The 65,202-nt window shown below is 36.5% G+C and overlaps 1 protein-coding gene across 1 annotated transcript; it reads left to right on the top strand.

Annotated features, from left to right (window-relative positions):
* Nucleotides 1-19,961: 19,961 nt before the first annotated feature.
* On the top strand, nt 19,962-36,495 carry LOC133302886 (uncharacterized). The gene is made up of 13 exons (XM_061502703.1): nt 19,962-20,260; nt 20,363-20,512; nt 20,773-20,943; nt 21,562-21,705; nt 22,073-22,178; nt 22,301-22,449; nt 22,601-22,726; nt 25,918-26,061; nt 26,326-26,413; nt 28,088-28,461; nt 29,124-29,447; nt 35,706-35,936; nt 36,093-36,495. The coding sequence occupies exons 1-13, from the start codon at nt 20,054-20,056 to the stop codon at nt 36,225-36,227; spliced, it is 2,349 nt and encodes a 782-aa protein (XP_061358687.1). The 5' UTR covers nt 19,962-20,053; the 3' UTR covers nt 36,228-36,495.
* Nucleotides 36,496-65,202: the final 28,707 nt, after the last annotated feature.

Here is a 65,202-nt window from a genome sequence, read left to right as displayed (position 1 = left end):
AACGAGATAATTACATTTTCTCTCAGGTAATCCTGAAACTCATGGCTCAAATATTCAGCACCACGATCTGATCGTAATGTCTTAATCATCTTGCCACGCTGTTTCTCTACTTAATTCCTAAACTCCTTGAACTTTTCAAAGGCTTCGGATTTATATCTCATTAGGTACACGTACCCAAATCTTGATTTGTCATCAGTAAAAGTGATGAAATAGGAGTATCCTCCTCTAGCCTCTATAGACATTGGCCCACAAACATCAGTGTGAATGAGTTCTAATAACTCACTAGCCCTATGACTCTCAAGCCCTTTGGGCTTGTAACAAGTCATTTTCCCAACTAGACAAGATTCACATTGTCCATAGAATTCCAAATCCATGGAATCTAGGTATCCATTTGCATGCATCCTAGACAATCTTGTTTCGTTTATGTGCCCTTGTCTACAATGCCAAAGATAAGATTGATTATCTATCCTAGGTCGTTTCATGGCTATATTGAGCACTTCAGTTCCCATTTCCAGAACATACAATCCATTTATTAAAGAAGCAGTACCATAAACAATATCATTCGAAATGATAGAAAATGTATCATTCTTAATACTAAAAGTAAAACCATCTTTTCTAAACAAGAAATATTAGAAATAATGTTTCTATAAATGTTTGGAACATAAAGACAATTATTCAAATGCAATAAAAGGCCCGTAGGCAAAATAAGGTCGGCATCTCCAACAGAATGAGCAGCAACCCTTGCTCCATTGCCAACGCGGAGGTCCACCTCGTTTCTCTCCAATATCCTTGGGCTCCTAAGCACCTGTGACATATTGCAAATATGAGAACCACAACCGGTATCCAATACTCATGAGGTAGGATTAGCACAAGAATAATTTATCTCAATCATGAAAGTACCTGAGGTAGAAGCATCATCATGCTTCTTGTCCTTCACACTCTTCAGGTAGTCTGGACAATTCCTCTTCCAATGGCCTTTCTTGCCACAATGGAAGCACTCAGCATCGCTTTTGTCCTTGGATGCACTCTTACCCTTCTTTTTGCCTTTCTTCCTCTTGGGTTTTCCTTTGGGTTTAAGGGAGTCTCCTTTCACAGGCTCCTTGCCCTTACCTATTGCCTTGCTAGGCCCACCAATCAGAAGAGCATGTGTCCTATCCTTCTTGATAGACACTTCAGCAGTTGTTAACATGCTTAACAATTCAGGCAAGCTTACAATCATCCCATGCATGTTGTAATTCATAATGAATTGACTGAAGGAAGGTGGAAGCGAGGTCAGGACTAAGTCATTACTTAGTTCGGCATCCATCACGAAGCCTAGATTTCCTAACTTCTCAATGAGCCCGATCATCTTAAGAACATGTCGCTCACAGACATGTTCTCAGACATCCTGCATGAGAACAATTCTCTAGAGGCCTCATACCTCGCATGCTACCTTTAATGTCATACAACTCTTTGAGATGTAAGACAATAGAGGGAGCATCCATATGCTCATGCTGCTTTTGCAGTTCAGGCGACATGGATGCCAACATGATGCAGACAGTCAACACATTGTCATCCATGTGCTGTTTGTGGGCCTCGAAATCAAATTCTGCGAACCCATCTTCCCCTTCCCTAGGAGCTACGGGTAATGCAGCATCCAGGACATAAGCTATTTTTTCGGCCCTAAGAACAATTCTTAAGTTCCGATACCAGTCCATAAAGTTTGAACCGGTCAGTTTGTTCGTATCGAGTATTGAGCGTGGATTAGTCATACTAGAAACTGAAAAAGATGTAAAGATGATTTAATTAATATATTTAGACATGTTGTATAAACAAATTATTAAAGACTTTAAATAATTTGCCCCTCCCACTATTTTATCTAAGTCAATGACCCTTCTCATTTGACTTAGGGTTAATCTACTTTTAGATTTTACCTTAGTGAGATTAAGAGTGCGATTATCTATTTTAACCCCCGTCTGTGACCGCAAGATTAATTTAAATAATGGGTTGATCCTCATCAACAGTATCTCATACCCTCTCTTAACATTAGGTTGACAACTCCTTGTCACTTAGTGGTGCATCTCATGCAACCAACCTAACATTATTACCCTAAGCACATAAGCCCGGCTGAGCCTGCAAATTATGTCTCAGTTAAGTATTAACCAGCACCCTAAATGTCTAACACTTCTAATGCTACTCTTACTCAACGAAACAGTGGGTCCCAACTGAGTTGTGGAGCACCACTATGTAGAGGAGGTTCGAGTAATATTGGTGGTGGGAGGTAATCATATGCTTAATAATTTATTCCTTTACGGGTTCCTTTTATTTGGGGTTTATTAGGTCTCATCAAACGCATTTATATTATTATCATGCTACTCGTTATCCTATGTCAAACATCTATCAGATTACACTAGTCGTAATTGGACATGCATAATAATACATACAAACGCGATTTGTCCAATTCATGCATACTAGTCGTTCAAAACATAAAAGCATACATGCATATAAAATAGTTTTATTTGAGATGGTCATGGTGCTCGTGCATTTGTCCATCTTGCTTCTCAAGCATCGGCTCCTCGTCGTCTATAAGCCACTAGCCTAATTCTTAATTACATATAATTAAAGAAACTCCAAAACATCTTTGGAGGGACAAATAATAAAAATTCAAAATTCAAATTACAACTCTAATTAAAATAGAGCAAAATTACACATTAATTTAAAATTTGAAATTCGAATTTCGGGCACCATGACCATCCCCTTCCAAATTGCACCTGAAAATTTAAACAGCTTGCAAGCACATAATATCAAATATTATATAAATATTTCCTCACATATATTTTGATAATTTAACAATTAAAATATCAAAACAAGAATCAAAATTCAAAAATTTCCAATTTTCTCCCAGTGGTCGAATTTTGCATCTTTATGCATAATTCAAATCTTTGTCAAATCTTTCTCAAAGATCACAAAAATTAAACCATTTATTCAACCATAACTCATATGGCCGAACCATACATCACCATATACAAAAATTTTATTAAATAAAATCATGGAGAAAATAATGCATTTGAATATTCACATCATGGCAGAATCATATTCCTTTTTCAAAAAAAATGTTTCTTTTGAAAACTTTCACAAAGAATCAAAACAAACAAAACCATGAGGTCATGTAGATATATGAACACCATAATCATATTAAACATGTTCATAAAAAAATCCACATGCAAAGAATTAATCTTTAAAAAAAGACCTTTTCACCATGAGAAAATTAATTTCACAAACAAAGTACCATCACCCGCCGATGGTAAAGCGACCGGACTCTGATACCACTTGAAAGTAAAATGGCTTTGAAGGCCGTAGCATAAGAGAGGGAAAAATAAAAATTTTATAGGCGGAATTACACATGCAATCAAGAATCCTTAAGGAGGAACTCACCAACTAGGCGCACAAGAGAGGGAGAGAATTAGTGTATCAAATCAGAATTTTTACTTTACTTATAATGAAAGTGGCGCACAAGAGAGTGAGACAAAGGTGGAGTTGTTGCAATTCAAAAATCCCAAAAACCTCTCCTTTGAATCCTCATAAGACTAGGTCTTTATCTAGTCAAAATTCTGAACCAATGGTCATCATATGACCACCAATTCATGCGCCCCTATTCAGCCCAAAAAGGGTCCAGATACATTTGAGCTGTTGCATTCAAGTTTGAACCAACTAGCTCACTAATTCTCTCAACAACCAAATCTGATTGGAGCTTGTTGATTTGACAAGATGACAATCATCTCCCACCAAAATTCAAGACTTTGTGTTTGGAATTGTTGTTAGGATTGTGTAATTGAATTGTTGGATGTTTGTATAAGTTGATTATATGATTGTATAGTGTGTGGAAGTATTGAAATGAATCAAAAATCATTTGGTGTCATGGCATGTAGAATTCGGCCATGTAAGGGAATGTAGGGTGTGATGATGCAAAAATTATGCATTTGATGTATGGTGTTGTTAAATTGTATTTAGAGGTATTGTGTGATAAGAGGATACATGAAAAATCAAAGGAAAAATAATTGGTTGTGTGGGTTGCCTCTCGCTGATTTGAATCCTGAACCATGAGCTCGGTGGGTTGCCCTTACACTCGGACCAAAAGGGATTGTGGTAAGTATTTTGGAACCAAGTATTTATGCCTGATAATTGGCATGTGATTGGTGAACGGAAATTAATTGGTAATGTCCTATGTGTAGGCATTTTTGTTTGTGTACCTAGCTCGGGAAGTATTACATTGAAGCTGTGTAGAGCAGATTATTCAGGTAATCCCTTGGTACTGGGGTTTGATCCCCTTATGTGTTCCACCATGCCCGTCGAGGGTAATGGTAAGAAGTGTATGTAAATAATATAGGATAACAAGTTCATGCATATTGTATGTGTGGTGGTACATAGGATGTACCGTGTCTCTGGACAGTAGACGGTTTGCCATCGGGCATTACGGACTTCCACTGGATAGGTCTTCGAGAGGGAGTTCCAGTTGATCTGGGGTCGTGGTGTGTGATCCGGATATGAGGACACTAGGAAGTCTCGAGTGGATATGGATGGAGGGTGCCTTGGTTTGATGTTCTGGGAACACGCCTTGGTTTGAAACCCGTAGGCTTATATGCCGAGCCAATAGGCTGGACGTTCAGTGGTTTTGGCATTGACCATTCCAGCTTCGTCGTATTTTGTATCCCTATGCTCCCCTATTTCACTAAATCCATTGCTTTATCCCGTTTTCAGATGTTATGTTGTATTATTTATATGCATCGAAGTGAACCATTGGGCAAAATATTCTCCAAAACCTCTTGGTTACTGAGATATATTTGTATATCTCACCCCGCTTTGGGGGCTTTATTTCAGGATGTAGCAGTGGAGTTGGAGCGGCGGGCAAGAAGCCCGTAGGCTGAGCTGGAGGATTCTGTTTATTTTGCATTTTGGTGGCCATTGGGCCTAGGCTAGACTTAGGTCATGAACAATGCATATGATTAGGTGTATTGTTATCATTTTGTTCATGATTTATTTTGTTTAAGTTTAGTCTTGATTTATCATGTTTATTTTTGAGTATTTATTATGTTTTATTTGAAGGTTTGGTTGTAAATTGTAATATGTCATTTGGAAGAATTGTAAATTGTACATGAAGACTTGGTGTAATATGGAAGTATGTAATATGATGAAAGGGCATTAGGCCTAATCTAGGATATGAATGATGATTATGATGTAAAGAATGCATGCAATCGGACTTTGTGATTGAAATTGATTAACTTGAGAAAGTATGCATGAATTAAGCATAATGATTAAATTGGATATAAACTGTGAAGGGTTGTAAGAGCACCAAGGCATTGCTGGTCCTTGTGTGCCACCCAATGATTATTAGGTACAAATTGAGGTCATAGAACACTTTTGCAAACTTGGGGATTATTGGGAGAGAAAAAAGGAAACTCTGGCGGATTTTTTAGAAATTGGTAGAATTTAGGAAAACTTTGGGAGAACATATCTCCCTCCACAGATGTCCGATAGGGACGTTCCATACTCTGTTTTGAAGCTTGGGATGTCGTCTATCTTGTGGTAAAATTTGGGAATTTTCTGGGTTGGGAGTCGGCCTGTAGGAGGCAGGGAACACAGACTGCCCTATTGGCCCCCTGCACATGGGGCTGATTTGGACCGAGTTTGGGAAAATTATTCTCGCTTATTTTCTTGGTCAAATTAGGTGCCTGATATATCAAATTGAATCTAGAGATGTCTAGTTTCTTGTATAAATATTTGAGAGCGATTGGGTAGGTGGATTTTCCAGAATAATTGATTGAGTGAAGGCTGTTTGGTGCTGTTTTAGGGTTGGCTGGTAATTTGCTTGTCCAACTTCAAACGGCGATATCCGGAGCAAACGAGAACTTTATGACTCGTGTGATAGCTTCCTAGGAAGGTAATTAAGTCTAGAATAACATACTAAAATATGATAGTCTTGTCGTTTGCAGTTTTCCGCAGAAAATTAAAGACCGAACCATGTTCGGATAGGTAGAAAACGTAAAAGTGAGATTTTAGCTAAGTGGGTTTATGGGAACCCCTTACTGACTTGAGGGATGTAATATATGTTATTAAAGTAGTTTAAATAATTATTCCACAAATATTTTACACTTACGGTCACAACTTTTATTTATTACGCTTTTTATTATTTTAAATGCTCGGGTAATAAACGGAAAAAGTTTACTCGCATTTTTATAAATGAATTGTTGTGATTGTAACTGCGCTTAATATCATGATTAATGTTAACAATACCGGTGTACAACGAGCTGTTACACCAAGCAATAGTTATGCTACAATCTATGCGGTCCCTAGAGCTCCTTTAGTTTTTCAATATTATTTTAATGCCAAAAGTCCAATCAATGCTCATTTCTTATGCTAAATATTGCACCTTGTAACACCCCGGGTATACCCGGAATATTAACATTACATCGTATTAAGCGGGGCTTAATTAAAAATGCGAAATATTCTTTTTCTTTTCAATTATGACGTCATTATCAATTACCAACTTGATTACTTAATCAATTTCATAAAATATCGCCTGTATGTAAATTGCAATAAGACATATACTGAAATACCTCAATATATATATAAAGTGTGTATCTAAATCACGGCATTACATCTCGTAATCCGGACAATATCCTGATACATTATTACAACTCCAAAAAACTCAAGACATAAACGAGACATAACAACACTATGTGTCATGGACAATCCCCATGCTCACCAAATAAACATAGTAAACAACAAGTCTCAACATAAAACTCCATAAACATAAACTGAAGCTATAAGCATATAAGCAGCATGCAAATCCAGCATCCAATCATGGCAGCATAATATAACAGCAATCTAACTCAGCTCCGGCCTCCTGCCGCCTGAGGTCTCAACATTACCTGACCCTGAAATAAGCATTCCCCAAACGTGGGGTGAGATCTCTAAACAAGTAATCTTAGTAAGACAAGGGGTCCTCAAGGATCTTCCACCCCAAGCTCACTTACATGTGCAATATAAGTTCAAAAAGTATTTATATCATTATCAGTTCCAAAACTATGTAGTGCAACAGATATCTATGGCATGTGTGTAATCACTATCTACTGGCCAGAGAAATGTAGGAATACGTCTATTCCCTACATGTAGTACAAGGAACACCGCTTGCACCTCACCCACAGCCTCACCCTCTTGTATGTTCTACATACTCAGGCTTACCGTATAGGTGGAAGACCTCCACGCATATCAACAAGGCACTAACATACAATAGCTCAACAGCATTTCTAAAACATCAAAAACATGTAACACAGCATGCATATACCATATCCCCATGGGACATGGTGGAACCACAACATGGCTAAACCGAGGACACGAAAGCTTACCTCTAAGCTAGCTATCCAATGCCACAAGCTCAAAGTCCAATCACAGCAGATCACAATCTGATATGGACAAAATATAAAGACTACGCCTTTTCATTACGTTTTATGTCTTAAAGCCTCTAACAAAGCCACAAGCCCTTAATCACATGATTCTGGCTTAGACCATTAAAAAGTTCAACTTCATCAAACTAGGATCCACAAACCCCTAATAGCCTACTGTACACACAGCACAGCTACTGTTCTACGAAATCCCAGAATATCTGGATATCCCTCGGGACCATATCCGGATATTCAATATCCGGATATCTCACTGGACATATCCGGATATGCAATATCCAGATATCCAGAATCCCATATCCGGATATCTAATATCCGGATACTTAAAACCCATATCCGGATATTTCTCGGGCACATATCCGGATATTTCACGATAGAATGCAGAAACTGCATTTCGTGAAGATATCCTTCCAAGGTTGGGTTTTTACCGATTTTAAACAGCTAAACATGCATTTCTAGGTGTGTTTGACCAACCCCAACATTAAGTTATCATCTTTTAACCTTTACATGCATCAAGGTTCCATTTTTAAGTTTAAAGACTCAAGATCAAAGGTGATGAAGCTTACCAAAGCTCAAACTCATAAAAAGGATGCTCTTGGAGCTCACACAACAGCTCCAAGGTTCTGTCTCTCACTGTACACGAAAATAGTGCACAAAGGTGGTTCTTTTACACAACAAGGAAGCTCCTTGAAGCTTCAAAACACCTAAGGAAAGCTCTCTCCTTCCTAAAACGTGAAAACAGCAAGCTCACCCTCTCAAGACAGAAGCCAAACTCAGAAATGAAGTCTCTTTCTCACTCACAAGGATTGTTCACACTCACCCAAGTGTTTACTCAACCAAAGAGAAGAAGAAATGGAGCAAAGGTGGCAACTTGGCTCACAAATGGAGGAGAAAGGGTGACAAAGAGGTGGCTGACTTCAAGCTCAGCACACTCACGTAGAGAAAATAGTGGCACCTAGGGTTTAGTGCCAATCATGAGGCTATTTATAGAGGTTTAACATTTAAACGCACAGTATTAACTTTAAATGCTACGCTTAGCATTTTAATCTCAAACTCTGGATTCTTAACCTACTCAATTTTACAAGAATTATCATATTTTTCTTGTAATTTTCGGAGCACCTTCCGGTACACGCTTTTCAAAGCCAGTACCGGTTTCTAGCACCAGTTCTCATTATTTGGACTTGAAACTCGTTTTACAAGTCCTACATATCATTCTAGTAATTATCATGCACTTATTATAATTTTCCGGGATACTTTTTCGGCACGTATTTATACCGACTAGCAGAACCGGTATCTGCACTTTTCTTCCGAAAAGCGACTTTCAGTATTATTACTCACTTACTATAATTATTAAAGCCTCATAATAATTATTAGGGTCAATTATGGAATCATTTTCTATTTTCTCATAATTGACTAATTAAATTCCTTAATTAACGGTGCGGGTTCTTACACACCATATCTTCTATTTAAATCTTCTTTCAACTTGTGCAATTAAAAACATATTTTCCTTTCACTATCAGTAAGGTAAAGTCAATATTAGACTCAAAACACCAATTATTCACACTAAAACACTTATATAAAATTCCATAACAACATTCCAGATAAATATTCTCTCCCTCTGTTGAAACCAGTAACTATGGTGATTCAAGAATTGCTACGTTTATATCTACGAGCAACCTTCGTGTCAAGGAGGGCATATGAAGATATCCAAATTGGATACCTCAGTGTTCCTAAAGGCGTTTGTTTATGGACACTGATCCCAACGTTGCACGGAGATCCCTAAATTTGGGGAATAGAAACGAATGAGTTTAAACCAGAAAGGTAATGTGAAATTTTAATATAAAATGATCTACCCTCATATTATTTATTTCCACATAAGAATATGCGGACAAGGAGACAACTTGGTGATGTTCTTTTCTGATTGTTGATGGCCATGGCGTGGAATATCCTCGGACAACGTATCACTTCCAATTTTCTGTTTCTCTTTTCAGTCTTTGTAATCTCCGAATCAAATGGGAATTCTGCAGTTTTGCCTCGCATACAACTCAGAAAGGAGATTAGTAGCACTTTTCAAATAAAAAAATAAAATAAAATATTCACAAAATCCAATCTTAAAGATCAAGATTATATGATATAAGAAACGCCAATCCCCGGCAACGGCGCCAAAAACTTGATGCTCACCGGCAAGTGTACCGATCGCACAAGTAATATAATGATAAGAAAGTATCGTCTCCATAGGGATTGGGATCGAATATCAAATACTTGTCCTTTTAAGATGGAAGGAATTCAAATAGGTGTGTGAAAATTGTTGTTGATTTGAATAAAAATAAGACTAAATGCAAAAACGTATTTTTAGAATTTTTGTTATGAAATAAATAAAAACAGAGATTTATTTGTAAAGATATGAGAAAGCATTGTAGCTAGCGTACACTCACCAAATGATCCCCGCTTCCTACTCTGGATTGATTTACAATACTCATTTACATAAATACTCAGATAAATTATCATCCAAAAATATTATTAGTTAAACCCCAATTCCTTGCAAGATTAACCCTTTAACCCCAATTGGAACTCCAATTCCTTGCAATGTTCCTATGGATTTAAGCAATGAACACGATAAATTAAGCATCTGCAATCAAATATACGTCTATTCCAATTGTTATCGTACTCCCTTTTAAGATTAAAAACCTCAATATTCCTATCTAGGGTTCTAACCCTCAAACTATCATCAACTATCAGATTGATCAGTTCTAATAAAGAAGATAGAAATTACGCACAGAGTAAAAATAAAGATAAATATATAAACGAGTAAATGTAAACCAATCCGTCGTAACAAGTGTTCACATAGGGTTTGTGACCCTAACTACAATAAAAAGTACCTAGCCAACCATGATCATGGCTGAATATCAATATTCAACATAAACTGATAAATGGAATTGGAAGAACAAGATGAACAAATTCTCCACCGGAATCACTCTTCGAGCGCGACGGCTGATCCCTTTCAAGGAATGGAATCCCCTAGTTCTGTCAAAAATAGCCTTTAAATAGCCATCTTTTTATTCTCCCGAAACTGCGCTTTCAAAAACACGGTACTGCAATTCCCGCAAATTGGCGCGGGTCCGCGCCATTGTGGCGCAAGACCGCGCCAGATCTCTGGAAAAATGGCCTAGCGAATTTTTATGCATCTCAGGAGTATCAATGCGGTGCAAAACCGCGCCATTATGGCGCAAAACCGCGCCATTTCTCTGGTATTTGGCTTGTGCACGCGGCGCTAAGTTGTGCCAATATGGCGCTAAGTTGCGCCACTTCTCTGGAATTTTGGCCCAGCAATTCGATGTAGCATGGAATTTCCACCAGTGTAGAGTCGCATCACCAGCTTTTCATAGTTTCCACCTCTTCTCCCTATATAAATATAACAAATAGGTGAGAAATGTCATTGAGATGGAAAAGTCAATATAATAAACAAATATGTATAAAAAATGCCCTTCTATGACTTAATTCTCATCATTTTTAGCCTGGAAAACTACATCTTCCAGAGGCACATCAATATCTCCGGTGAGCCCAAAACGACGTCATTTTGGAACAGAAATTAAGGTATTTTTGCAATTTTAATATATTACATAGTTATATTAGTCTTTATCATTATAATTTTTTAATCTTATAACTCCAAAACGATAGCGTTTTGTGCTTACTGGAGATAACTTATCTCCAGTGACCGGAGAAATACTTTTTTCATTAAAAAAAAATCTCGCTTTCTACCACCATAATTCATGTTTCTCTAATTATAAAACAGAATAGTTTTAACTAAAATAATACAATTTTATGTCCATTAAAAGGAGAAACACTAATACCAAAAAATAAATATAGGAACTCCAAAAAAAACTAGCATAATGATATACATTTACAAAAAGCTTCAAGTAATATGGTAAAAAAAAAATTGTACCAAAAAACAACTTTTGTAGGTATAATACCCCTAACTCGTTTAATTAGAAAAGGGTATATGATTAAATATTTGATCATGCATAAATGGGTTAAATTAAGTAAAAGACCTAATTAAATAAATTAGGGTTACTTTTGAGGTAAAAAGTACAGTCAGTGAGATTTTTGTGGTAAAAATGTGTGTAGAAAAAATTACCCAGAATGCAAAAGTAAAGTTAGAAATATGACTAGAAAAATATTTTAGTTCATTGGGTAAAGTTTGGTATTAAATGGAGGTGTGAAGATAGATAAGCGGTTACCTAGTTAAAGTAACTTAGCCTATTTAACTTTAAGAAAACGTGACACTCCCTATTTCTTCTTCGTCTTCCCGTGCGAGCCTCTGTCTTCATTCTTCCATGGAAATGAAGTTAGGTTTTCTTTTTCTTTTTCTTTCTCTTTGATTTCTCATCACACAATCATCCAAATGCAAAAGTCTATTACACGAAATTGATAGTAAATCATCCAAGGAATCCATTCCACCCATTATTTAGGGCTGAAAGTGCTTGTAGAAAGAGCTATCCTCTTCCCCCAATTCGGATTACTATTCATCAAAGAGAAAATGGTGGTTTTTCATGGAGCTTTACTTGGAGGTTGTTCTCTAGGCTTGGTATAAAGGATTAGAGGCGAGAAATCTCTATTTCTATGGTTTGATTTTTGTGATTTAAGTTTTGAAAAATTGAAGTATATTTTGGTGGAAAGCATGAGTTTGAAATTTGAAAGTTGTGATGAATTAGTGTTGTATAATAGGTTGTAATGTAGAATAACCATGAAGATGTGTTTAAAAATTTAAGAAAAATTCCCTTGAACCTACCCTAGAATTCGGCCATAGTAGGTTATTTAGGGTTTAATGTGCAAAAATTTAATTGTCTAAATTGTGAAGGTTTGAATAGTGGTGTATGTTGAGATTAAGTATTGAAGTGAGATTACATAAGTATTGGTAAACACTAATACTTCAAGCAACTCCACAAGCTAATAAACCTCAAATACTTAGAAAAAGCGTCTAAGTTATCAAAGAGGTATTAAATGCAAAGAGCAAGGATGAAAACAAATAATCTAAAGACATCAAATAAATGAAGAATTATCAAAGATTAAGCAAAGAAACCGAGATAATAACCCGACAATATTCATAACAAAATAAAAAAGGGGCTTAAAAGCTCCAGGAAAAGAAAAGTTACAAATTCAACCGGCATCCCGGCTCTTCATTCAGCAAGGATCTCAACCTGCTCCATCTGCGTGTCACCAACCTTGACAGCAGTTTGATTGGTGACCTCCTCGCCTCCTTCAACTCGATCATTCTCGGTCTGGGTCATCGAAACGCCAGCGGGGGACTCCGGGGGAGGGGGGACGATTTGACCATTGCTAACATAGGCCTTGGGATGCAGTGTTGAATTGCAATTCCGGGTGGAGAACCTTAATTTGGTTCAAGGCATTGTTGAAGGAACCAACAACCGACTTCTCAAGCTCACCCCGGTAAAATAGAGCATCATCTTCGGCTTCCTTCATCTTTGCCTTAACACGTTCATGAATGACCTTGAAGTCCTTCAAAGATTGGCAGTTGGAGGCATGCAAATATTGAAGATTATTGTTATCCCTTTGAAGGTTGGTAAAGTCCTCTTTCACCTTAGCAAGACCTAGAACAGTCTAGTCATGATCCTTCTTAAGGGAGGAGAAATCTTCCTTCACTTTGACCAACTCAGCAACAGTCTTGGCCCTTTCCTCCCTGGATTCATTTACCTCATTGAGCGTACGAAGGTACTTGTTTTTTAAGGAAAGTAAAGGCATCACCATTGTCACCATCCTCATACAACCGAGTTCCATATCCTCTAACTCCTTGATCTGAGAAGCAGTGAAGAGAGTAGAGTTAAAAAATTGTTCACGTGGACAAACAGCATACCGGAGTTCACCACTGATTCCGGACAACCATAAGGCATGCTTGGCTAGCCCAGTGGTTGAGGGAGGAGCAGGAGTCTTGGTCACAATTTGAGAGGAGGGGGCGCCCTTATCAACGGGGGTCCTCTTGGCCTTGTCGCCAATATAAATGGGATCACCCTTATTTGTTGGGGTCCCCTTGGCCTTATCGGTAGTAGCAGCAGACTTCTTATTATTGGAATCAGGAGCCTTTCTCTTTTTGGTCGTCAAGTCAACAACTGAGTCTTTCTTACCCCGGCTGAGAGCAGCCAGAAAACTAGGTTGTTCGTTTTGCTGACCATCCATGCCAGGAACTGCAAAACAAAAAGCATGAAACTGGGTTACAAAAACACAACATAGTAAATACAAAGGTGAATGCTCAAACAAAATCATACTTATTTCAGAATCAAGCTCTTCTTGAGACTTGAAAATGAAGGATGCAACACTGGCATTGCCATGAACCCTAATGTAGTCCCCAATGGCGAATAGGGTGTCGAATGAATGTTTTAGCAGAATGATTTACCAGACCAATACAGGAGAACCACAAATTCAAAACAGAAGCAATGAATGTTCATAATGCAAACGACCGAAAAAGAGAACAATAGAAGTTCAAAGGTAGACAAAAATACCTGAACAGAAGAAACGAACTTGCAAATATGCGAAAATTCACTTGCAAATGGCAGTACTCAAGAAACTTGCGCAAAGAAAAGTTTCTGCAAAATGACGAAGGTAAAATGGGAGAAACGAAAAGACACATGCTTATATACCTATAGTAGTAACCGCAATGGTTACGAATTGCAAAGGTCAGGGGTATTGAGGTCATTACACACCAAAGGCAATGATTAGACGCCTGAAACGACATATTTAATAAATGCGCACGAAATGCGAAAATGGTTGCAGCACGCTAACAAATGCGACAAGCACCATATGTCATAATGAAATGATTACTGACAGGAAAGTGGATAAGGAGAACTGAAAACTCACATCCGAGATTCAAGAAATGGACACCTAGACACAACAATGTTTAGCCGAGTTACAAGGATGATGCGCTTGGAGGCAACCCACCAATTCGATCCGAACAACTAAAGCCCATTCGTCACCCGGCTATATACACAGTATCTCGTCGGGTTCATGTCTAACCCGACGAGGAAATGGGTCATGAGGAACCATTCCCTGTGAGGAATCATTCCCGGTTCCAGAAGAGAGTTATAAGCTCATAACATATATGTAAGGAATGATGCTAAGCCGAGTCTCTGAAATGGTGTGCTTGGGGGCAACTCACCAGTTGAATCACAACAACTCAAGCTCATTCCTAACTCGGCGTAAGGAATATGTACGACATCTCATCGGGTTCGTGCTCAACTCGACGAGATAAGGGGCAATGAAGTCCCCAGTTGAAAAATTCAAAGTTGCAAGAAACATATGCATAAAGAGTTCATTAGAACTAGGATGTTTTCAACAGAAACTCGAATCAATGCACAAAGGAGTTCACCCCGGCAACCCGGACACCCAGTAGCCTGGCTGAGGGGCAACTATTATGGACCCATATAAGGGGCCCACTGACCGACAGGCCCAATGAAGGGCAATCTAAGATTTAAATCAATCATAACAATGGAAGGATATCATCAAGGATATCAATCCTAATACGACAGCATAACAAATGAGCTTGGGCCTTTATCAGAGGCACTAAAGGTCCATATTCTACTACCCACCGGTAAATCCTATAAATAAGAGGGAAAACCTAAAGGTACGTTACGCTCTCTCTTACTGTTATGTTGTCACTGTACGTACACACACACTCATTGGCAAAGCTGTTATTCATTCGTTGTGCACAGTGATCTGCTAGATCAAGGGTATCTCCTTCATAGATACCTTAGAGAGGGAACTAGATCCAAGATCAACATACTAGTCCATTGGACTAGACATTTCTGTATCCAAGACAGAACAACTTTTATTTTTGTTATTATAAAAAAGTTATGATAAATTTTTTTATAAATATATATTTAACTATATTTTTATAAAAGTATGTCAACTATCAAGTATACCCATTGGTGGACCTATGTTATTGCACATGATTGCAAGCGCAGACGGTAATAACCTCAGAAAAGTTTGGAATTCTCAAGGACCAACTATCGAGTTTAAGTGAGTTTTTTGATTTTATGTTGAAACCACCCAAAATCTTGATTGCTTCCGAAATCACCTCGAACATAGTGCCAACATGTCTGGCATCATATGAGGCAAAGTCAAGTTTGGCTTCAAACTTTTGTTGACAAAACTATCCTTTTAGCTTAATAATATATTACTAGTCTAATAATATTCAAATAAGTAGAATTCAATTTTTTTTAATGAGCTCACAAATATTCCTATTTTTTAAGTGATGATTGGTTTAATGCATACATGCTAAATTATGTTGAACGTGATATATTTGATAAGATTAATGATAAATATATAGGGAAAAATATTTCCGCAGTTAATGCAGAGAAGTTATCTGCATTTATTTCCAAAACGACGTCGTTTTGGTATTGAAATCTTAAAAAATTATTGTTGTAAAAAAAAAAAAAATTATAAATATAAAGACTATTATAACCCTCAAATAAATTAAAATTACAAAAACATCATGATTTCCGTCCCAAAACGATGTCGTATTGGCTTACTGCAGATAAATTATCTACAGTAACTGTAGAAAAAGTGAACCCAAATATATAATATAATATTTTCAAGCAATAAAGAATCGAAAAATGTTTTTGTGATCGTTCTATTGTAATAGCCTATGATGCATCGACACCGACACGTGACACGAGATACGACACGTCACGACACTCCGACACGTTAATTCTAAAAAATGTTAAATTTCGACACGTTAGGACACATTTTAATATTGTATAATCTTTTTAATTTGTGTAGTGTATATTATATTTAATACTCAATAATTTAACAAAAAAATAAAGTTAAACTTATAATAACATTAATTTTGCAAAGAAACATAATATATCCTTAATGTTTATATTAAACTCAATAAAGTAGTAATCGTAATCCAACGAATCTAATAGTTAGAACTCGAAATGCAACACAATTTAACATTTGAACCTTTTTTTGAGTCTTTGCAACGAGTATTGGAGTTTCGGAAAGTGTCGGACATGACTCGTCAGAGATTTTGAAATGTCGATGTTTCGTAGGTAATAACTTAGTTGACTCTTGATCACTACTTTTTTTATGTTAAGCTGAAAATTTTTTTTATTTATATTCTTTTATTTTTTAATACATTTAAAATTTTATTAAAAAAAAATCAAGGACGCTGTCTCATAACTCCGCCATTAAATATGCAAGCATTTTTGGGTCTGCCGGTGAATATACCATAAGGTCCATAACGATTATAACTTATTATTGTTATTTGGTACAAGAGATAAAGAAAACGAAAATCAAACAACGCTAAGAAAGGCCAGACACACATTCATCACGTACTTTCTTGGAGAATGTTATCCACGTGAGTAAATAAAAAAAGTTTGGGTCATGTGATAATGCATAATAAAATATTTAAATATTTATAATTTAGCTTTTATTATCTTTTTATAAATATTTCATAATTAAAAACGCTATTCATAAATTTTTTGTTCAATATCTTATTACGCAATCTAAGTTTTTAAATTTCCGTATATGAAAATAATTTAAATTTGGATATTGATTTATTGTATAATTTAGAACTAAATTTTTTTAATAACTCTTTGAAAATAATATAGTTTTAGATTATTTTTAATTTTTAACTTAAAGTTATACCTAACTATTGAAAATTCATATAAATCTTTGAATCACAATATATTATTTATCAGGATAGGATATTATACTTAGAGCTGTCAAAACGGACTATAGTCTACGGACAAGCCCTTCCATCCTAGTTTTCAGTTTTTTTTTTTTTCAACTCAGATATGGTAGGATTATTTTTTATCCTAACCCTAATAACCCTCATTTCTTTTGGGTTAGGGTTGAGTTAATCGTGAGCTAATCTGTTTTGTTTATCTAAACCCTAAATCTATAAATATTTATGTTTAAATTTTTCATGCCCACTCTCCTTATTCTTTATCAATATCATTATATTATAATCTTAAGAGGAGAGAGAAATAATAAATGTTAGTTTAGATTCTGATTTAGTAATGTAATGATAAATAAGTAGAGTATATATATAAAACAAAAGTAGGTATAATATTATATCCCTTATTTATTTATTATTAATGTCATCTAAATCTATTTTTTCTACTTTTGATAAATAAATATTTACTTTTATACTGCAGGATATATGTTCGCTTCAAAATCAACACAGTCATTTCTTTGCAACATGATTTTTTTTATAGAGAAATTTTAATTTATTCATTGTTTTGCGATAAGTCGATTTGGAGTGCATTTCAAGATTAAAATTTTAAATCTATTCCAAAAGATAATATAAAAAAGATCCAACACATTAAATCTATTCAATATAAATCTATACCCTTGACGCCATAGAGGCATACAGTAAGCAATAAACGATGGAAGAGGAGAACCAACTAAAAAAGCGTGGCCATAATTTAATGCCAAACCTACATAAAGCACTAGAAACAAAGTCACGCCCAAAATGTGTGGCCGGTGCGCTAACAAGTATCAAGCCTAAAAGCCCTTCATAAAATAGCTTTTCACGCAAGAAATTTATATTGAATTTAATTTGGTTATATTATTAGAGGGTGATTATTCTTATAATATCTTTTCTCTTCGTACAATTATTTTTATTGTTATTTCATTAAAATCAAATCAACGGTTCTTATTTAATATTATTTTATAATTATTAATTTAATTTTAATCTAATGTAATAAAAGTGTTATAAGAGATGGTAAGAAAAAGATATTATAAATATAACATCTCCCATATTATTAATATTTTTTTTAAGTTTTGCAATCAATTATCATTCATACATATAAGTTTAAAATTTTATGTAATTATTAACATATTAAAATTTAATAAATAAGTTATAAATATAAAACTACATGGTAATATAAAAATAATGGTTCTAGGTGAAAAACATAGACCCAATATCTAACCATCGAATCACTTATCTAATATTTAATATTTTAGGGCCATGCCTCAGCACTTGACATGTTGACCGGAGTGTTTGGTACATGAGAAATTTTTATTTGTCTGAAAATCTCGATTTTCAAAAATATAATCTTTACATTAAGTTTACGATAATATCTGAAAATTTAAAATTTAAAAAAATTCAATCTTCCGAAAATCCGAGAAAAATCCGTGAACCAAACGACCCCGGGTATGTGCTCGTGTTTTATTGACTCAGATACTTGATCTGGATTTGTATTATAATAAGATAAGACCCAAATTAAAAGCTTTTATCATCAAGAAAGATCATAGTCAACAAAGGTGCAATCTTATCTCTATCACCAAGTCTATCTCATCAAAACCCCAATATTAAATGGTAATATTACTTTGACAGCAAGACATGCAAAACTTATCTCAGCCACCTACAGTAACTAATTAGAAGACTTGCCGCCTCACCACTTGCAAGATGGTCATCTCCCAAGCTGGTCATCTTTCCACTATAAATGTATATGTGTTAACACTAAGGTACACATCTTCTTCTACATAATAAAACCTACTTGAACCAGATTTAACTTGAGCGTTGGAGTGTCTTGCAGGTACACCCCCACCTTGTTTCATTGAAGACTCATGTGTTAAAGCTGCTCCAAATTGAAGATGCTCTGACTTAAGGCAGTTCCAGACTATTTGTGTAAAAGAAGATCACATGATCAACCTAGTTGTAAAACCGGTTCTGATCACCTTGTATTAGAGATGATTACTTGCCTTTGAGTGTATAGGTTTCAATATCATTCACTGACATTTCAAAAAATGTAATACATTTTATTCAACACTTTTTGATATTCTTCGACATTTTAATTTTTCTTACACTCCAATAGGTATTGTAGACACTTAAAAAAATAATTAAAGATTGCATTGCATTACATTTTTTGTTCTAATTATTGCATTCGTTGTATTACGATTATCATTTTATTTAGTTTAATATAAATATTTGGAATATCTTATATTTCTTTGCAAAGTTGATGGATATTATAAGTTGAACTTCACTTTTTTTGTTAGATATAGTATACACTCCATAAATCAAAATTATTATTTAATATCAAAATGTGTCTTAATGTGTCAAAATTAAATATTTTTTAGAATTAACGTGTCAGAGTATCCTATTGTATTGTGTCACGTGTTGAAGTTCCATCACAAAAAAAAACTTAGGGTTCCATCATACAAACTCGATTAATTGTGTTATGATTTTTTTTATCTTAAAACTATTTTATAGATTTGTTAATGAAATAGGTGTTTTCATATATAAAAATAAAATTAAATAGGTGTTTTTTATTTTTTTTTGTGTTTTAAAAGTGAAAGATTAAAACACAAAATAAAAATAACTCAAATATATTCTCTAAGTTTGATTCTAAAAATAAAAAATAGTTGCAATTTTTAAAATCATTTTTACAAAACAAAGTTTATCAAATAGGTTTTTTAATATTTTGTTATGAAATTAAAAAACTATTTTTCAAATCAGTACTAGTACTACCGCTAAACCACATTGACACATGACCACTGCACAGTTAGCACCACAACCACCACTCACTCATAAACCTCTCTCTACTTTCTCTCTCTAAAAGGGAAGAGAAGAGAGAAAGAGAGACGGTTCCGCCATGGACGCGGCATCGCAGCTTGTCAACTTCAGAATCGATCATTTCCGTCGATCCTCTCCTTCCCACCGCCACAAGCTCCTTCCGCTTCGGCGACGGTCCAATCGTGTTTTTGCTGTCGCCGCTGAACCCAAACCTGCTCCAGCGAACACTGTCAACGGTTCATCATCGAGGTCCCCGTCTAATGGAACCGTCAACGGCGTCTCCACGGTAACTCTTCTGATCCTCATTTTGTCGAATTGTTTTTCACATCTTTGTTGTCCGTGGATTTCGATTGTTTCTTGTTTAACTGATGGAAATGTAATCTGACAGAGAATTGGAGATGTTTCGAAGGAGATTAAGAGGGTGAGGGCGCAAATGGAAGAGGACGAACAGTTGGCGACGCTCATGAGAGGTCTTCGGGGGCAGAATTTGAGTGATTCATTATTTGCTGAGGACGATGTTCAGCTACGTCTTGTTGAGGTGTCGAATTGAATTAATACTAACCTGAATAAATATTCTGATATTTTATTTTATTTTATTTTATTTTTTCGACGTTACTGTGAATTTCATATTATATTTCGTGTGGCTTCTATTTATGATGCATGAAGAATATTCATTAGCGTCAACTTTTTTTTTTTTTTTTTTTTTTGAAGTATCTTTTTTAGTGTGGTTGTTGATTTTCAGTATGAAAATAACTAAATAAGGATTGTAATGGAATTTGGTATTTTGCACCTGTGTAGGTAGATGAAAGTAGTGAGTTTTTGCCTTTGGTGTATGATCCTGCCAGCATTTCTGCATATTGGGGAAAACGTCCACGCGCTGTAGCAACACGCATTGTGCAGTTATTATCTGTTGCTGGAGGTTTTCTTTCGCGCATTGCCTGGGATGTGATTAACAAGAAGGTTAAGGAGGTAATTCTTCAATGTCCCGAAAGATTAAGCAGCTTAACTGCATTCTTGATGTGGTTGTTGTTGTTATTGGTCCCCCCTGGTTTTCTGTTTCTTATCAAGCATACTTCGGAATTAGTTTTCATTTTTTGAAAGAGAAGTTTTTTTTTTTTTTTTTTGATAACAGAAAGAGAAGTTTTATTTGTAAGAAATCCTCCAAAACAGATGATCTAGGAACAAGAAACAAAAAAAAAAGGAAAAGAAAAAATAGGTATATGTATACAAGAATTTTTCTAGTTTTCAAATAGGTATAATCTCTAATAAATGTAGTATATTCTGTATCGATAAATATATTATATTAAAACATAATTAGTAAATTATGTAAGCATTATTGTAAATTTTTAGTTATCTATCTAAATAATAGATAAATAAATAAATAAATAGATAAGGCTGTATGCAGAGGTATTGTTATTGTATATATAAAGTGTTCTAGTTAGCTTATGGCTTGAGCTTGTCCTATGGAAAAATATATAAGGTTCTTATGGAATTAGTACAAGTTTCTTTATATTTCAAATTCATTGTTCAAAATGCAATTTTTGAGATTACAATGTCATTGTTCTTCTTTGCTCTTTCCATAACCAGAATGAAGTTGCTAGGGCTATTGAATTACGTGAAATTGTGACATCTCTGGGTCCAGCATACATAAAACTTGGGCAAGCATTGAGCATTCGACCTGATATACTGTCACCTGCAGCAATGACGGAGCTGCAGAAGCTTTGTGATAAAGTGAGCTAGTTGCACGGTCTCCCTTTTCTTGTATTCTCTCTTCTGCATATGCCATTGTTTCCATTTTGAAATTTCTTTATTCAATTCGAGCAGCATAAAAACAAAATATTTAATATTTCTCATTTCAGAAAATTAAAACATTGTTGGACTGGTTGCACATTTAATATTTATGTTCTGATTTCTGAAACAACTTACTGCATTTCTTTTTGTTACCTTATACATTAAAATTGCGTTCTGACGTACTGTAAATATTGAATATTATTAGCATTCGCACAATTACATTTTGATTTCTGATATTGCAAGTTATTAATTTTGCTGAGGTTCCTTTGTTCTTGATGGGGTTGGGGGGATTCCATAAAATGTGAAGGTTCCTTCATATCCAGATGATGTGGCTATGGCTCTAATTGAGGAGGAGCTTGGTCAGCCATGGCAAAAAGTCTATTCTGAATTATCATCTTCTCCCATTGCTGCTGGTAGCTCTCCAGACAACCAGTTAGATATATTACTTTCTTAGTAGAAAAGTATAGTCTCTCTTTGCTGTTTTTTTTAAGTTAATTAATAAACAGATATTTATTTTTCTGTGAAATCTATGCAGCATCTCTTGGACAGGTATATAAGGGCCGCCTAATGGAAAATGGAGATTTGGTGGCTGTTAAAGTGCAAAGACCTTTTGTTCTTGAAACAGTTACAATTGATTTATTCGTTATTAGGAACCTGGGTTTGGCTCTTCGAAAGTTTCCTCAGGCAAGTTAAATTCGTGTGAGGAGAGACTTGAAGTCATATCATTGTATTTAATTAATATGAACTTATGGCAGTAACATTGGTGATCCAAAATTAATTACTCATGATAAATGTCCTCCTCTCAACAAACTACATTTTACCTTTCATTTTTTAGGTCTCCATAGATGTGGTTGGGTTGGTTGATGAGTGGGCTGCCCGATTTTTTGAGGAGTTAGACTATGTGAATGAAGGTGAAAATGGAAATCGTTTTGCTGAAATGATGAGGAAAGACCTACCGCAGGTGAGTCTGATCTTTTTTGATTACTTATCTTTTTTTACCACCTTTTAATCACATATTAAGCATGTGTGGTTTTTCCACAATCTGGGTTTGGTTTTATTAAACTTCAATATATGGTAAATCAGATGTTGATAGGAGAGGCAACAATTCTCTTTGCTAGGCTTGCAAGTTACGACAAAAATCCTAGCTCACTGGATCATCTTACTTAATATAAACTGCAGTAGTCCAAAGGAAATTTTTTATAATTCCATGAAATTCTGATGCAACTTCTACTAAAGCAAGAGGAAGAATAGAGATATGTAATTTAGATGGATGACCTTTTTTTTTAGCGTCAGATGGCTGACCTTTAATAATGCGAGTTAATGGCAGAATAAAAAAGACCCTTCTGACAATCCAAATTTTTATTAACTTTCTTGCACTAGGGAGAAAACTAGAAGTCAGTTGTCTTTTAGAATGGGACTTGAGAAGGGAAGAAGTTTATTCAAAATCTTAACTTCCCAATTGTTGTGTGCAAATAACAACAATAACTCATGCAAGTGCACTTGTCATCAACAAGTAATATATGACGAGTACGAGTATCATCCCACAGAGAAAATTAACAAGGATGCGCAATGTAAAAAGTTAAACTAGTGGTTGCTTGTATAATTAAGTAAAAGCAATTCATATATATGGTTTGGTGAAAGGATGAATATGTAAAGCAGTAATCTAGTCAAAACAAACACTGAGTAATAAGATTTGATTAAAGAGACAGAGAATGAAAGGATTGGAATTTGGATGTCAATTTCCCCATTACTTCTACTATCAACAGTAGTCAATCAGCTAACGAGAACACTAGTTTTATACAAGATTTTTCTGACAATGCTGTATAGTAATATTTTTTTTTTTTTGAAAAACAGTATAATCATATTTCGATCTCAGTATATCCCTATGTGCAATGTAAAATCTGAGATTAAGATAACATAAGTTCCAAAGGGTTGTGTGAGGTAAATCCATCCCTGAAATTTACTAAATTGATTAAGTTCAACATAACCCAATCAACTCACACTCAATGTTAACATCAACAACATCTTTATCCCAAATTAGTTGGGGTCTGTGGTAGATGAACCCGAATGAAATGTATGAAAACTTTGAGAAAAAGATAAAAATAAAATTTAAGTATATATATATAAAGCAGTAGACAATTAAATATAAATAAATTAAAATAAAATAAAAATAAAGATATTTAGGAGGACAAAAAAGAATAAGAAAGCAGGAAATAAAAAATAAATAAATTAAATATAAGGAAAAAAGAAAAAAGAAAAACACATAAATAAAATAATAAGAGAAAAAGATTGAAAAGAAGAAAGAAATAAAAGAAAAGAAGGAAAAAAAGAAAGAAAGGGATATAAAGAGGAAAATGATTTGAAAGAGACAATCTGGAACATAGGAATAAAAACAGGTCTAACCCTCTACCATTCTTATAGCTTTTCTCCAATCCGTCCTAAGACACACCGTCTGCCAATCTATATCCTACTCTATTAAGTCTTGTTTTATTACCTTTCCCCAAGTAAGTTTTGGTCTACCTCTACCTCTCTCTGTATCAAGCTCTTGATAACAAACTTTTGTTCTTACGGGAGCATCCAAGGACCTTCTCAATACGTGTTCAGACCACCTCAATCTATGTTCTTTCATCTTTTTAGCCATCAGTACTACTTATACCTTTCTTCGAATATCTTTATTTCTTATCTTATCTATCCTCGTATAACTACACATCCACCTTAACATCCTCATTTCCGCTACTCTCATTTTATGCTCATGTTGCCTATGTGTTGGCCAACATTCAACTCCATACAATATTGCAGGCCTTACTGTTGTTCTATAGAATTTTTCTTTTAGCCTAAAGGGGACTTTGCAATCACACAAGAACCCAAATGCACCACGCCATTTCATCCACCATGCTCTGATTCTATGATTTACTGCCTCGTCAATCTCTCCATTTTTTTGCAAAATTGATCCCATATATCTAAAAGCATCTTTCTTGAGTATTTGTTGTCCTAGTAGATGCACAAAATCTTGATCTCTATCTCTTGCCAGAGAAAACTCACACTTCATATATTCAGTCTTGCTCCGGCGTAATGAATATCATTTAGACTCCAACGTGCTTCTCCATAATTCTAATTTTCTATTACCACCAGCCTTGGTCTCATCAATAAGCATAATATCATCTGCAAAAAGCATACACCATGACACTTCTTTTTGAATATCTTTTGTTAGTTCATCCATAACTAAGGCAAAGAGATAAGGACTTAGTGCAGAACTTTGGTGCACACCTACTGTGGTAGGAAAATAACTTGATGTTCCATTACAAGCTTTCACACATGTAATAGCACCATCATACATATCCTTCATTGCATCTACATACTTTAATGACACTTTTTTCTTCTCAAGAAGCCATCATAAAAATTTTCTTGGAACTCTATCGTATGTCTTCTCAAGATCTATAAACACCATATGTAAGTCTTTCTTCTTTTCTCGATATCTTTCTATTAATTGTCGCATCAAGAAAATGGCTTCCATAGCATAAATCATTGTTTTGATTACTTTATAGCAAATCAAAACCACATAAATTTGCTCATAAATGAGCAGTGAATAAACAAAGCCTTGCAAGAAATACAATATTAAGTAAACTGATTGAAATTGTTTGCAAAAGTCAAGCATTCAAGGTCCATGTTACAACAATGTGTACTTTATCCACCCTAATGGATTATATTGCTTTTTATGACTGGCTTCATATCTACTAATGAACTAGGCACTGGTTGTAGATGCCTAATGACAATATGATCAGACTGAGAATATTAGGCTAGATTTTCTGGCATGAAGTTACAAATCTATTGCAACTAATAGATGTTTAGCTTATAAATTCTTGTTTATATGTTACATCTTTTCATCAAAATCTACAAATAGTGTCTGATGACATTTGAAGAATTAAGTTAATTAAAGTTTGTGGGGATAACATGCTTGTCAAAACTTCATTATCTTTGAGAATTGTCAACAGCAGCATTAACATTACATTTATCCCACACTAGTTGGGGTTGGCGGTTAATGAATAAAAAATAAATAAATAAAATAAAAGGAAGAATAGATTGAAGGAAAAAAAAAAATATGAATAGTCACGAGGAGAATTTGCTTGCTTCTTCTGAAGGTTTTAGTTTCAGGTTGTCATACCAAGAACCTACAGTAAATATACATCAAGGAGGGTTCTTACTACAGAATGGATTGATGGAGAGAAGCTGTCACAGAGCACAGAAAGTGATGTTGGAGAGTTGGTTAATGTTGGAGTCATCTGCTATCTAAAACAGGTAGTTTTTGTGCTCTCGGTTGGCATCACTACATTAGAATCAATGAGCTTTCCGCTAACATTTCTTTTAAATGCAGTATTGCGTATCATCCATCTTATGTATGGATTTTTTGTCTGAAAATTTTGTCTTCCAAATGTGTATTGTATTTTATTGTGGTCATTAGATGTTTGCCAGACAGTATTGTCTTCCAAGAAAATATTGATATATAACAAATAAATTCTGACTGAACTATTTTTTTATTAATTTATTTTCATTTTATTTCAGCTGCTTGATACTGGATTTTTTCATGCTGATCCACACCCAGGGAATTTAATCCGCACTCCTGATGGAAAACTTGCCATACTTGACTTTGGTAAATGTCAATTTTGTTTTAGTATGCAGTGAAATATTGAATGTTTGTAGATTGTTTTTTCCTCGTGATCAGGAGAGACATAAATATAACTTTTGTTTCTTTTTTTTTACAGTGTTTGGTTTATTGTTCTGAATCTGATAATATTTGTTGTCAAATGAAGTATTTTAGGGAAATATGATTAATTTCTGCATATTTCAATATAGAATTACAAAGAGGAACTTTTTAGGGTTAATTACTCTCCCCTCCTCTAGGAGATTAATATTTGATACACTTCAGTCCATTTTAATGTAAATGAGCCTCTCATGGATAGTTCACAACTCCCAGCGTCAACAGCAGCTAGTTTTGAATCTTTACTATTGACCTTAGGACTTTAGAAAGATTAAATGAAAATTTTGGATGAAGTTTTAAGCTGATACATTTCATCTTCTAAAGTCTCAAAGTTTGACTGCTGGTGTTCAAAATTACCCGGCTGTGACACTAAGAGTCAGAGAGAGAGAAAAAAAAAAAGCTCCTGGGAGGCTCGTATAGTTGTTCATCCCCATTAAGAGGGCCATTTACATAAAAATGGATTGAAGTATTTGCTTTGTCTTAGGAGAGGGGAGTGTAATTCATCCGTTTTTATAGCACCATACAATGAATGCAAAAAATATTTGCTTTGTCATTGTTAGACTGGTTGAACTGGTTAAACCAGTGGGCAGAAAAGATTTAGAATATCTGAAAAAATAAATTTATCTGAGATGAAGTCTTAAATATTCTTTGTATGAGATAAAGCATAATATATTCTTATTTATTGATAAAATATACGTTGAAATATAAATTAATTCTAATAATATATAAATGCATATATTTGTTGAGATATATAAAACCATTAATGTAGCCTCACCCAACAGTTTAAGCTTTTGGGTTGAATTGGTACTTTACATGGTATCAGAGCCTCGTGTCCCGAGTTCGATCCTCACTGCCCCCCACTTCTTTCTAGTTGAATTTCTTTCTTCGCACAGGTAGGTGGGCCTGTGCATTGTCCACCCTTCAAGCCTCAAGCCCAGTGGGCTCTCGTGTGAGGGGGCGTGTTGAGATATATAAAACCATTAATGTAGTCTCACTCAAGAGCTTAAGCTGTTGAGTTGAATTGGTTCTTTACAATATTTAAAGCCAGAAACTTTCAACCAAAAAAAAGAAGCTGAAAGCATTAGATGTTCAGTAAATAAAGTCTGATTTTTTGTTTTGATATTTTATAAAATTTAGAATATAATTTAAATGTGGGAATGGTGAGAATTATAATTGTATTTTTTTCACCATACTTCTCCAAATATAAAACAAAATTGCTCTCATTAGTTAATGCTGAAATTTAACTCATGTTGTGGTTCACCCAAAAGAATTATTTTTGTGGAAAATTTAATTTGCAGTTTTTCTTTTAACCCCTGCTTTTTTTCTTCTTATATATGAATATAGTAGCTATCCTGTAATTGGAATCATGTCAAAATATTTGCGTACCATTTGGCGTATCTTTAAACAATTAGACAAGTGTGGTATGATGTGCTGTTGTTCTACAGAACGGTCCTGTTGTCATGATCAAGTATATTGCTTTTTCCTTGATGCTACTCTTCTTTAAATACTTCTGTTCCAATATTCTAATCATTGTGGTAAATGATGGAAGTCTTTTTTTGCATTCAGGGCTTGTTACAAAATTGACTGATGATCAAAAGTATGGAATGATTGAAGCAATTGCACATCTCATCCATCGGGACTACCCAGCTATTGTGAAAGACTTTGTTAAACTTGATTTCATTCCAGATGGCGTCAATTTGGAGCCTCTCTTACCAGTTCTGGCCAAGGTTTTTGATCAGGCCTTAGAAGGTGGAGGGGCGAAAAACATCAATTTTCAGGAGCTGGCATCAGATTTGGCTCAAATTACCTTTGATTATCCTTTTAGGATACCTCCATACTTTGCCCTTATAATTAGGGCTATCGGGGTTCTGGAAGGGATAGCTTTAGTTGGAAATCCCGATTTTGCCATTGTTGATGAGGCCTATCCATATATTGCGCAGGTATAATAGTTTGTGGAATTTATTTTTTACCTGTTTTCATTATCAATCAATATATTGGCTTGTATTCTTTACTAGCAGGTACATGTCACTGTTTTCTATGTAATTCATAACTGCTTATTTGCTTGAAAAATGAAAATTGAGTTGTACTTGGAGCAGATAAGATTAGCCATTGGTTTCGATAATAATGAACAGAATACAAAACTGCATAAAAGGAAAAATCAGCAAGATTTTGTTGGGCTACATGGTTAGATTTTATTATGCAGTGCATAAAAATGAAGCCAACGGCATTTGGATTGGACAAAATTTCTGTTTAGTGCCTGGAAATAAAGGGGGGGACATTGTTTAAATTTGAATTGTTCCAGTTTTAGAGGAGGGTACACGAGGGAGGAATAACAAGTTTTGAATTTTGGACACAATTTCTCCCAGCCTTTCTGCTTTGTGGAATAAACCCTACTCTCCAGCGGATTCTTTTACAACCATCATTCTTGACAAGTTTTGAATTATTTTCAGTGACAAAAAAATGGATTTTGACAGTCTGATTAATAGCTTTGAACAATGAATTACTAGGGTTTTGCATTACCACACTGGTAACTGGCTTCTGCTATTACTCTATTTAGATTCTTCTAAGTAATCTAAGTTGATGTTATCATGTTCTCTGATAGAGGCTTCTGACGGATGAATCCCCTCGGCTAAGGAATGCTCTACGTTACACTATATATGGAAAATCTGGAGTTTTTGATGCTGAAAGATTTATTGATGTCATGCAAGCCTTCGAGAATTTTATTACTGCTGCCAGAAGTGGTGGTGGGGAGAATTTGAATGGGAGTATGGCTGATCTTGGGATCCTTACTAATCAGTCAGAATATCTCTTGCCTGGATTCCAGTCTGTTATGCCACAACCACTGAAGCCAGTGCAAACAAGGGCAGCTTTAGGGTTTTTGCTGTCTGATAGGGGGAATTTTTTCCGAGAATTTCTTCTTGACGAGGTACTTTCTAGAAGAACTGAAGAAGCTTTTATATATTGTTAATTCTCAGTGTTGTTAAATATAACTTGCTATCTTATTTACTTTGAATGTCTTTCTAGATGCAAAAAGGAATTCAGTTAATCAACCCTTTTCATGAAAGTACTAAGTTTCCCATCCTCCTCAACTTTTTCATATTATTGTTTGTTTAACTAGTCCTATGACAGATATAATAGTAGGAATCTGTTGAGTTTTTTTGATTTGACCTGTGACCATGTTTATCTAGTAACGATATATCCTAGTTGAGGCATATGCCTGCATCAAGAACTTGAGAGGCATATATTGAAGCCAATGGATGTTCCGTACTTACTCTAATTTAGTAATTGGTAAAAGTAAGATTGTCTCCCCTTTGACACTGGTGTGGTGATCATTTTGGGTGGTTCCAATCCAGACTGTTCTTGACTTTCTTACTACCCACATTTTTCAATTGAATTGAACTCAGCAACTACAGTGGCACAGTAATGAAGTTTTATACTTAATATGAAATGTATTTCTTAGTTATGGGTCAATAATGAGTTTTTTAACGTGATGGGGAGTAGTGTTATTATAACTTTCTCTTTGACTTTTTTGTGTCTGGTTACGTGAGGCATTTGAATTTTTAATTCATACGATTTTATATTGTTGAAAAGCTTAATGTGTAAAATAATGTACGAGTTCCTACAAATGTGTATATGCCTCAGTACTTATTAACATATCAATTTGAAATTTCATGAATAATCTGGTGATAAGTTGAGCTCAGGCTCTTTAATAGCTGCTTAAGTTATACTGGACAAAACTCCATCCCTCGCTTACACCACTGAAGTTCACCACAAAAAGGGAAAGAATTGAAAACAAGTGAGAATAGAAAATTTTAGGGATTATGGTTGTTCTTGATTATTAATAGGCTTTTTGACTCCCTTGGCAGCATGAGAACATGAACAAGATTAGCTAGCCCTTTATATACCAAATTACCAATCACTTTAGCAAGCTTTTTATGGTCTTCTAGTATGTAACACATTTGAGCTATGTAATGACTGAATGATGCTTCAGATCTGATGCCTGCCACAAAAATTGACCGCATATATTTTGAGGATAGGTTATTCTACTTATCCTTTTTTCATGCTTACCTTTCCTATCACACTTCAACACCATTAGATCAGAATCTCAACTAACTCTTATCATTTCTCTCTCTTTTTGAGATTTTGATCTAACGGGGTTGGAGAGTGGTAAGTAAGGTAGGCATGAAAAAAAGGTAGGTAAAATAATCTATCCTTTTATTTTGATTCTCAATTGGGGAACCTCTAATGTTGTATGGGATGCAGGTATGACTTGATAGTTTATTCACCATGGATAAAGTGATCCTTAAGGAGAGAAAAAAAGGGAGGGGGGCACTCTAGAATAGGGATTAGAGGTGGCAATACGGGTCAACCCGACACGACACGACACATTTTCGACCCGTACACTATTTGACACGACCCGTTTTGTAAACGGGTCACAAAACACAAACCCTGACACGACCCGTTGCGGGTCACGGGTCGACACGATACGACCCGCAAAATTTAAAATTTAAAAAAAAAGTGATATTTTTTGAAAAATAAATAAATTAAAAACAATAAAAAAAAAAAAAGATTAGCTTGTGTTTTTTGAGATTTTTAGTTCCTTCTATTCTTTTCTATACTAAACAATGACTATATATATCAATATATAAATGAATAAAAATAATAAAATAATAAAATATTTAATTAAAAAATAAAAAAATGACACTGTGCGGGTTGACACGCGAACCCGCGGGTTGACACGTGACCCGACACGAAAAAAAACGGGTCACATTTACACAACCCTGACACGACACGTCCTGACCCGCGGGTTGACACGACACGTGATTTGGCGGGTCGGGTCACGGGTCAACCCGCGGGTCAATACCTGTATTGCCACCCCTAATAGGGATGAACATGGGTCGACCCGAACCGGATTTTTTGAAGAACCAAATTGTTTTTTAAAATCGAACCGGTTCGATTTGATTTAAAACTGGTTCGAACCGGTTCGACCTGAACCGATTATGAACTGGTTTTGAACCAGTTTCGAATTAGAACCATTTTCGAACCAGTTCCGAACCGGTTGCAAGGACTGAATGTCATAGTATACAACCCTCTCTGCCACTTCCACACCTTTCCGTTGCCAAACCATCTCTGCCACTGTAAAGAACCTTGGGATACACCACCCCAAAAGCTAGCTCAAGGGGTGGGAGTGCCCAAAGCCTTATAAACTCCACATTAGTTGCTTATACAACCAATGTGGGACTATATATCTCAACACGCCCCCTCACACAAGAGCCCTTTGGGCTTGAAGCGTGGATTATGCACAGGCCCAATTTTTGGTTTACCTTTTGTGCTTTTTGTTTTTAATTCCACATTAAAGTGGGGGACGGTGAGGCTCTGATACCATGTAAAGAACCTTGGGATATGGTATCAGAGCAGGTTGGTCCTGAGAAAACTCGGCCACCACAACCACCGTCAAACCGGAAGCACAACGCCGGAAAACTCAACCTCCAACCATTATTAAGGTTATTTTCCCTTCCTACAAAGTCCCAAGAGCAAAGTAAGGCTACCAATCACTGTAGAAGGCAAAATCCCAGCTTTCCACCGCCGTCAGCCACCGTCAGCAGCCGTCGGAAAATTTTTCCGGCGACATTTCCGACCAAGATCCGCAACATTCGAAACAGAAGGAGCCGATCTACAAGTTTCAAGAAGGACCATCGGATTCTGCTGAGCCACGCGCCCCCACGCGCTAGAGAAAGGACGGAGCGTCCGCCCTACGCGTTACCACACGCAGCCATGTTGATTGAAAGTAAATTTCCATCCAGCAATGTTGCTCAACAAGGTATAGCGTTCCATGTTGATAATAGTAGTCGATGGATTCTTGATTCAGGGGCTTCAGATCATATGACAGGTAATGCAACCTTATTTTGTTCTTATACCCCTTACTATCAACAATCATGAATAAGAACAGCAGATGACAACTTCTCTACTATTGCTGGAAAAAGATCCATTAAACTTTCTGAACACATTACTTTGAACTCAGTCCTTCATGTTCCCTCTCTTACTTGTAACCTTATCTCTATCAGCAAACTTACGTCTGAGTTACATTGTGTTGCCAAGTTTTCTGTCAATGCTTGTGTTTTCCAGGAACAGGATTCGAGGCTGATGATTGGCAGTGCTAGAGAGGAAGAAGGACTTTATTATTTAGAAAAAGATTCTTGTGAAGGAAAAATTTTTGTGAACCACTCGGTATGTTTGTCTGATGATTGTAATGATGTTTTGTTGTGGCATCGTCGGTTAGGACACCCAAATTTCATTTATCTTCAGAAGTTGTTCCCAAGCTTATTTATCAATAAAAATCCCAGTTCTTTTTCTTGTGATATTTGTCAGCTTGTAAAACATTCTCGTGTTTCTTATCCTCCTAGAGTCCATCATGATTCTTCTCCATTTACCTTGATTCATAGTGATATATGGGGTCCAGCCCGTGAAAAAATTATCTCTGGTGCTCGTTGGTTTATAACTTTCATAGATGATCACTCTAGGGTATGTTGGGTATACCTTCTAAAGGATAAGTCTGACGCTGCATCCATTTTTAAAAACTTTCATGCTATGGTTCAAACTCATTTCCAGACCTCTATCCAAATTCTTCGAACTGACAATGGTACTGAATATTTTAATTCTGTTCTTGGAAACTATCTCAGCCAGCATGGTATTCTTCATCAAAGTTCTTGTCCTAACACCCCTCAACAAAATGGGGTGGCTGAAAGAAGAAATAGACATCTGCTTGAAGTTGCTCGAGCTCTAATGTTTACCATGCATGTCCTTAAATATTTGTGGGGGGAAGCTGTCTTGACTGCAGCATACCTCATCAATCGGATGCCTTCTCGTGTCCTAAATTTTCAATCTCCTGTATCTTGTCTTACCCACACCTTTCCTTCTTTCCGGGCTCATTCTTCCCTTCCTCCCAAGTTGTTTGGCTGTGTGGCTTTTGTACATGTTCCTCCCCATCAAAGGTCCAAGCTCGATCCTAAGTCCATTAAATGTGTCTTCGTAGGAATCCTCCTAACCAAAAGGGCTATAAGTGTTACTCATCTTCACTTCGTAAGGTCTTTGTTTCTATGGATGTCACATTTGATGAGAGACAATCTTTTTTTCCTTCGACTTCTCTTCAGGGGGAGTCTATTGGGGTTGATGAAGATAAGTCTTGGAAACCAAATGATTCTGTTGTTTTGCCTTTGCCGTTAGAGACAGGGGGAGTCATTATGCAAAAGACAGGGGGAGTTAATGTGTCAGATAGTGGAGATCCTCCCGGGAAATGGGGAAAGTTTTACAGCAGGCGAGAATCACCTCAGGAGCCTCTAGACTGCCAGGATTCTGACTCGAGTCTTAGTTCCAGCAACACTGATACAGCCAACCTAGATGTGCCTATTGTTCTCCGAAAAGGTACTAGATCTTGTACTGCTTATCCTATTTCTCATCATATCACATATGAAAAGTTGTCCCCAGGTTTTCGTGCTTTCATCACTATGTTAGACAGTACAAAAATACCAAAAAATATCCAAGAAGCACTTGATGATCCAAAATGGAGGAATGCAGTCTTTGAAGAAATGGATGCACTCAACAAAAATGGAACTTGGGAGTCTGTAGCATTACCCAGAGGAAAGAAAACAGTAGGTTGCAAGTGGGTGTGTTCACAATAAAGTTTAATGCAGATAACAACATCAACAAGTATAAGGCCAGACTGGTTGCTAAGGGATTCACTCAAACTCATGGGATAGACTATCAAGAGACATTTGCCCCTGTTGCCAAGCTTAATACTATCCGAGTTCTTTTATCACTTGCTGCGAATCTTGGTTGGCCCTTGCAACAATTAGATGTAAAGAACCTTGGGATACACCACCCCAAAAGCTAGCTCAAGGGGTGAGAGTGCCCAAAGCCTTATAAACTCCACATTAGTTGCTTATACAACCAATGTGGGATTATATATCTCAACAGCCACCTCTCGTGCGGACTGCACTACCTATGATAAAGCGAGTGGATCTCCAGTAGCCAGATTTGGATCTGATGATGGGTCGACCTTTGTAGCCAGCAGCACCATCAACATGAACATTGCTATCCACAACCAGAGAAACTTGTATCGCAACGTCGTCGCTTTGGGTGGACACCGCCATTAATTAACATGCGTATTCTATTCTCTTTATTAGCTTAGGCACCGCCATTAACCAGGATGATTGAAAGAAGAAACAAAGTAACAAATAGTATTGCGGTTATTTTAAATATATTTTAACCAGAGGATAAGTAGCATTCGAACTCTGGAAACCACAAAAGTCAGAAACAAAACAATTGGGAACATATAAATTTTGGTTATTTTGCACATCCCTACCCTAGAATACATTGCATATGCAAATATTTTCATAATATTTAATGCGATCATATAAATTTTATCTTCCTCTGTTAAATTTAATAAAAGTGTGGCAAATGATTATACTCAAATATGTTCCAAGAAATATTTTTCGAATACATCCTCTTAATCCTGATATTACTAAAGTTGTTGTACGTAACTTCTGTGGTAAAATTACAGAAGGTGGAATTACTCTAGCAAAAACAGAATAAATCAAAAAGTGTCTGAAATATGGCACCTAGAGTAGCTTAACTAGGAAGAAAAAAAAAGATGATTAGTGATGACTCTATGCTTGAATTGTTGTTTTTATAATGATCTTGATCAGATTGCTTTCATTATGTTTGTTTTTATGAGTTTTTTCATTTATTTTTTATTTTTTATTTGTTAAAATTGACTGCAAACGCATCTGTATGGCTGCTTCTACGCTGTCCTTGGTGCCACGGTTGTTTTTGGTCTTATGGCAGTGGCCGCCATACACTATTGGTAACACCCATACATATGTAGTCCGTAAGAGTCAGTCTTGGATTGTGGATGCCCCTTGCCTTGACAAGCCTCATGTCTTTGTCCCAAAATCATATATAATGTTTTCATCTAATTTACCTTTTGGTTTTCTTTTCTTGTATATTTCTCAAGTGATTTGTAGTATACTATAATGTGACTTCTTGTCTCAGTGAACCGGTGGCATGTTGATAGAAATTTGCTGTGTCCAAGTTATTGAAAGTTAATGCTAATTTCTCATTTCGGTGCTTTTGTGAAGTATACGGGTTTCTAAATATCTGACTCACTATTTCTGGTGGAAAGCAGATTGTTAAGGGCATTGATGCAGTAACAAGGGAACAACTGGTAAGAATAATGTCCTTACTAGGAATTCAGAATGCAACCCCTGTTTTCAGTATGGTACCTACTTTCGGACCCTTTAAGCCCGCGGCTCTTATACCCACCATAACTGAAGAGGATGAAGTTATACTGAACAATGTTCAGAAAGTGGTGGAGTTCTTGACTGCAGGAAGTTCGCTATCAAGGATATCTGGTCAGGTAATGACGAATTCACTTCTGAAAAGTCATACTTTATTTGGGTACACTTTTCTTAGCAACAGTTTTTTTCAACAAATAAGTACATGTTTATTTTTTTTTAGCTAAAAGGGTTCATAAACATTTATTGATATATTTATTTTTTGTGGATGGCCATAGGCATTGAATATTCCTCAGGTTATCCAAGAGCTTCTCCCAGTGTTGCCAGGCATCTCTATTAAGGTGCTTCCTGAGGTTATTAACAGATTATCTTCTCGGATATTAGCACGATTAATACGTGATACGTTTTTGTGACAGCATTCTGTGTACGTTACCTGCTTAAGGCCCCACAATTGTGTATATTTGACAGAATATACAAAACCACTATACGAGTATATATAGCTGCGCTGTCTGTAAGACATTCACTTTGCAGAAAAATCCCACGTGGTTGTCATGGATGTTACTCAGTGATATATACAGTGCAAGAAAATTGTCTTATATTAAGTGTATCTGAAAATGCCTTCATGTAAAATAAAAAAGTAGCCTCAAAATAATCATGAATTCTTAAGATCCCCTTTATGTTCTTCCCTTTGCATTCAATTATGAATCATTAGTTTGTTCTTCAAATAATTTATTGTAACATTTTAACCTAAGATTAAAATTTATAGAGATGTAAAGATTTGCGAAATATAATTCTCAAAATTAAAAAAAAAAAACCTTTTTTTAATTATGCTTAGAAAAATATATTTTAGCTTGGGTATAACTTAGAAAAATATGTGTAATGGATAGAGTTTATTATTTTATTTTACTTTTTTAGAACGTTAGCTTGCGAATTTTGATGTTATAGTATGGGTTTGCTTTGTCATGATTAGGAATATTATTATTATGCTCTACTATAATTTAGATCTATTTACTATCTTTTATAAAAATAAAGGGAAGAGAGATTTTGATAGATCAAGACAATAAGAAATTATCAAAATATAATTCTTCAGGAATTCTTTTCTTCTTTTTTGCGTCTTTTGTAACAGCTAAAAATAAAAGTAAAAAATTGTTCGTGATACTGTTCATTGACGCAGAAAGCATTGCAACAGCCAACAGCACCAAATTGGCGTAGAAAGCGCGAAAACATCAAATTGGTGCAGGAATCAGCAAAATGGCGCAAGATGTACATAAAACTAAAAAGCGTATAAAATTTGACACTGTTATTAATAACAGAGTTAAAATTAAAAATAAGTAAATAAAATAAATAATAATAATATATAAAAATAAGAAAATAAATATTAAAATAAAACAGTATATATATATATATATATATATATATATATATATATAGAGAGAGAGAGAGAGAGAGAGAGAGAGAGAGAGAGAGAGAGAGAGAGCATAAATAAATATAACAATAGTTATACATATAAATCACAGAGTAGATAACGATGATATTTAGTTATACATATAAATCACAGAGTAGATAACGATGATATTTAAAATTGTTTAGGTAAGTAATCATTAACTAGATTTTTATTCGACAAAAAGATAATGATGATATTTAAATTTTTTTAGGTAAGTAATCATTAGCTAGATTTTTATTCGAAAAGTAAATATTATGTCATATGAATTATGTATTTTATATATATATATATATATATATATATATATATATATATATATATATATAGGGGAAAGTTAATCTTATGTTATCGAAGACAAGCTTTCATTCCTGCTGATACATCGGTTTGAGTGGTATTTTTTTTTTTTAAATAAATAGCTGGGGCCCATGCTTTGGTGTGTCTATGGAGTAAATCTTTGGTACTACTGTTGTACCAAGATTCAGTGCATCCCATCAATGAGAGCATTACACATCAGAGGAGAGAGAAAAAATTTGACAGAAAAATAAGAATTTTAACTGACATGTAATATTTTCATTGGTGAGATGCACTGAATCTTTGGTACAACAGTAGTACCAAAGATTTATTCGTGTCTATGACTGAAGATAAAATGTCTTCTATTGAACGAGACTATTAAATCCCATATATATATATATATGAGTTTTTGTTTTATCCTTTAACATAGCACAACAAACTTTTCTACACTGACAACATTTTGTGGGGCCCACACTTTTTAAAACAAAAAAATAAATAAAAAATTAAGGCACGCAAAACGAATCTCTATAACATTACACAATCACTTTTCCTACAACATAACTCTTATAAAACCCTATATATATATATATATATATATATAGAGAGAGAGAAATTATACTCTTATATTATATAAAATTCATCTCTCATGTTACACTCAACATAGGATAACTTCTTTTATCTCTCTTTCCTTTCTCTCTTGCTGTTTCCTTCTTTTCTTTTTCTTTTTCCTTTCTCTTTTCTTTTGGTTCTTTTCTTTCTTTCTTCATATGTTTCTTTCTTTCCCTCTTACTCTATTTCTCCTTCTTTATATATATATATATATATATATATATATATATATATATGGGCTTTACTTCTCTCATGTTGTAGGAGAAAAGTTATCCTATGTTGTGAGACAAATTAAGTGGGGCCCACCATTTTAAAAAAAAAAGAAAAAAGAAAAAAAAGTGAAGCACGTCTTTTTATGTGAGTGAAACATGAGAGATGAATCTTATATAACATAAGAGTATAATTTCCCATAAAAAAATAGGGAGGAGAGAGAAATAATGCATAAACAATGAAGAATCCGAAAGAAAGAAAAAGGAAGGAGAAAGAAGAAAAAAAGAAACAGAAGAAGAAGAAAGTGAGAGAAATAAAAGAGGAAGGTAATATTGGATGTAAAACTTCATTCTCTTATGTTTATTTCTTTGATATTTAAAGTTGGTATTTTAGAATTATTTCTTAAAAAGCTGAGAAATTACTCTGACCAAATATTTTCTTATGAATTTTTTTTACTCTTTTGGTTTATTTGCTATCTTTGATTTTGTGGATTTCATTAATTTATTGTTTTACTTCTTTTCAAAGATTGATTATCAGATTAAGGAATTATTTGGTACCAAATAACTACTAAAAGAATATGTAAATTTTAACTAATTGAGACTGCTGTAAACTGTCCCATAAGGGTATCAGACTGTTATAGGGTAAGGGACGCCTTATTGTGGCTTGAGCTCCGCCTAACATAACTTTTCACATGCATGAGACCTATAGAATTGGGCATTTAATTAGCTTCAGTTAAATATTACATGTTCTTTTGTATGCAGAAATCCACAAAGGTTCAGGTATATGTTTGTTGAGAACCTACAAAGGGTTGGGCTTATGATTGTTATTTATATTATTATATTATTATTGTAAATATATTTTGAGAGAATGATATTTTTCGCTAAGACGGTTGGATTAGTTATAGTTCGAAAACCCCAAATTACTGAGATTTTTCTCACGTGTTTATTTATTTTATGTTAACCTTTCCATAAAGTAAGCATGTTAGTATATGTAGCTTTGGAGTAGGATGTGTGGAACCAATGCACTCTGCGAAGAATATAAAAGTTCAACTATTTTGATGATAACAAACAAGCATGAAAAGAAAGCTTCAAAGTGAAACTATAAAAAAGAAGTCTAAAGAAGATCAAGACTCAAGCTTCAAGAGAAGACTCTAAGTCCAAGAAATCTCAAAGTAATAATATATCTTAGGACTTAGGATTGTTTGAAAGGGCAATTGATTCCTTACGTGAACGAAACTCAGTATTTTTTAAATACATGCATTAAATCATCGTTTGACATTTAAATACATTCCTAGTGTAACACCCTGTATATATCCGGTAATGTTATCATACTATCGTATTAAGCAGCGCTTAATTAAAAATGCAGAATATCTTTTTCTTTTCAATTATGATGTTATTATCTTTACCAACTTGCTTATTAATCAATTAATAAAACATCGCCTGTATGTAATTGCAATAAAACAGCTAACTAAATACCTCATAATATAGATAATAAAAGTGTGGCTCTAGAAATCACGGAACTACCACAAGTAGGCCGGACCAACTAGCAGGTTATACAACTCCAATCTAAAAATACTAACATAAAGTGTCATGGACAATCCCCATGCTCACTCAAATAAGGCAACACGCCCAACATCAGTCTCAACAACAACATAATCATAAATAGCGGAAAACATAAACAACATCCAAATCCAGTCATGGCAGCAATACAACATAATATCATAAACAGCTAAGCTCTGGCCTCCTGCCGCCAGAGGCATCAGTCACCATACTACCTGAACCTGAAATAAGCATTCCCCAAACGTGGGGTGAGATCTTTAAACAAGAAATCTTAGTAAGACAAGGGGTCCTCAAGGATCTTCCACCCCAAGCTCACTTACATGTGCAATATAAGTTTAAAAGTAGTTCATCAATATCATTTCTAAAACAGTGCAATGCAGCAGATAATCATGTCATGTGCGTCAATTCTATTCTACTGGCCAGAGAAATGCAGGATTTATATATGCCAAATACCCACACATAGTGCAAGACGCCACTTGCATTCACCCTGGATCACCATATCGTATGACGCCACATACTCAGGCTTACCGTCAAGATGAAACAACACATGCATATTAAAAGCCATCACACATAAAGCTCAACAGCATTTCAAATATTCAAAGCATGTAACACAACATGCATATAACCACACCCCATGGGACATGGTGGAACCACAACATGGCTAAACCGAGGACACAAAAGCTTACCGCAAGCTAACACCCAAAGCAAGAGTCCACAGCTCAAAGTCCAAACACAGCAGATTCACAATCTGTTATGGACCAATACTATATCAATAATAATGCACCACAAGCATATAACTTAAAGACAACGCCTTTCCTTTATGTTTTACGTCTTAAGGCTCCATACCAAGCCATAAGCCCTTAATCACTTGATTCTGACTTAGTTCATTAATTACAGAAGTTCAACTTCATCAAACTAGGGTCCACAAACCCCCAATAGCCTACTGTACACACAGCACAACTACTGTTATTCGAAATCCCAGAATATCCGGATATTCCTCGGGACCATATCCGGATATGCAATATCTGGATATCTCACTGTACATATCCGGATATCCAGATTTCCGTATCCGGATATCCAATATCCGGATATCCAAATCCCATATCCGGATATCATATATCCGGATATTTCTCGGGCAGATATCCGGATATTTCACGACAGAATGAAGAAACTGCATTTTGTGAAGATATCATTCCAAGGTTGGGTTTTTAACATTTAATTACGTTAAAGCATGCATCTTTATATTGATTTAGGGTCATACTACTGTTGGTTACTTGTTTAACTCTTTTAAACATACCAAGACACCTCTTTTACTCATCAAACACATGATCAAGGTTGGTACAACTCACCAAAGCTCAAAACAGAGGATGAAAGGCTCTTGGAGCTCTCAAATCTGCCTCTACAGGTCTGACCTTCAAGGCACACAAAAAAGGTGATCAAGAGTGATCCTTTCACACAAAAGTTCACTCCTTGAAGCTCCCACAACCAACACAAAGCTCCAACCACACCAACACAAGGACTCAGCCTCAAACCTTGACTCAAACCAGCTCCCACAACTCAGAAGATGGGACCTCAACCTCCCAAGACCTCACCCAAATGTTTACTCAACCAAAGAGAAGAAGAAATGGAGCAAAGGTGGCAACTTGGCTCACAAATGGAGGAGAAACCAGAGGAAAGCAACCAACAGCTGACCAGCCTCCTAACACTCATGCATGAGTCAGTTTTCTAGGGCAATGTGCCCTTAAAGAGAGTATTTATAGCCCAAACACACTTAAACACACAGTATTAAATTTAATTGCTACGCTTAGCGTTTTAATCCTAAACTTTGGATTCTTAACCTATTCAATTTTACAAGAATTATCATATTTTTCTTATAATTTTCGGAGCACCTTTCTGGTACGCGCTTTTCAAAGCCAGTACCGGTTTCTAGCACCAGTTCTCATTATTTGGACTTGAAACTCGTTTTACAAGTCCTACATATTAATCTAGTAATTATCATGCACTTATTATAATTTTCCGGGTTACTTTTTCGGTACGCATTTATACCGACTAGCAGAACCAGTATCTGCACTTTTCTTCCGAAAAGAGACTTTCAGCATTATTACTCACTTACTATAATTATTAAAGCCTCATAATAATTGTTAAGGTCAATTATAGAATCATTTCCTAATTTTGCATAATTAATTAATTAAAATTCCTTAATCAACGGTGCAGGTTCTTACACCTAGCATGAACATATATTTTTAATGTTTATCAAATGTTTAAAAAGTATTTGAAACTGATTGAATCATGAGAAAATCATTTTGGGGCGAAATCCAATCTTTCAATAGGTTGGTAATCGATTACCCTTCATGGTAATCGATTACTAACCCAATGGCAATCGATTACTAACCCAATGGCAATCGATTATCCACTGTGCAGAAGACAAAATAACAGCTAGTTTGCAAAAATGAGTAGAAAAACACCCATGGGGCCCTCTATAAATAGATATTACTGTTCCATTGATTTGACTACACTTCTTGATCATTATTACTCATTTATATCATACTACTTGCATTATTCTTGTCTTCTTGATCATAAATTCTCTTTGAGCTTCATTCTTGTGAGAGTGTCAACACCCACAGTTCTTCAACTTGTATAATTTGTACTTTGAGAGTACTTAGTCATTGTTAAACACCTCCATTTGATTTCTTGAAAAGTTAGGGGAGTGAACGCTTTACACTTGAGAGGTCACCAAATTCCTAAGAAAATTCGGAGTGAAAAATTGTAAGGCATTAAGAGCCCGAAGTCTTGAAAGGTTGTAGTGGTTTGTCAAGCACCCTCAAGCTTGATAGTTAGTGAAAAATTTTGATCGGTCGGCTTCAGTCTGGACGTAGGTCATAGTGGTGGTGACTGAACCAGGATACATCTAGTTTGCAATTTCTATAACCCTAAACTCCTTACTTTAGTATTGAAATTGTATTTTTAGATTGTGTTTATCTATTTGCTTGCTTACTTTATTGATCTCACACTTGCTCTCACACTTAGATTTTTCCTTATTAAATCATTTTATTGAAGAAACACTCTTTAAAATATCAAAGGAGGAACTTTGTGAAAAGATTTTGTAAAACTCATTCACCCCCCCTCTTGAGTATTAAAGCCACTTGTCCAACAAGTGGTATCAGAGCTTGAACTCTTGTGTAAAGAGCTTAACCGCTTCAAGAGAAGGGATGGCTTCTTTGAACCATGATATGCCCCTTGAGGGTTCTTCTAGTACTAGACCTCCTTTTTTCAATGGCGTCAATTATTCTTATTGGAAGAGTCAGATGAAAATATTTCTTCAATCTAATGATTTCAGAGTATGGAACATAGTTGAAAAAAGGTATACACCACCTAATATAAAAAATGAGAAAAATGAAGATGTTCCTAAAGATATAGATGATTACATCGAAGATGAAGTTAAGAAAGGAAATTGGAATGCTAAAGCTCAAAACTTGATTACAAATGCCTTAGGTCGTGATGAATACTTTCGTGTTTCAAATTGCAAGAATGCTAAGGAAATGTGGGATATTCTTGAAATAACCCTTGAAGGAACTAGTGATGTTAAATTTACAAAATTAAATGCACTCACTAGAGAATTTAAAATGTTTGAGATTCATGAAAATGAAAGCATTCAAAGTATGCAAAAAAGATTCACACACCTTGTCACTAATTTAAATGCTTTAGATAAATCTTTTACTAATCTTGAGTTAATTGCTAAGGTGATGATAAGTGTGCACAATAGGAAATGGCAACCCAAGTTGACGGCTATAACAGATTCAAAAGACTTGAAGACCATGGATCTTGCAACCTTGTTTGGCAAACTCCAAGAGTATGAAATGGAGCTAAATAGAATCACCTTGAAGGAACAAGCCAACAAGAAAAGTAAGGGAATTGCCTTAAATGTCTCAACAACAAGAAAAGAAAAGGATGAAGAAAAAGAAAATAGAGACTCCGAAAATGATCTCGATGAAGATGAGATGAGTTTATTCATGAAGAAGTATGAAAAATTCTTTAAGAAGAATCTTTCAAGAAGACCCACATTTCCTCCTAGAAGAAGATTTAAAGATGAAGGATCCTCCCAACTCACCATCACTTGCTATGAATGTGGAAAAACCGGTCACTACAAATCGGATTGTCCAAATATTCAAAAGAAAGACAAATATGAAAAGAAGCAAGGCAAGGATAGAAAGAATTTCAAGAAGGCATATCTTGCTTAGGATGACGATTCTAGTTTTTCCGATGATGGCTCTAAGGAAGAAGCAAACCTATGCTTTATGCAAGATGGGAGACCACCGGAGAAATCAAGCAAAGGAACTCAACATATATGTCTAATGGCAAATAAGGATGAAAATGAATCCGAAATCGAGATAAACTCATCTTGATCTACTATTTGCCCTTCATATGATGAGTTATCTGAGATGTTTGAAGAAATGCATAATGAAACACTAGAACATGTTAAAACTCTTAGAGCATTAAGAAAAACTATTACTTCATTGAAAAAACAAATCGCATCTTTAGAAAAGGAAGTAAAAGATTTGAAAGTTGAAAATGAAACTCTCAAATTACTTGATGCTAGCACTAGTTGTATCAAATGCCTATCTTCAAATGATCATGCATCTTCATCATTATGTACATCATGTAAAGATCTAAACAATGAAATTGATGATTTGAATAAAATTCTAAGCAAATTCACATGTGGTAGAGATAACTTAAATGTTTTACTTGGTAAGCAAAGATGCATGTTCAACAAATCCGGTTTAGGTTTTGACATAAGCACAAAAGAAAAATCATATAAATTTTTTTTCATTTCTCCATCCTACATGTCAAGTAGCCCATTCATCAAATGTTTTTATTGTGGTGGAAAAGGTCATAGTGCTTCCACATACAAAGTGAGAAAGAATGGTACTATTGGGCAAAAGAAAGTGTGGATTCCTAAAAGAACTAAGCCCAAGACTAACGCATAAGGACCCAACAAGGTTTAGGTACCAAAGATTAAATCTTGACTTTGTGATGTAGGTTTGTTTGAAGGCTAAAAGTTCCAAGTGGTACTTGGATAGTGGTTGCTCAAGTCACATGACGGGAGATGTAACCAAATTCTAATCATTCATAAGGAAAGAGCATGGACATGTTTCCTATGGAGATAACACCAAAGGAAATATAATTGGTATCGAAAAAGTTGGTAACTCCTCTTCCGTCTCTATAGAAAATGTTTTACTTGTTGAGGGCCTTAGACATAACTTGCTTAACATTAGTCAATTATGTGATAAAAATTATAGAGTAATTTTTGACTCAACCTCTTGCAAAATTGAAAGTCTAATTGATGGGCAAGTTAAGTTTCTTGGTCATAGAGTGGATAAAATTTATATGATAGACTTAGATGGTATGCCTTCAAATGATGATAAATATTTGATTAGTAAGGAAAACGACTCTTGGTTATGACATAGAAGAATAACACACATTGGCATGGGTCAATTAAGCAAATTGATTTCTTTAGACCTAGTGATTTGATTATCAAAGCTCAAATTTGAAAAAGATAAAACAAGTAAAGGCTTTTTTTAAATCAAAAAATATTGTTTCTACCACAAAGCCTTTACAACTTTTGCATATGAATCTTTTTGGACCAACTAGAACAATGAGCTTTGGTGGCAATTACTATGCATTGGTCATTGTGGATGATTATTCTCGCTATACTTGGACTTTATTTCTTACTTATAAAAGCGATGTTTTTAAATCATTCAAGAGATTAGCCAAGTTTATTCACAATGAACAATCTTCAAATATTGTTTCAATTAGAACTGATCATGGTGGGAAATTTGAAAATCAAGATTTTGAAACTTTTTGTGAAGAAAATGGCATTGAACATAATTTTTCCGCTCCTAGGACTCCACAAAAAAATGCAGTTGTAGAAGGGAAAAATCGTGTATTGGAAGAACTTGCTAGAACCATGTTAAACGAAAATGATTTTCCAAAATATTCTTGGGTGGAAGCCGTTGGCACCGCTTGTTATGTTATGAACCGTGCTTTAATTAGACCTATTTTGAAGAAAACCCCCTATGAACTTTGCAAAGGAAAAAAACCCAATATTTCATATTTTTATGTCTTTGGTTGCAAATGCTTTGTTTTAAACAATGAAAAAGAAAACCTTGGCAAATTTGACTTTAAAGCTGATGAAGGCATATTTCTAAGCTATTCACTCGCAAGTAGAGCTTATAGAGTCTATAATAAGAGAACAATGGTCATTGAAGAGTCTATTCATGTTGTATTTAATGAGACTAACAATGCCTTTTCTAGAAAAGAACTTTGTGATGATGATCATATAAAAAGCATGGAAAACATAAACTTGGATGGCAAAGAGGAAGATGAAAGGCAAAAAGAAAAGGAAGCAAACAATGAAGAAACACCAAGTCAACAAACCAATGATGGAAACAATCTACCACAAGAATGGAGAGTAGCTAGAGGACACCCCATTGATGTAGTAATTGGTGATATATCCAAAGGGGTAACTACCAGAAACTCAATTAGAAATATTTGTAATCACTTAGCATTTGTCTCTCAAATTGAGCCTAAGACTATAAATAAAACAATTATTGATGAACAATAGTTCTTGGAAATGTAAAAAGAACTAAATCAATTTGAAAGAAATCAAGTTTGGGAACTTGTGCTAAAACCAAATGATTATCCAATAATTGGAACAAAATGGGTCTTTAGGAACAAGCTTGATGAAAATGGAATAATAACAAGAAATAAAGCTAGACTTATTGCTAAAGGATATAATCAAGAGGAAGGTATTTATTATGATGAAACTTATGCTCCCTTTGCTAGATTAGAAGCTATTAGATTATTACTTGCATTTGCATGTATAATGGATTTCAAACTTTTTCAAATGGATGTTAAAAGTGCATTTCTAAATGGATACATTCAAGAAGAAGTATATGTTGATTAACCTCCCGGTTTTGAAGATCATAATTTACCTAACCATGTTTTTAAACTCAAAAAGGCTTTATATGGTTTGAAATAAGCTCCAAGAGCTTGGTATGAAAGATTAAGCAAGTTTCTTTTAGAAAAAGGTTTTTCAAGAGGAAAAGTTGACACAACTCTCTTTATAAAGAAGAAAAATGATTACCAACCTATTGAAAGATTGAATTTCGCCCCAAAATGATTTTCTCTTGATCCAAATCAGTTTCAAATACTTTTTAAACATTTGATAAACATTAAAAATATATGTTCATGCTAGGTGTAAGAACCCGCACCGTTGATTAAGGAATTTTAATTAATTAATTATGCAAAATTAAGAAATGATTCCATAATTGACCTTAACAATTATTATGAGGCTTTAATAATTATAGTAAGTGAGTAATAATGCTGAAAGTCGTTTTTCGGAAGAAAAGTGCAGATACCGGTTCTGCTAGTCGGTATAAATGCGTACCAAAAAAGTATCCCGGAAAATTATAATAAGTGCATGATAATTACTAGAATAATATGTAGGACTTGTAAAACGAGTTTCAAGTCCAAATAATGAGAACTGGTGCTAGAAACCGGTACTGGCTTTGAAAAGCGCGTACCAGAAAGGTACTCTGAAAATTATAAGAAAAATATGATAATTCTTGGAAAAATGTGTACTTTCAGATTCCAAAGTTTGGGATTAAAATGCTAAGCGTAGCAATTAAAGTTAATACTGTGTGTTAAGTGACTTAATCGCCTATATAAGCCTTAGTGGGCACTAAACCCTAGGCGCCACTATTTTCTCTACGTGAGTGTTGCTGAGCTTGAAGTCAGCCACCCTTTTGTCACCCTTTCTCCTCCATTTATGAGCCAAGTTGCCACCTTTGCTCCATTTCTTCTTCTCTTTGGTTGAGTAAACACTTGGGTGAGTGACTTGGGAGGTTGAGGTCCCATCTTCTGAATTGTGGGAGCTGGTTTGAGTCAAGGTTTGGGGCTGAGTCCTTGTGTTGGTATGGTTGGAGCTTTGTGTTGGTTGTGGGAGCTTCAAGGAGTGAACTTTTTGTGAAAGGATCACTCTTGATCACCATTTTCGTGTGCCTTGAAGGTCATACCTGTAGAGGCAGATTTGAGAGCTCCAAGAGCCTTTCTTCCTCTGTTTTGAGCTTTGGTGAGTTGTACCAACCTTGATCATGTGTTTGATGAGTAAAAGAGGTGTCTTGGTATGTTTAAAAGAACTAAACAAGTAACCAACAATTGTATGACCCTAAATCAGTATAAAGATGCATGCTTTAACGTAATTAAATGTTAAAAACCCAACCTTGAAAGGATATCTTCACGAAATGCAGTTTCTGCATTCTGTCGTGAAATATCCGGATATCTGCCCGAGACATATCCGGATATGTGATATCCAGATATGGGGTTTGGATATCCGGATATTGGATATCCGGATACGGGAATCTGGATATCCAGATATTGTATATCCGGATATGTACAGTGAGATATCCGGATATGGTCCCGAGGAATATCCGGATATTCTGGGATTTCGAAAAACAGTAGCTGTGCTGTGTGTACAGTAGGCTATTGGGGGTTTGTGGACCCTAGTTTGATGAAGTTGAACTTCTGTAATTAATGAACTAAGTCAGAATCAAGTGATTAAGGGCTTATGGCTTGGTATGGAGCCTTAAGACGTAAAACGTAAAGGAAAGACGTTATCTTTAAGTTATATGCTTGTGGTGCATTATTATTGATATAGTATTGGTCCATAACAGATTGTGAATCTGCGGTGTTTGGACTTTGAGCTTTGGACTCTTGGCTTTGGATGTTAGCTTGCAAGGTAAGCTTTCGTGTCCTCGATTTAGCCATGTTGTGGTTCCACCATGTCCCAAGGGGGTGTGGTTATATGCATGCTGTGTTACATGCTTTGAATATTTGAAATGCTGTTGAGCTTTATGTGTGATGGCTTTTAATATGCATGTGTTGTTTCATCTTGACAGTAAGCCTGAGTATGTGGCGTCATACGATGTGGTGATCTGGGGTGAATGCAAGTGGCACCTTGCACTATGTGTGGGTATTTGGCGTATATAAATCATGCATTTCTCTGGCTAGTAGAATAGAATTGACACACGTGACATGATTATCTGCTGCATTGCACTATTTTAGAAATGATATTGATGAACTGCTTTTAAACTTATATTGCACATGTAAGTGAGCTTGAGGTGGAAGATCCTTGAGGACCCCTTGTCTTACTGAGATTTCTTGTTTAGAGATCTCACCCCACGTTTGGGGAATGCTTATTTCAGGTTCAGGTAGTATGGTGGCTGATGCCTATGGCGGCAGGAGGCCAGAGCTTAGCTGATTACGATATTATGTTGTATTGCTGCCATGACTGGTTTTGGATGCTGTTTATATTTTCCGCTATTTATGATTATGTTGTTGTTGATACTGATGTTGGGCATGTTGCCTTATTTGAGTGAGCATGGGGATTGTCCATGACACTTTATGTTAGTACTTTTAGATTGGAGTTGTATAACCTGCCAGTTGGTCCGGCCTACTTGTGGTAGTTCCGTGATTTCTAGAGAGACACTTTTATTATCTATGTTATGAGGTATTTCAGTTAGCTGTTTTATTGCAATTACATACAGGCGATGTTTTATTAATTGATTAATAAGCAAGTTGGTAATGATAATGACATCATAATTGAAAAGAAAAAGATATTCCGCATTTTTAATTAAGCGCTGCTTAATACGATAGTATGATAACATTATCGGATATATACGGGGTGTTACATTTATGGTATCAGAGCAATGGTTCGAGGGAAAAGCCTGTGTGTATTGCAATAGTTAGGATGTTTGGTTGTGTCTGTCTTGTGTGTTTACTCCATCGAATTTTATTATGATAATGCATATGTAATCGCATTGCGTGGGCTTGATCAACTCATAATTTGTGTAACTTGTGCAGAGTCATGGTAAGGTCCGGGAGAACACGAGAGACTTCTGAGGATCAACCCGATCCTATCCTGACTGCATTGGCTGAGATGCAGGCGGCTAGGTTAGCCGATCAGGAGGTCACTAGATTGGCCAACACAACAATGATGGATGCTGTTCGTGAGGCGAACCGGATAGCCGCAGAAGAGGTTCGTGAAGCGAACCGGAGGACCACTGAGGATGTCCTCGAGGCGAACAGGATGGCAAACATGACGATGATGAGAGTCATGTTGGAGGAGATGAGGGCTGGTCCTGCTGCAGGCCAGTTACCACCGCCACCACCGCCGCCGCCTCCACCTAGTGTTCAGGATGAGAGCCTGAGTCACATTGGCAGTGCTGCTCATGTCGCTGAGACGAGGGAGACTCTTGTAGAGCCTGTTGAGGATCGTGATGTGATAGATCGCCGGTTGAATGCTTTCAGGAAGCATAAGCCACCTGTGTTTGAAGGGTCTTTGGATCCTATTGCTGCGGCGAGATGGCTGGAGTCGCTGGACAAGATATTTCGGGTCATGCAGTGTACAGACCCACAGAAGCTGATGTTCTCGACTTACATGCTGGAGGGCGATGCCCTTGAGTGGTGGACGAACACCTCTCGTGCTTATGAGATGTAGGGTCGTGTCATAACGTGGCCATTCTTTGAGGAGTGCTTTTTGGGCAGATACTCTCCCTACAATGTACAGGAGAGGAAGCAGGGGGAGTTTGATAGATTGGTTCAGGGCTCGATGACTGTTGACGAGTACCTGGCCAAGTTCAATGAGCTGGTGAAGTTTGCGCACTTCCGTATGGTTCCTCCTACTCCGATGTTTTTGGCTGCTAAGTTCCGTAGAGGACTTAGTGAGGTGATTGCTGAGCATATTGCTGGAGCTGCTTCGAGGGACTTTGGTACACTGGTTCAGCAGTGTAAGGACATTGAGGATGTCTGTATAGCGAGCAAGGCCAAGAGGGCCAAGGTCGACGAGACCAAGGGGACGGTTAGTTCCACTCATATTTCTACTTCTTGGAAGGACATGAAGTTTGCTGGGAAGGGCAAGGGTAAACAGTTGGCGACTAGGAAGGCGCCTGGTCAGTTCAAGAGGACTGCTTCATAGTAGGGGAGTTTTGTTAGGCCTCCTTCCACTCCGAGATGTGCGGGGTGCGGAAAGGAGCATGCTGGCCGTTGTGCTTCGGGTCAGTTGATCTATTTCCAGTGTGCCAAGGGGGGCCACTTCTCTAGAGACTGTCCGTCGTCGACGGCGAGAGCTGCAGCTGTTCAGGCATTTCCTTTGCAGATGGTTCCGATGGCTTCTACTTCGGCACCTGCAGTGCCATCTTCTGCTGGGCATGTGTACACCTTGGATAGGCAGCAGTCGGACCGCGCTTTGAACCTTGTTAGAGGTACTGTGTCTATTGGTGGTATTGCTGTTGATGCATTGTTTGACTCCGGGGCTACGCATTCGTTTGTTGCTACCCCGATTGCTTTGGGGCTTGAGTTTCCCATGTCTGTGCTTTCTCCACCGTTGCGGGTGACTACCGCCACCGGAGAAATATGTGATTCTACCACTGTACATCGCGATGTAGCGTTTCAGTGGGAAGGCCGTGAGTTCTCGGTGGATCTGATATGATTGCCGATTGCCAACTTGGAGATTATTCTGAGCATGGATTAGTTGTCTAGAAACTGTGCACTGATTGATTGTTGTGCAAAGCGCGTGGTGATGTCTCTGTGTGATTCCACAGCTAGTTCCTCGCCATATATTTCATTGCTGCAGGCTAGGAAGGCCTTGAGAGCAGGGGCATTTGGTTATGTCATGTTGGGAGGTTTGGTGAGTGGGACGCAGGAGGATATCACTGGCATTCCTGTGGTGGGGGAGTTCCTAGATGTGTTTCCTGAGGAGATTCCTGAGTTTCCGCCACAGCGGGAGATAGAGTTCTCCATTGATTTGTTGCCTGGTGTGGGGCCGATTTCTTTAGCTCCATATCGGATGTCGCCACCGGAGTTGGCTGAGCTGAAGAAGCATATTGAGGATCTTTCAGCGAAAGATTTCATCCGGCCGAGTGTGTCTCCTTGGAGCACCGGTCATCTTTGTGAAGAAGAAGGACGGGACAATGCGATTGTGCACCGACTACAGGCAGTTGAACAAAGTGACGATCAAGAACAAGTATCCCCTTCCTCGGATTGATGATCTGTTGGATCAGCTCAGGGGTGCTTGCGTGTATTCCAAGATTGATCTCCGGTCCGGATACCATCAGATTCGGGTGAAGCCGGAGGATGTCCCGAAGAACCCGTTTCGTTCGAGATACGGTCATTTTGAGTATTTGGTGATTCCTTTTGGACTCATAAATGCGCCGACAGTGTTCATGGATTACATGAACCAGATTTTTCAGCCGTATCTGGATTAGTTTGTGATCGTCTTTATTGATGACATTCTGATTTACTCCAACACTGAGGAGGAGCATGCGGAGCATCTGAGGATTGTTCTGCAAGTGCTGAAGGAGAAAAAGCTTTATGCTAAGCCTTCTAAGTGTGAGTTTTGGCTCAAATCAGTCAAGATTCTGGGGCATGTGATTTCAGCAGATGGAGTTGCAGTGGATCCCAACAAGATTGAGGTCGTGCTGGATTGGGAGAGGCCCAAGATAGTTACGGAGGTGAGGAGCTTCCTAGGTTTGACAGGTTATTATCGGAGGTTCATCAAGGGTTTCTCCACGATGGTTCTCCCTTTGACTCGCCTTACTCGAAAGGAGACTCCATTTGTGTGGACTCACGAGTGTGAGGCGTGCTTTCAGGAGTTGAAGGAGAGGTTGACTTCTTCACCTGTGTTGATCCTTCCTGATCCCGAGGAGCAGTTTGAGGTTTACTGTGATGCTTCTAGAAAGGGGCTGGGCTGTGTGTTGATGCAGTCTGGTAGAGCTGTTGCTTTTGCTTCAAGGCAGTTGAAGCCTCATGAGGAGAACTACCTGACTCATGATTTGGAGTTGGCTGCGATTGTGTTTGCTTTCAAGATTTGGAGGCATTATCTGTTCGGCATGCAGTTTGTGGTGTTCAGTGATCACAAGAGCTTGAAGTATCTGTTTGATCAGAAAGAGCTGAACATGAGGCAGAGGAGATGGATGGAGTTTCTGAAGGACTACGACTTTGAGTTGAAGTACCATCCTGGCAAGGCCAATGTGGTAGCTGATGCTTTGAGTCGGAAATTCGTGAGTCTATCCAGTTTAACGATGGGTGACTTCGACCTCATAGAGAAGTTTCGAGATCTAAAGGTGACCACCTTGTTTGGGGGTTCACTTCTCGAGATGGAGACTGTGAGAGTCAGGAATGAGCTTATGGAGAAGATCCAAGAGGCGCAAGTACAGAGAGAGTGTCTCGACTACGTGAAGAACCAAGACGGTGTGTCTTGGAATGAGGATGGACTTCTGTTGTTTTAGAAGCGTGTTGTGATTCCTCGAGGTCCTTGGACCGAAGAGGTTATGGCGGAGGCCCATAAGGGACAGTTTATTGTTCACCCTGGTGCTACAAAGATGTACCAAGACCTGAAGAGAAATTTTTGGTGGCCAGGAATGAAGAAGGTCATAACTGTGTATGTGTCCAAGTGTTTGATCTGTCTGAAGGTGAAGATTGAACACCAGAAGCCGTCTGGTAAGCTTCAACCTCTTGAGATTCCAGAGTGGAAGTGGGAGAGCATTTCCATGGACTTCGTTGTGGGTTTACCGAAGACTCAGGTTGGCTGTGACTCGATATGGGTCATTGTGGACAGACTGACAAAGTCTGCCCATTTTCTTCCAGTGAAGGTGAGCTTCACTACAGAGCAGTTGGCCAAGCTTTATGTTCGCGAGATTGTGAGGCTTCACGGGGTGCCCGAGAGTATCATTAGTGATAGGGACCCGAAGTTCACATCTCGGTTATGGGAGGCGCTGCAGGGAGCTTTTGGTACTCAGTTGAGATTGAGTACAACCTATCACCCTCAGATTGATAGAAAGGTTGAGCGGACTATCCAGACCTTTGACGACATGTTGCGGGCTTGCACGTTGGAGCAGGGCTCGGCATGGGATAGGTACCTTCCATTGGTGGAGTTTTCATATTACAACAGTTTCCATGCTAGCCTGGGCATGGCACCCTACGAGGCGCTCTACGGTAGGAGGTGTCGCACACCTACCTGCTGGTCTGAGGTTAGGGATCGTGAGTTGTTTGGCTTGGACTTTGTCCAAGATACCACCCTGCAGATCCAGATGATCAGGGAAAAACTGAAGCAGGCACAAAATCGCCAGAAGAGTTACTACAATGTCAAGCATCGTCCACTGGAGTTCAGTGAGGGTGAGCACGTGTTTGTGAGACTTTCACCTGTCACCAGTGTTGGACGGGAACTCGGAGTGAGGAAGCTGAGCCCGCGGTTTATTGGGCCATACCAGATTCTTGGTAGAGTAGGACCTGTTGCCTACCGGCTTGCGTTGCCTCCGAACCTAGCCAACATCCACGACGTGTTTCACGTGTCTCAGCTTCGGAAGTACGTAGCAGACCTGTCGCACGTGATGCAACTTGATGATGTGGAGGTTCGGGAGAACCTAAAGACTCTCGTCGGACCACTAAAGATTCTCGATCGTGGCGAGAAGCAGCTGAGGAGCAAGACCATTCCGATTGTCAAAGTGCAGTGGACCGGAAGAACTCTTGAGGAGTGTACTTGGGAGCGTGAGGACGAGCTTCTCCGGCAGTACCCCGAGTTTCGACCAGATATGTCTCTGATTTTGAGGTCAAAATCCTAAAAAGGTGGGGTGAATGTAAGAACCCGCACCGTTGATTAAGGAATTTTAATTAATTAATATGCAAAATTAGGAAATGATTCCATAATTGACCTTAACAATTATTATGAGGCTTTAATAATTATAGTAAGTGAGTAATAATGTTGAAAGTCGCTTTTCGAAAGAAAAGTGCAGATACCGGATATGCTAGTCGGTATAAATGCGTACCGAAAAAGTATCCCGAAAAATTATAATAAGTGCATGATAATTACTAGAATAATATGTAGGACTTGTAAAACGAGTTTCAAGTCCAAATAATGAGAACTGGTGCTAGAAACTGGTACTGGCTTTGAAAAGCGCTTACCGAAAAGGTGCTCCGAAAATTATAAGAAAAATATGATAATTCTTGGAAAAATGTGTAGTTTCAGATTCCAAAGTTTGGGATTAAAATGCTTAGCGTAGAAATTAAAGTTAATACTGTGTGTTAAGTGACTTAACCGCCTATATAAGCCTTAGTGGGCACTAAACCCTAGGTGCCACTATTTTCTCTACGTGAGTGTTTCTGAGCTTGAAGTCAGCCACCCCTTTGTCACCCTTTCTCCTCCATTTGTGAGCCAAGTTGCCACCTTTGCTCCATTTCTTCTTCTATTTGGTTGAGTAAACACTTGGATGAGTGTCTTGGGAGGTTGAGGTCCCATCTTCTGAGTTGTGGGAGCTGGTTTGAGTCAAGGTTTGGGGCCGAGTCCTTGTGTTGGTGTGGTTGGAGCTTTGTGTTGGTTGTGGGAGCTTCAAGGAGTGAACTTTTTGTGAAAGGATCACTCTTGATCACCATTTTCGTGTGCCTTGAAGGTCATACCTGTAGAGGCAGATTTGAGAGCTCCAAGAGCCTTTCTTCCTCTGTTTTGAGCTTTGGTGAGTTGTACCAACCTTGATCATGTGTTTGATGAGTAAAAGAGGTTTCTTGGTATGTTTAAAAGAATTAAACAAGTAACCAACAATAGTATGACCCTAAATCAGTATAAAGATGCATGCTTTAACGTAATTAAATGTTAAAAACCCAACCTTGGAAGGATATCTTCACGAAATGCAGTTTCTGCATTCTGTCGTGAAATATCCGGATATCTTCCCGAGGCATATCCGGATATGTGATATCCGGATATGGGGTTTGGATATCCGGATATTGGATATCCGGATACGGGAATCTGGATATCCAGATATTGTATATCCGGATATGTACAGTGAGATATCCAGATATTGCATATCCGGATATGGTCCCGAGGAATATCCGGATATTCTGGGATTTCGAAAAACAGTAGCTGTGCTGTGTGTACAGTAGGCTATTGGGGGTTTGTGGACCCTAGTTTGATGAAGTTGAACTTCTGTAATTAATGAACTAAGTCAGAATCAAGTGATTAAGGGCTTATGGCTTGGTATGGAGCCTTAAGACGTAAAACATAAAGGAAATGCGTTGTCTTTAAGTTATATGCTTGTGGTGCATTATTATTGATATAGTATTGGTCCATAACAGATTGTGAATCTGCTGTGTTTGGACTTTGAGCTGTGGACTCTTGGTTTTGGGTGTTAGCTTGCAAGGTAAGCTTTTGTGTCCTCGGTTTAGCCATGTTGTGGTTCCACCATGTCCCATGGGGGTGTGGTTATATGCATGCTGTGTTACATGCTTTGAATATTTGAAATGCTGTTGAGCTTTATGTGTGATGGCTTTTAATATGCATGTGTTGTTTCATCTTGACGGTAAGCCTGAGTATGTGGCGTCATACGATATGGTGATCCAGGGTGAATGCAAGTGGCGTCTTGCACTATGTGTGGGTATTTGGCGTATATAAATCCTGCATTTCTCTGGCCAGTAGAATAGAATTGACACACATGACATGAATATCTGCTGCATTGCACTGTTTTAGTAATGATATTGATGAACTGCTTTTAAACTTATATTGCACATGTAAGTGAGCTTGGGGTGGAAGATCCTTGAGGACCCCTTGTCTTACTGAGATTTCTTTTTTAGAGATCTCACCCCACGTTTGGGGAATGCTTATTTCAGGTTCAGGTAGTATGGTGACTGATGCCTCTGGCGGCAGGAGGCCAGAGCTTAGCTGATTACGATATTATGTTGTATTGCTGCCATGACTGGTTTTGGATGCTGTTTATGTTTTCCGCTATTTATGATTATGTTGTTGACTGATGTTGGGCGTGTTGCCTTATTTGAGTGAGCATGGGGATTGTCCATGACACTTTATGTTAGTACTTTTAGATTGGAGTTGTATAACCTGCTAGTTGGTCCGGCCTACTTGTGGTAGTTCCGTGATTTCTAGAGACACACTTTTATTATCTATGTTATGAGGTATTTCAATTAGCTGTTTTATTGCAATTACATACAGGCGATGTTGTATTAATTGATTAATAAGCAAGTTGGTAATGATAATCACATCATAATTGAAAAGAAAAAGATATTCCGCATTTTTAATTAAGCGCTGCTTAATACGATAGTATGATAACATTACCGGATATATACGGAGTGTTACACCAATCTTATGCAAAGTGAATTTGAAATGTCCATGATGAAAGAACTCAACTTCTTCCTTGGTCTCCAAATAAAGCAACAAAAGGATGGAATATTCATCAATCAAGCTAAATATTGCAAGGAGTTACTAAATTTTTTTGGAATGGACAACTCCAAGGCCATTGATACTCCCATAGGTACATCTTGTTCTTTAGACAAGGATGAAAGAGGTAAATCCATAGAAATTACTAAATATCGAGGTATGATTGGCTCACTCCTTTACTTGACCTCTAGTAGGCCCGATATTATGTTTAGGGTTTGCATGTATGCTAGATTTCAAGCTAATCATAAGGAATCACACTTAAGCGCCGTGAAAAGAATTATGAGATACCTTGTAGGTACTTCACAAATGGGATTATGGTACCTTAAGGGTGCATCATGTGAGTTAATAGGCTATTCCGATTCGATTTTGCGGGATGCAAATTGGATAGAAAGAGCACTAGTGTCACTTGTCACTTTCTTGGTTGCTCTTTAGTGTCTTGGCATAGAAAGAAACAAAATAGTGTGGCTTTGTCCACTGCCGAAGCCGAATATGTGGCGACCGGTAGTTGTTGTGCTCAAATCATTTGGATAAAACAACAAATTAAGGACTTTGGGGTTGAACTTTATAACACCTCGCAATTCTAAATTAAATATTAAAATATTAAATGAGAATTAAAGGGAAGGATTAGTGAAAATTTTGAAAATAAGGCCAAAATACAAAGAAAGGGCAAAACGTTAATTAGCCAACACGCAACCCTAGGAAGATAAAAATTGAGTAGAAGGTCTCAGATGATAAAAATAACACTGGAAATGGATTCCGAACGAAAAATTGAGTGGTTAGGTAAGTTTCAGAAAATTCAGTGAATATTGTTTTTACTGGATAAAAATACCGCGGTACAGTTGCACCGTAAAGCGTGCTGATTGCTCAAAAGCTCTAGGTTTTGAATACAAGTTATAAATGGTTTATAGAACTAGGAAATATGATTTTTGATAAAATTTGATGGAAATAAGTAAGTTTGAGGAAGCGTGCCAACGGCGCGCGCAACAGCTTAAAACAACATTTTCTCCGAACGACCGGAAAACTCTGGATTAATCTGTTCAAGTGTAATTAAAGGACAATGGTTAATGTTAAAAATTAGAGTTTCTAAATAGGTTGTTTATGGACGTTTAGTGGAATCAGAGGAAAATTTAAGTTAGTTCGAAATCGCGTGAGGTGGCGGTGGGACCTACCCCACTTAAAATCATTTAAGCCACATGTGCTCAAGCACCATTCATCATCTCCCACACCCTCCCTCTCTCTAAAAACCGTGAAACCCCCCTCCCCTTTGCCATTTTCACTTCAAAATTTCATTTCACCATAACTTAGTCATTTTGGCACCAAATCCATTGATTCTTGTCTTGAAATTTGTTGGAAATCACTTTATCAACATTATCACATATACTTATATATTTAAAAATCTGAGGTGTTATAAGGTAAGTCATGGCATGGATAGTTAGAGAGTGATTTGGACATGGCTCTCTTTGTTAAATATGCTTGGGATTGGTTCTCGTAAAAGGAAGAAATATGAAATGGCCGTTTAGGACACTTTGATAAATTGGACAAAAAAATCAAGTGTAGGTTTCTTGTATATGTAGTCTTTAAAATTAAATGTGGTAGACTGGTATATAGGAATACTGATTGTCTTCACATCTTGGAACTAGGTTGTGACTTTGTGAGAGATCGTGACTCTGTGGACACGAGAATTATTGGAGGACACTGCTTGCCAGATAAGCTTTCGGTACTTGGGGTTAATCCCCTGTTTGTTCCACCAAACTCCGAGGGAGGGTGGTAGTTTGATATGATATGTTGAAAATAAATTGTTATATGTTGCATGTATATGTATGTATGTTTGTGTGCCACACAAGACAGTGTTTCCTTGTGTGAGGCATAAGACAGTGTTTCCTTCTGCATAGTATGAGACAGTGTTTCCTCATACGGTATGTTGCAAGACGGTGTTTCCTTGCGTAATGCATACTTGTTATATTCTCTGGCCAGTAGGATTACATTATTGCACACGGCATTGTCATATATATTCTGATGCATGCATGGATTTTTATACTGTGTTTATACCAGAAGTGAGCTTAGGGGTGGAGGAGCCCTCCAAGGGTCCCTAGCTTACTGAGGTAATTATATTATCTCACCTCGCGTTATGAGGATCACCGTTTCAGGTACAGGAGCTGATGGTGCTGAGGCATCGCGTGGCAAGAGGCTAGATGAGAGATATTACATGACCTGATAATCAGGATTAGCTTGTTATGTTATATGTATTTGGCTTGGTTTTATTTCGGATATGTATATATACCATGTTATTCTTTTGGAGAGCATAGGGAGTGTTGATAAACCTTTGGTTTACCATATTTTTAGGCTAAATTATACATGAATTATGTAGTAGATTGCATGGAATTCAAGGTTTTACAACAAATAAGTCATAAGATAGGAATTTGAGCTAACGTTTTGAAGTTCTTTGCATTTTGAAGGTAAAACCACACTTATTGGTGCTAAAAAGTGATGAAGAACTCATGACAAAGAGTTGCGGCTCAAGATGGACCAAAGGAAGCCAAAATATTACAAGTCAAAGGCCAGAATAGCACGCTCGGGCGCAAAGATGTACGCTCGAGCGCATGAAGGCAGGCAAAATCCAGTAATTCATGCTCAAGAGGACGCTCAAGCGCCCAGTAGTGCGCTTTTGCGCCCAAACACACACCAGTCGGCCAAGATTTAATGAGATTTAAGGAGATTTGCCACAGGATACAGATTTGTAATATTTCTTAAATGAAGCGGAAACAAATCAGTATTGATTTATCAACTGATAGAGATCCCTGGGAAGATTTGAAGAGGGATCATAACAAAGATTCGAAGCTCAATCCGTCACCCAATCTGCAAGATCTTAAATAAGAAAATGAAGCAATTAAAGATTTGATTGCAAATTTAATAGGGATTCATGAGAAGATTGGATGGCGGATTAGGAGATATGGCTTCAATGGTTATAAATAGGGGGCTGAGGGTCACTCATTCACAGACCTTTACACTGGAAACCAACTCACAAGTCCAGAGAATTACATAGAGACCTGAAGGAGGAATCTTGTTGCGGAGCGCTGGAACACTGAGGAACCAAGTCAACATCACACCAATGGAGGCTTGGGTTTCTCTTTTCTTTATTATTGCTTTTGAATTCAGTATGCTAGGCTAAATTTTTATATAGTTAAGGGTAGATGGAACCCAATTGAATCTTTATGTTTTGAATTAAATTGTTCATGAATTATTTTCTTTTTATAATTGAATAAATTTATCCGTCTTTAATGCTTTCTATGAGTTTCTCCTTATAGATTGATTTAGGGGAATTGTATGACAATAGGGATGTTGGTGCATGAACCCTGACTTGGTAAATTTATCATAATCCTTGTGATCTAGGGATAGACATAGGGCAATTGTGCAATCTTTAAATTCTTGATCTTAATGCATGTTTTATTGGGGAATAATTGGAAAACTAGAGTTCTTTCAAGATCACATAGATTTAGGGTAACAAGAAATTGAGCCCTAATTAACTTAGAAAAAAATGATTGGCATTATATTAAGAGCAGATTCTTGATTGTTTAATTCATAACATAAAGAGGATATCGGGGGAAGTCGAAACCTTAACTACGCTTGTTTTTAAATTCTTAAACAATCATCTTTTCAATTGCTTTCTAATTTTGAATTTTAATTTGCATGTCATTAATTGTTTTTAATTTCACTTATCTTCATATCATTCTTTGTTGTCCAACTAAATCGTTGTTAGCGAACTAGTGCTTGAAAACCAATCATTGTGGGAACGATCTCGTACTCAGTACACTTTATTACTTTTACGACCGGTGCACTTGCCGAGTCGCAACAAGTGTCTATGCTATGTCAATAGTCTGTATATGCTTTTATTGATGCATGCTCAGGTCTATGTTACTTATTTAATTGCATCTCTTTTGTTTATTTGATGTTATTATATAAGTAACATCATGGACATAATTTTGAGATAGTATAATTATGAGATAGCCTATGCCATGGATGACTGGGTAATATGGTTTATGTCTGGATTATATTAAACTGTCAATCAGGTTGAAATTATCATAGTGGGAAATTAGCCCCAGTAGTCCAAAATACAGAGGAAATGTTGTCCGTTTTATTTTGGTCATGGAAGTAAAAAGGTTTGCAATACATAAGGAAAAAAAAGAGAAAATTTATTTAGTTAGCTTCCGCATTAATTAAGTTGAGCATGCTGCGCTTACTATCATATGAATGTTAATTAACCGATTGCAGACGGGGCATTACATTAATGTTCTGCCTTGTTTCTAAAATTTGATTTTTGAAACATATTCATTTACTAAGGCATAACTTGGGATGTATAAATCCAAACAAGGCTTATAATATACCATTGGAAAGCTCTTGACATCTAGATTATGTTGTTTAAATATCATAATTTTAGAAGAACAAATTAAGTATAAATAATTTTATAGAAAGTATGGAAACTAAGGTTAATCTAATAAATTAGGTTAATTGCCTATTATGTATGGTTTGTAAGAATTAATGAGATTATAGTTATGACTTTTTGGATGGCATGAATTGGAAAATTAATATGAAAGTTAATAAGGGAGTTACTTTAATTGAAGATTTTAAAGTACACAAGATATAATATGATTTTTTCAAGTTAAAGAAACATGCTTTTAGTGGTTGTTAGTAGTAATGTGTATATATTGTAAGTTATGAATTAAGTGGGCAATGTCATTTTTAATAGGTGACTTGGTTGAATCAAGTAAGCTTGGATAATCTATTGGTGTCTAAGCGAATTGGAAAAGGAAGCAAGCTTAAAGGTAATCCCTTGGTACTGGAGTTAATCCCCGTGTGTGCTTTACCTTGCCCATTGGGGTAGTGGTTGGAGGTATGTGTCAATGATGTGGTTATAACATGCTCATGCATATGTATGTATATATTGGGTACATAGGATGTAACATATCTCTGGCCAGTAGATAGTTTCCTTCGGACATTACGAACTTCCACTGGATAGGTCTCCGTGAGGGAGTTCCAGTTGGCCTGGGGCCATAGAGTTGTTATCCGTTGAGGAGCACTCTAGGAATGTATCGGGTGTATATGGATGGAGGGTGCCTTGGTTGATGTTCTAGGAACATATCCTTGGATGAGAGCCCATAGGCTATATGCCGAGGACAATAGGCCAGATGCTGCGTGGTTTAGGCATTGACCATTCCAGCTTCATCGTATATTTACTCCCTATGCATCCCTACTTCACTAAATCCCTTGCTTTATCCCATTTTGGTTGTTATGATGCATTATTGGTTTACATCTGAGTGAGCCATTGGGCGGAGTAATCTCTAGAACCTCTGGATTACTGAGATATATTTGTATATCTCACCCCGTGTCTGGGGCATTATTTCAGGTAGTTGCAACGGGGCTGGAGCTGTGGGTAAGAGGCCTATGGGATGAGCACTTGGAGTTAGAGGAATTTTTGCAATTTAGGGCCACTTTTGGCATAGGCTAGACTTAGGGCATGAACATTGTATATTGCTTTAGGATTATGCATCTTGTCATATTTGTTCATGCCACATTTTTCCTAAGGCTAGTTGATGATTTATTATGTTGTATTTTGAGGTACCTTTATGTATTTATGATTATCATTTGGGAGAATTGGAAATTGTAAACTATAGACCTTGTGTAATGTATAAAGCATGTATGTGATGAAAGGGCAATAGGCCTATTTTAGGTTATGATTATATGTTTATTGTAAGAATGCATGCAAATGGGACAATGTGATTAAAATAAATCTAAGTTTTGATAAAGTAAGCATGAATGATAAATGGATGAAAATAATGCACATGGTTATGGGTTATAATTATGGGTTGTAAGAGCACCAAGGCATTGTTGGTCCTTGAGTGCCACCCTTGTATATTAGGTACCCTTGAGGAATAATAACACACTTTTGATAAAGTGGGATAGGTTGAATAAACAAAGGAGGTGCCGTCGAAATTTCTATTAAAATGACAGATTTGAGGTTAACTTTGGGAGAGCATATCTCCCTCCACAGAGGTCAATAGGGACATTCCATACATCATTTTTAAGCTTGAGATGTCAACTATGCTGTGTCAAAATTTGCTAGCAATTGAAGTTGTACGTAGACCTGTAGACGCATTTGAGTGGGGATTGTCCAGAATGCCCTGCACATGGGGACTGTCGGGTATCAGTTTTGAGAAAATTGTTTCTCCCTCGGTTATTACTCAAATTAGGCTTATGATATATCAAATTAAATCTTAAAGTGTGTAGTTTACTATATAAAAGTTTGAGAGCAATTAGTTGAGTGGTTTGTTCAAAATCGCAGAAAGGGTAAGGTAGGTTTGGTGCTCTATTTTGGGCTGGCTGGCAGTTTTGCTTGTCCAACTTCAAACGGCGATAACTGGAGCAAATAAGAACTTTATTGAGCGTATGATACCTTGTTGGAAATGTAATTGAGTCTAAAATATCATACTAAAATATGAGAGGCTTGTAACGACTAAATCACTCACAATGTTCAAAAGACTGAACCATGTTCAGTTATGTAAAAATTATAAAAGTGAGATTTAGGCTAAGTAAGTGGGTTTATGAGAACCCCTTAGTGACTTGAGAGAAGCATTATATGATAGTTGGGCAATTATTTTAATTATTTCGCGTTTAGTTTTTCAGTTATGATCACAACTTTTATTATTATATTTTATTACTGTTTTTGTATGTTTACGTAATGAAAAGAAAAAAGTTTATTCGGATTTTTAAATGAATTGATGTGATTGTAACTGCGCTTAATATCATAATCAATGTTAACAACATCGGTACGTAACGGGCTGTTACACTTACCGAAGAAAAAAGAGTACAATATTCATAATTAATTTACTGCCCCTGACATCATCGGATATTATTCAAACAACATAAACCAATCTTGCGTACAAGTTGTTCAAAAAAATTATTAGGCAATGCTCTCGTGATCAAATCTTCAAGATTTTATTTGATCGAATTTGATGAAAATTTATATCATCATCCCTTTGAAGATCATGCGTGGAAAAAACTTGGCAAAATGCGCTTTGAATAGTCTCATTTGATGTGACCTTCCCTTATTTGAGTAATACATGAAACACTTTCTTCGTAAAGTAATGTTGGTTTCACTTAATCATTTCAATAAAACATGCTTCTTGTATATGTTGAATCATTGATCTTACTCAAAATAGGTGACAGCAAATTGATTAAGTGTTTAAGTAAACTGTGAGCGGTAAATCATGTAAATTATATGATAATTAAGTAAAGGATACAATTCATGCTAGACAAGTCAAATGGGATCCCAATGAAATTATTTTGAAGATTTTAGGGACAAAGTATAATTATACGAAAGTTTAGGGACTAGTTTGCAAATAAGCAAAACTTAGTCTAAACTTGATTTTGATTGTCTAATTAAATTGTTTGGCAATTTTCATTGGTTCAAAGTGCCTTTAATTTAATTAGATAATGTCAATATTAATTATTAAAATTAAGTCAAAGTTGAATTATAGTTGGCCAATGAAAATTGGTTTTTAGATGTAAAGTCAAAACTTGTAATATAAAACTAAGAGTAAAATCCCTTTTAGGTCCCTAACAAAAAACACCGTCCCCCACTTTCGTCCCTTACAAAAAAAAGTCAACTTTTGATCCCTTTAAAACTCCAGTTCTTTGAAAATGTGGACCATCAGAAATTTAATAAAGACCCAATTTAGTCCCTAAAAATGGACTAATATGGGTATTTTTTTTGTAAGGGACAAAAATGGGGATTGTGTTTTTTGTTAGGGATCTAAAAGGGACTTTACTCTAAAACTAATTTGATATCATTTTCTCACCAAAGTGGGCTGTCAAGAATTGTGTGCCACACTTATATTCTTTCTTCCCTTGCTTTTATGTAGCCTAAGGATTGTGGGTTGTCAATCATTTTCTTCCCTTGCTTTCATTTTAAATTCATTCTTTAAATATTTTATAGTTTTTTTGAG

Source organism: Gastrolobium bilobum, unplaced genomic scaffold (assembly GCF_033153095.1).
Source record: "Gastrolobium bilobum isolate Gb01-03AN ecotype WA unplaced genomic scaffold, APGP_CSIRO_Gbil_v1 utg14888, whole genome shotgun sequence".
NCBI lineage: Eukaryota > Viridiplantae > Streptophyta > Magnoliopsida > Fabales > Fabaceae > Gastrolobium > Gastrolobium bilobum.
Note: the sequence above shows the minus strand (reverse complement) of the source record. Positions and strands in the feature narration are given on the sequence as shown.

What these genes read in the sequence shown, in the direction of transcription:
- LOC133302886 (XM_061502703.1), top strand. Translation starts at nt 20,054, where the DNA reads ATGGACGCGGCATCGCAGCTTGTCAACTTCAGAATCGATCATTTCCGT. An exon ending in CCGTCAACGGCGTCTCCACG is followed by an intron (nt 20,261 to 20,362) that starts GTAACTCTTCTG and finishes GTAATCTGACAG; the next exon opens with AGAATTGGAGATGTTTCGAA. An exon ending in ACTTGCCATACTTGACTTTG is followed by an intron (nt 26,414 to 28,087) that starts GTAAATGTCAAT and finishes TTTTGCATTCAG; the next exon opens with GGCTTGTTACAAAATTGACT.